General features: G+C 47.7%; 1 protein-coding gene and 1 non-coding gene across 7 annotated transcripts; both read left to right on the forward strand.

The window, feature by feature from the left end:
* Window positions 1-22,516: 22,516 nt before the first annotated feature.
* Window positions 22,517-57,649, forward strand: MFAP3L (microfibril associated protein 3 like). Of its 6 annotated transcripts, XM_077144406.1 has the most exons (4): window positions 39,093-39,263; window positions 39,937-40,132; window positions 40,307-40,367; window positions 52,007-57,649. In XM_077144406.1, the coding sequence occupies exons 2-4, from the start codon at window positions 40,070-40,072 to the stop codon at window positions 52,930-52,932; spliced, it is 1,050 nt and encodes a 349-aa protein (XP_077000521.1). In that variant the 5' UTR covers window positions 39,093-39,263; window positions 39,937-40,069; the 3' UTR covers window positions 52,933-57,649. The 6 variants fall into 6 exon arrangements, with proteins under 6 accessions (XP_077000516.1, XP_077000519.1, XP_077000521.1 ...); XM_077144401.1 differs by lacking the exon at window positions 39,093-39,263 and adding an exon at window positions 22,517-22,590 and having other exon boundaries at window positions 39,937-40,367; XM_077144404.1 differs by lacking the exon at window positions 39,093-39,263 and adding an exon at window positions 26,938-27,131 and having other exon boundaries at window positions 39,937-40,367.
* LOC143670055 (U2 spliceosomal RNA) lies at window positions 49,319-49,503 on the forward strand. The gene has a single exon (XR_013169237.1). It is a non-coding gene; the product is annotated as a U2 spliceosomal RNA (small nuclear RNA).
* Window positions 57,650-71,247: the final 13,598 nt, after the last annotated feature.

Raw genomic sequence — 71,247 nt, forward strand, 5'->3', positions numbered from 1 at the left:
AAGAGGAAATGAAAATATTCCTCAGCACACTTCCTAAATATTGGAGCCCAGTGTGAATGCTCATGCTTGTGGCACCGCAGCTGAGTGCCAGCCCAGCTCACAGGTGTGCCAGAGTCTTCTTGCCTCCAGGACCCTGGAACCATGTCTGCACGATCTCAGGAAGGAAATTCCAGAATAGTGAAGGGCCCGGACCTCCCAGGGGACTTAAACCACCACCCTTCCAGCAACCTGATAAATAGCAAAAACATTTTTAAAAATTAGAAAAGGAAGAAAAGAAGAGAGGGAGGGATGGAGGAACCAGAACCATTTTGTGAAGGAAAGGGGCTGAAAAGCTGGCTGGACTGGTTTTAAGAGAACACACCATTTTACACAGCAGAGGAAGAGAATGGCACACAGCTCTGTGCAGTATGAAAATATACTCACCTGTAATAAGGTTAAGAAATGTTGGGCAAATCTCTGAGTGATGAGATTATAGTTTTACCCTTTGCATCTTTTTACTGATTAACTTAAATGAACACCCATTCTTTCCATAATAAATAAAACTTTAGAAAAAAAATTTTAGTGACAGCATCCCCTGCCAGGTGCTTCCACTAACCTGCCCTGACTGCCCATTACAAGGGGCTCAGGTCCAGGCACACGGAAGGTGGAGAGGCCAGTCCTAGAGGTCCATTTCAGTCACTAGACATTGCTCCACCTTCTTTTTCCTAAAAATACCAACATACCCACATGCTGTCCAAAAGTTAAATTACTGAGCATTTTGAAATTAAATGGAACAAACTTTCAATAATCAAAATTATGGAACATTTCCAAGTAGCAAGAATTTGCTAAACTGCATTGAAAAAGAAAAATGTGTTTCCCCAAGTGCTTAGTACATACCATGAATAGCATTTGTTCCGAGAAGTCACACTCGGAAAACACATCTCTCAACTCTACTGAGCAAAAAAGACCAACACGAGAAATTTCAGGCACTTGAGGATTGTAAAGCCTAAAAAGGTTCAAAAAAACTTAGAAAATACAAACGCTGCATATGTAATAGCCAGGAAAGTCAAGAGAATTTTGTGAACTGCTTCTAGTTAGGCACTGTCTTTCTGACCGTGTGTCCAACACCTCTCACAGAAGCTGCCTGTAGGTAAAACTCAAACAACGTTTATTGAACAAACCACCTCACTTCCTCTTCTTTCTGAAATAGTCATAATTATCAATCCCTCTCCCAGGCATGTACGAAGTTGCATTTAATGAGTGCAGACTAAGTATCAGACAAATAAACCTGGAGAAGCTTCAACTGTTTGGAGCACAGATGCTGTCACATCTCTCCAGGCTCCCGACGAGTTCTGTCCTGAGACCGACTCTGCGTTCCGAGTCCCGGCGATACAACGCCTGTGGCCGCTGAGGACAGGTCTTCGCGGAAGTGTGAGGGACGGAAACAAGAATAAGAAAAGGGTTCAGCAGTAGAGATGTGGGGAACGTCATCTCGTCGAATTGGGGTGACTCTTCTAACTACGGGTGATAGCCATGGATGGAAAAATGTTAGAAGGCTCACGGATAATAATAATGAAGCTAAGTGTTTTTATATTGTCTAATTTAGTCCTCAAAATACATAGGTGCAGCATTACAAGCCCCACTTTACAAATGAGGAGAATGAGCTCCTGGGACGTGCCACCGGGTGGTCAGCAGTGGAGCACGTGGGCCGGCTCAGGCTGCTGACCCCGGAGTCAGGATGCAGGGCCGAGCAGGACCCGGGAGGGGGGCTGCGGCCGGTGCCGGGTGGGCGCAGGGTGGCCCGGAAGGGGGCTGCGGCCGGTGCCGGGTGGGCGCAGGGTGGCCCGGGAGGGGACTGCGGCCGGTGCCGGGCGGGCGCAGGGTGGCCCGGGAGGGGGCTGCGGCCGGTGCCGGGTGGGCGCAGGGTGGCCCGGAAGTGGGCTGCGGCCGGTGCCGGGTGGGCGCAGGGTGGCCCGGGAGGGGGCTGCGGCCGGTGACGGGTGGGCGCAGGGTGGCCACAGGCACGTCGGTGATACAGGCAGAGAAAGCGGAGGCCGAGGAGGGCCACCTCAGCAGGCTCAGCCCTCCTTAGGGCTTCTCGCGCACAGGCCGATTCTGGACTCACAGTTGCTAAAGACAAAGGAGCCTGATCTCACTTGGACCCTACTTCGGGCCGTGGGATTATGCAGCCAGAGGTTTGAGATCAGTGACATCAGAACACAAGGCTTGTGGGAATGGCAACTGTGAGAAAGTTCAAATTTCTCAAAATCCTGTGTGTAGCGTTCTTCAAATTATTTTCCATTCCGGGGCTGTGCTGAAAATCTCCAAGTTTGAGATGTAAAATGAAGTAACAGACTGTGGCCAGCAGGGGGCAGGCTTCCTGCATGATGATTTCCTAAAAAACCCTTACAGTAATTTTTTTATTCTGAGTGATATCATTAAAGAAATCCAAAAATATCTCACAGTTACAGGAATGATGGCTATAATATTATTTAATCATGCTTTAGTCTGGATCTTCTTGATTAATTTCTACTAAACCAGTTCATTCCATTAACTGCAAAATACAAGATAAATACATATATTTATTAAGTGAATTCATCAAGGCATTTTTTTTTTTTTTTTTTTTACATGGGCAGGCACGGGGAACCAAATGGCAGGTGAGAATTCTGCCTGCTGAGCCACCGGGACCGCTCTCAAGATATATTTATGCATACTAGATATCAAATATAATGGCTCAACTAGTCTAACTAGCAGTGGAGACAAAGTAGTATATTTAAATACTGATTTTCCAAATAAGATATTTAAAACCTTTTATCTTCCTATTAAGATCTTTATAATTTTATATTACATATTCCTACAACTCTCATTTAACTTTTTAATGTATAACTGTTATTCATTCTAGATAACTACTAAAATTTATTTTCAACTTTTGAAAATGGTTAATATGACTAATTTTACAATATTTTAAAGAATATTTCATTTACTATTAAAAAATTAAATGGTAAACTCCATTTAGTTATCATGGCAAATTTATGTTTACTTTCCAAATATTTACTGAGTCTATTACAATTAATTAACATATTTTTCTTCATTGATCTTATTTACATTAAGAAAATACCTGGTGTCACTAACTAATCTAGTAAATTTACAAACGTGCCTTTGCCCCCAGCGTTACTTTGGGCACTAAAAGAAAAGAGAGAAGTTTCCTGCATTCAGGAAATGCATAATCTCATTATAAAGACAAGACTGCTATTCCTGAAAGTTCCTAAATACATGATTACATCTACAGTCCCCAAAAAAATGACTATAGAAGTAGAAAATGGCAACTGGTTTGGTTTTGGGATTGCAAATGATCAGCTGGGCACTCCTGCATCGGTTCAGTTCCCCTCACCCTGCAGCCCACCTCCACACACTCACACATCCAGTCCTCAAGATTCAGGTGATTAAAACTTGCATTTCAGAAAAGTTTGATGTCACTAAGGACCACCGGAGTTAGTATAGAGAGAGAAAAGAAAAGGGGCTACTTGAGTTGAGACAGAAACTTAAGAAAAGAAAAAGAGGCTTTAATTTGGAGGACTCTTTACTTAATTTAATTTTTAAAATAAGATACTTTATATGCCCAGCTATCTCATGTGAAAAGTAAGAGGGTTACACCCAATCATGTTCCAGGTTTCTTAGGGGCGGTAAGCCTCAATAAATTGATTATCTTCGTGCCATCCCACCAACCAAAAGTCACTACTTTTTTTTTTTTTACATGGGCAGGCACTGGGAAACGAACCCGGGTCCTCTGGCATGGCAGGCAAGCATTCTTGCCTGCTGAGCCACTGTGGCCCAAAAGTCACTACTTTTACCTAAATACTTCATGTGTTTAAACGTAGAGAGTGGAATCAACATGAATGTTCAGATATAGTTCGTCCATTAGCATTGCACAGCAGGGAACAAAAATGGCTTCTTGCAGAGACGACTGAAATTTAAAGATTCTGGGTAAAACCTGTTGTACCAGTTTAACATAAACTGGTACAGTGTGGCTGCTGTGGGAGTGTGGCTGCTGTGGGAGCCAGTGAAATAGCAAAAATGGCCAGATAAGGCTTGTCTGTAGGTTCTGTGTTAGGTGGAAGGCTGGTTACGCCACGACTCTGTGAGTGTGAGCTTGTCTGGAACAGCAGGCAGGCTGGATAGCCACACTGGCTTTGCTGGAGTCACTTTTCTTGTCCTCGGTTAAGCAGTGCCCAGCTGGCACGTGCCCGCTCTGTGTGGTGGGGCTGGGCCACCCGAGCGCTGCTCCAGCGGGCTCCTGAGGCTCAGGCGTACCAGCCTGTCTTTGGTGATAACACTGTGCTAATCCTGAAATCGCTGCCCATACCTCCTTGTTTATGTGGCGCAGGTATTTAATTAATGGCATCCTATTTCCAGGAAGGACTCTCAGTGACTTACAATAAAAACACCTGGTCAGGCACTGGGAAGGAGGGAGAACCCTGGTGGGGTGCATCCAACAACCTGTGGGTGACTCATTCTTATCACCCCATTTCACAGATGGGAACACAGGCTCTGAGAGCCCAGTGCTTTGGCCAGAGTAGTGCTGAAATGTGACTTCAGGTCTCTTTGCAGAGTGAGGGGAGCCCCTCTCTGCTAGGTTTCTCCCGAACTGAAGGCCTTACCCTGGAAGAATCCCGAGTCCTGGATGCTGCATTCCTGCCTGGCTCGTCCTCCTTAGCATCCATTACTGAGCACTTCAGGGACCGGGGACTCGGGGGAAAGGACAGTCAGACTCCACCATCTTTGATGGGACTCTGGTCTTCCGCGAGCCTCGTCTCCGCAGCCCCTCTGCGAAGTCACATCCCCAGTCAGTGTGTCACAGGTTTTTCTTATCGTCTGCCATTTCTCCGTTTCCTCGTGCCTCCCTTTCCCTCCTCCTTCCACTCTGTCCTCTTCTTGCCTTCGCCTGGCCCCGTTACAGGACTGGTTTCCTCCCCCAGCTTCTTGTCGTTACCGTTTCTCCTGAGTCCCCACCACTGTTCTCTCTCCAGTCCTCCCTCTCACTTACAGTTTTCAGCCTTCATAAGAAATGAGGTTACACCTCAAAATGAGCTTTTTAATTTACCAATCTTGAGCCGGCTGCAGCCTTGTCCGTGATAATGTGCTCTTAAAACTCGTCAAAGGAATTTGATTCTGAGGAGCCAGGACTTAAGCTGTTAAGAGCTGGGGTTCTCAAAGTGTGGTGACCACAAGAGCAGATGCGAAGGACTCCAGAGGAGCTTCCAGCCTGGGGTAATCTGAAATTAAATGTTTTATTGCCTTTTTATTATAAAAGCCATACTTACTCAATATAAAAAAATTAGAAAACAATGCAAAATATAGAAAAAGCAAAATTTATCAGTAATGATCACTTGGAGAAACGCCCTTTTGACATTTCTTTGCACTTGCAATATTTACATGCATATCCTCTTATCTAGTGGATGAGAAATGTTCTGTTTTCTTTTCTAATTGGTCATATGTAATATGCAAGAAAGCTTTTGGTATCCATCTTATAGCTCAATCCTGTAATTACCTTTTCTTTTTCATTAATTTTCAATTAATTCATTTGGGCTTCAGGGTATATATAGTCTTTTTCTGAAAATGCTCATTTTTGTCCTTTATAATATATATTTTTTGTTTTGTGTCTTATTGCATTAGTTGTAACTTCTAGAACACTGTAAAAGAAACAAAAATTATGACGCTTTTACCTAAACTCAACGGACAGTTGTAGGTATTTTGCTATGTGGTTTGAGAAAAATGTCCCATATCATCTTCAGAAAATTTTAATTCCTAGTTTCTAAGGAATTATTCACAGAAATGTTTGTTGTATTATTGTTGGTTTTTTTAGGGGGGGTGATGCATGGTCGGGGAATCGATATGGTTGTTGTATTACTTGTTTCACAGAAACGATTGATGTTGTATTAAAGAGGTCATGGGTTTTTTTAATTTGGGTGTGGCTTGCATACCATAAAATTCAGCCTTTTGAGTGAGTTACATTGTTTTTGGCGTGTTCACAGGGTTGTGCAACCAACACCATGATCTAATTCCAGAATATTTGCATCACCCCAAAAGGAGACCCTGTATCCACGGGCAGTCACTCTCCAACCCCCACCCCAGCCCACCCCCAGCACCTGGCAACTGCACCTGAGTTGCCTTTCTGTCTCTGTTTGCCCATTTTGGACATTTCATGTAGACGGAGTTATACAATGTGTGATCTTTCGTGTTGTGGCCTCTTTTGTGCAGCCTACTGTTTCAGTGCTCACCCACGATGTGGCATGTATCGATACTTCATTCCTTTTTATGGGTGAACAGCTTCCTCGTGTATGGGTATGCCATGTTCTCCCTATTCCATTCACCACTGGGTGGACATGTAGGCTGTTTTCTCTTTGTGGCTACTGTGAATAATGATACTACAAATATCTGCCTACTACAAATTGCACATATGTTTTCAGTTCTCAGACTAGATATAGCAGGTCGCTATTCTATGTTGACTTACTGGGGGGCATCGAGCTGTTTTTCACAGCAGCTTCACCATTTTGCATCCCCACCTGCAATGTGTAAGAATTCCGGTTTCTCCACATCCTCACCAACACAGGTAATTGTCTGCCTTTTTTATTATAACCATCCTGCTGAGCGTGGGGTGGTATTTCATTGTGGTTTTAATTTGCATTTACTTGATGGCTGGTGATGGTGAGCAGCTCTTCATGTGCTTATTGACAATTTGCGTATATGCTTTGTAGAAATATTTATTCCAATCCTTTGCCCATTGTTGGAGTGGGTCGTTGGTCATTTTATCATTGAGTTGTGGGAGTCCTTTCTATTTCTGGATACTAGACCTTTTTCAGATATATGATTTGCAAATATTTTTTCTGTTCTGTGGTTTTCCACTTTCTGATAGTGACTTTCAAGACAGGAGAGTTTTCTTTTTATTTTAATGAGTTTCCTTTGTCTATATTCTTTGGTTGTTCTGGTTTTATTGTCATATCCAGAGGTCCATTACTTAATCCAAGGTCACAGAGATTTACACCCATGTTTCCTTTGAGGAGTTTTGTGGTTTTGGGTCTTTGCTGTGGGTCTGTGACTCATTTTCAGTTGATTTTTGCATATGGTTTGAAGTAGGGCTCCAATTTCACTCTTTTGCATGTGGATGTCCAGTAGTCCCAGTGCTATTTGTTGAGGAGATTACTCTTTCTCCCATTGAATTGTCTTAGCACCTAAAATCAACTGGTCAAAAATGTGTGGGTTTGTTTCTGAATATTACCTCTCTTTAATATCAACAGGGATAATCATGCTTTCGATATAAAGTATGGCTTGAATTCCTGATTTTGAACTTTCCTTACAGTCATAAGTTAAATCCAACTCAATTATGAGGAACTGTTATTTTGATATTCTGTTAAATTCCATTGTCTATTTTTGAAGTACCTGGTCAAAATGTGCATTATAAACAGGGTGATCTGGAAGGAGAAATTAAAAATTATATGGAGAAATATGCGAGAAACAAGGTAGTTATACATTCCATAAAGTCTGCTTTTATGGAATTGTAAGATCTGCTCAGATATCTGGTGGAAACGTATGCTTAGCCTATCCTATACTTTCAAAGGCTGACTGACATGAGTTTTGTCTGCCATGACATTATACCTCCACACAGACAGCAGATAACCAATGGTAAATTTATCAGTGTAAATAGCATGAAGAGAAAAAAAACACGAAGTTCTCACTTTCTATTATCTGCTTACTACATTTCACTATAGCAAGTTCAGAAACACAGTATATCCCCTTATATAGGAAAACTCACTTTGTGGAAAATATTTTCTTTTCTCCATTTCTAACTTGCTTTTTTGTTTGTTTGTTTGTTTGTTTTTTACATGGGCAGGCACCGGGAATCGAACCCCTGCATGACAGGCAAGCATTCTTGCCTGCTGAGCCACCATGGCCCACCCTAACTTGCTTTTTTTAAAAAATATTTTTACTGAGAAATCTTCACACATATACAGTCCATCCATGGTATTCAATCAGTGGCTCACAATGTCATCACATAGTTCTGTATTCGTCACCATGATCATTTTTTGAAAATTTGCATCACTCCACAGAAAGAAATAAAAAGAAAAGGCTCATATATCCCATACCCCTTACCCCTCCCTCTCATTGACCACTAGTATTTCAATTACCCATTTTGTACCCCTTATCCCCCCCCCATTATTTATTTCTTTTTTATCCATATTTTTTACTCATCTGTCCATACCCTGGATAAAAAGAGCACCAGACACAAGGTTTTCACAATCACGCAGTCACACTGTAAAAGCTATATTATTATACAATCATCTTCAAGAATCAAGGCTACTGGAATACAGTTCAACAGTTTTAGGTACTCCCCTCCAGTTACTCCACTACACCATAAATTGAAAAGGATATCTGTATAATGCACAGGAATAACCTCCAGGATAACTTCTTGACTCTGTTTGAAATCTGTCAGCCACTGAAACTTTATTTTGTCTCATTTCTCTCTTCCCCCTTTTGGTCACTAAGGCTTTCTCATGCCCATGATGCTGATCCTGGCTTACTCCAGGAGTTCTGTCCCATGTTGCTAGAGAGATTCATACCCCTGGGAGTCATGTCGCATGTAGCAGGGAGGGCAGTGAGCTCACCTGCTGAGGTGGCTTAGAGAAGGAGGCCACATCTGAGCAACAAAAGAGGTTCTCTGGGGGTTGACTTTTAGGTATAATTGTAAGTAGGCTTAACTTCACCTTTGCAGGAATACATTTTTTAGGGGCTGTTCCAGTTTGAAAATATTATGCACCCCAGAAAAGCCATGTTTTAATCCTGATTCAGTCTTGTGGAGGCAGCTATTTCTTTTAATCCTAATCCAGTGTTGCAAGGCAGAAACTTTTGATTAGATTATCTCTACAGCAATGGGACATGCCCAGTTGTGGGTGTGACCTTTTTTTTTTTTTATCATGAAGAATGACATAAATACAAAAAAAGCAAAAAATTTCAAAGCACACCACAACAATTAGTTATACAACAGATTTCAGAATTTTACATGGGTTACAGTTCTATAACTGTAGAACTTTTCCTTCTGGCTGCTCCAAGACACTAGAAACTAAAAGAAATATCAATATAATGATTCTCTTTTATAATGCCACATTCTCCTTTGACCTTTTTTAATTATTTATTTTTATTGATATGTATCATGTATTCACATACCATGTAATCATCCAAAATGTGCAATCAGTAGTTCATAATATCATCATATAGTTGTGCATTTATCATCACAATTGACTTTATTTCATTTTTTGTGAAAAATAACGTAAAAAACCAGTAAATTTCAAAGCACATTGCAACAATTAATTGTAGAACAGATTAGATGAAGATGTGACTCCACCCATTCCAGGTGGGTCTTGATTATTTTACTGGAGTCCTTTAAAAGAGGAAACATTTTGGAGAGAACAGAGCTGACAGTAACCTCAGAGCAGAGCTGACACAGATGTCAACACTTGGAAAGAGAGCCAAGGGGAACCAAGAGATGAAAACCAGCCCCAGAGAAACAAAATGAGGAACCCCACAGGAACAGAGGCTGAAAGCGATGGAGCCCAGGAGCAAGGGGCCAGCAGATGCCAGCCACGTGCCTTCCCAGCTGACCCATTAACCTTCCTTCAGTTAAGGTATCTTTCCCTGGATGCCTCAGTTTGGACATTTTTATAGGCTTAGAGCTGTAAACTTGCAACTTGATAAATCCTCTTTTTAAAAGCTGCTCCATTTCTGGTATATTGTATCTGACAGCTTACAGACTAACACAGGGCTGAACCCCAACGTCAAGGGCTCAGACTATTGATTTGGTTGTCCCCACTGCTTGCAAAAATATTAGAAATTCCCCAGATGTGGAAGTTAAATAAATGTTTCCTCCTTTCTCCCTAGTCCCCCAAGGGGACTTTGCAAAGACTTTTTTATTCTCTGCCCAAATTACACTGGGATATATGGAGGCATTACACTGACCTCGTTAGTGATCTCACACCCTAGTCAAGATTCCATGTAATTATGATTCTCAAGTAAACTAACCGTACAAGTTAAATTAGATAAATTTGCACCAAATAAACATCTCTCCCTTTGGTCTCACACAGAAGTTGAAGTTTTAAAATATGGACAATATCATCCTTTACCCTGTGTTCTGATTTACCTTAGTCCTATCTAGATCAGCTTCATTCATATCTCCAGACAAAGTGTGATCACTTTTTCAACGTTTTTACAGTCTGACTTGCTTTTGTATACTCTCTGAAGGTGATGAAACATAAAAAATAAAAGAGAAAGGAAAAAGCTGTCATCAGAGCTGAATATATAACAGGAAAAAAAAAGAAATCAAGGACTGCAAAAAAAACAGGTGAAATAAAAGTTAACTAAATGAATGTATAAATAATACTGTATTTTTTCTAGAGTAATAACCACTCCACCTCTACAACCCCTAACAAGTCTTTTACACAGAGAAACACAATTCCAGGAACCAGCATCAACCAGGGGTGAGGGTGGGAAATGAGTTACAAAACTTAAAAAAAGAAAAAGATCAGAGCCCAAGGATTTTAGGAAGAGCAAATGATTGTGCCTTTTCTGTAAGAGATCTGCTGAATTATCCTAAAGTCTCCCCCAAACAAACAAACAAAAGCCGGAATAACTATGTCTTCAGAAGACATAATACAGTATGGTTGTCTTAGAGCCACAATTCCATGTAGACCACGTACAAACTGCTCCGTGGCAACCCAGTGTGCTTGGAAAGCTTCCTGGAATTGCTTCCTTTCAAAAAGGAAAATTTCTCCACTTCTTCAGCCTAGCGTAGCATGCGCTAATGGGACACTCACGATAGCTCCTTCCTGCATTATTAACCAGTTGTCCTGTTGTAAGCTGATCCCTCTGTATCGGAAGGGTATATATATATGAGCCAGGGAGAGACTCAAGAGGGATAATACTATGTTCTCAATGGATGTTTTCTGGAAACACGCACGGGATACACCCCGTTTTGTGTCCTTTTTGAGGTCCTCTCTTATATAAAATACTCGCGCGAGCGGGGTGGCACCGAGCGCTGCAGCTCCGACCTCCGGGCTTTGTGTGTGCGCCTCAGGCTGCGGCGCGATTGGACGGGTCTCCGCAGAGCCCCGGCTGCACGTCCAGGCCCGGACACTCCGCAGTTCCCCACGAGTGATCGTGGGCATCACGGGGAAAGACCCTTATCCCCTTTTATACACAGAGTGACTCAGAGGGTGGGCGTGCGGCGGTGGGGGGAAGCAGCAGCCTTAGCCAGCTGCCCGAGGATGTCAGCAGGATAACGCAGGGTCTTGAACGCTTCCTCCTGAGCAGTTCAGCATCGGAGGGCCAGCGACTCTGCCACCATTCAAAGCCGGGCCTGTGCAAACTCTAGGCTTCCTATCACATTGTCTTCGATTTTGATCTGAGAGGAGGAACCAGCTGAGCAAGCGTCCACCAAATCGTCCTTTACTGGAGCACACCCTCTCTGTGCAAACTCCACCCTGGGATGACCGAAGAATGGAGATATAGCCACTCTAAGACTACGCGATTAAGTCGGAAAATTGCCGTGGACTTCCCACGCCCATTCATAGCACATAAAAGCGTACTTATAGGACAGAAGGCAGTGGAGTCCCTGACTTTAGCACCTGTCCCTTTCCTCTGTAAGATACAGAGCATGTGGCTCCTTATCATGCTTAATCCTTATAGTGATATGCATTAAAGTTATAAATACTTAATATTAAAACAGAGCGCAGCATACCCTGCAGGGCAGCAGGGCGCCCTTGCCCATCTCTCCCCTGGCTCCACTCACCTGAGCATTTCTTCAAGACACGTGGTCTGACTGCCCAGGCTGCTGCATGAGACTCCTCTCTCACCCCTTCCTTTTGAAACTTTGCATGCATAAGAATTACTACACAAACAACTATGCTCAATTTTATGGAAATTTCAAGGTAAGGAATTGTCAAGGTGATTTCTACTACACACTGAAATGGGGGCCGAACTGTACCTGGGAAGGCAGCTCCCCAAATACTAACTTGCTTTTAACCAAATAATCATTCTAATTTTTAGGTGAACAACTACTCTAAATGAAGTCATTGCATTCTCTTTCAAATGCGTCCTTTCCTAGTATAGACTGCATTAATTGAAAATCGTTTAAATGTGAACTACTAAGTTCGTATTTTCATCAGGAGACATTTAACAGGCCCCTACCGTGTGTCAGGGGATACCCTCAGATCAAAGACTGTAAAAAACATGTCCTGTGGTCTCTAGCCTCAAGGAGTTTTCACTCAAGTTTGGAAAGAGAGACACTATATATTAAATGTAGTTTCATAATTAAGCAATTTTACATGTTAACACCAGATAAAAATAAAATCACTTATTTTGCTCTTAAGTAAAATTCTTCAGACTAATTGAAATATAAAATTAATTTCATTTTTATTGCCAATGATATTTATTTTCGCTGTAATCCTGTCACTGAGAATTCATTCATCATGCTTAATGTTTTCATTAATCCTCTACCATAAATATATCAAAGGATGAGAGTCACTCTCCAATTTGTTTTATGGCTTAAAAAAAGACATCCTAGTTCTTTTGTAAACGAACTGTCACTATAAATTAGGCAATGTTCCTAAATTGTAAAACAAATTTGGCATATTTATTCTATAATAAATAAAATGTATGTGTTAGACTTGATTTTCCAACTTATTTGTAATATTAGTTTTACTGGTCCAAAATACTGCATCTAAACCCATTAATTAAATAGCTAATTTCTGATAAGGATATTCGGAGCGAATCGTACTATAACTCATACAACCATTGCCAAATATACCACTTCGTCGCGGATGTGGTGATAATCTACAGTCTTATCTTAATTTTGAGAATGATACAGTCTGACATTTAATGCAATGGATGAAAAATATTCTCATCCCCAAATTATCATTATGCATTTATTTATATTAAAGGTATTGATTCTATTGAAAAGTTGCACTCAGTTGACTAAAATAAAGATATACATATGCCCTTCTTAAACTCCCAACTCTTGCCACTCCGTGGTCCCACACCTAAACCTCTCTCAAGGAATGCATTGTCCTAATTGCACCTTCAGATGGAGTTGCCACTGAGAGAGCTACTGGACTGGGGTGGGGGGGAGCTCTGAGGAAGTTCCCAGGGGCCACCCGCAGGACCCCAGGTATCTTCCATCAGCTCCAGTCAGGTGCCTGGGATGACGGCGCCTCTGCATTTGACACTAGCGGTCATAAGCTTGTGCTTGATGGAAGAGAGAGAAGATGACAGTGAAAGGGTCATTTCAGCCTGATCACTCACTAGGCTTCCAATTTGAATGGCCCTGCAAGGGGGAGACCCTCATTTGGGGAGAGGTTGTGGGGAGCTAGGGAGGTTAAGCAAAGGAAGTCTTTAAAAAGGGGAAGGTATTTTATAGTACAGTGGCCACGTTAATGCTGGCAATACTGCTTTCTTACGGTGATTTCTTAAGAACTAGACGCATTTTATAAGTAGACCACAAATACAAAAGAGTAGGGTACATTCAATGTCGGTCAAAAAGCCATGACCTTTGAATTCTACAACTCCTGTGCTCTTGACTTGCCTATCAGATATTTTTAATGCTTTATATTGAGAACAAGGAAACCAATATCTACGCCAGTATTTTATAAAATACTTACATTTCTAAGAAATAAATCAGTTCAACCAGTTAAGCCTGTGGTTTTGAAAACATAGAAAAACCTGGGTGTTTGAGGGCTACGGCTCGGCTCACATCTGAGAAGTCTCTTGGATTTTTCCAGTAATGAATTCGGTTCCTCTTTCCCTCATTAGTCTTTGACTCATGACTGTTCCCCACACTTGGTGAGAGGAGAGTTTTATAACCCTCTCGGGAGAAATTAACAGCATGGGAGTAAATATGAGTGGAAACGAGAGAAACAGGAAACTGTTTCTTACGACCTTCAGAACCCCAAGGATGAAATACAGGAAAGAGCACACAGGTACTTCAAAAGCAAACATTTCCAAGCTGCAAAATGCTGTAAGGAAAAGGGAAGGAATGCGATTTTCCTATGGATGAGTATTCCGGTGCTCCTCGTAATATTGATCCCTTCAGAACTCGTTGGTTCTCACCAGCTTCTCTGGTGTCCTAAGCCATGGGGACACCCATGCTGGGTGCATGATGGTTGGTGTTTTAGTCTGCTAAGGCTGCCAGAGTGCAATATGCCTGAGATGGATTGGCTTTTATAAAGAACATTTACTTAGTTACAAATTTACTTATTTGGGAAGGCACCTGGCTTCTGGGCTCAAACGGCTTTCCATGGGATGTGTCCTTTCTGCATCTCCAAACGCCTGTGTCTGGGCCGGCTCTGAGCTCTGAGCTGTGTTGTGCTGAGCTCCTGAGAGCTGTGCTGAGCTGTTTCTCTTTCCTCTGGTCTCTCCTTTTTGTCCCCTCTTTGCAGAAGGCACTCCCCTTAGCTGACCACAGACATAATCAGCCATAGATGAAGTGGTGTGTTGATTTAAGTCCACAGCAACAGAACACCTGGGTACCATCACCTGGCCAAGCTGACACCTGGTAACTGCCACAGCTGGTGAATGGCTAAGAAACCACAGCCAGTTCTGCTTGGTCTGAACCCATTACTTAGCATATCTCTCATGGGCAATAAGCAATAGTGGGCTTTTACTGTAATTAAATGTAATATTCATGTAACAGTCAAAGATTTCTGAAGACCGGCTGCATTTTGCCCTTGCCAAGCTAGTCCATTTTCAGTAATTAGTACTACAGGCTGAAGCACACACATGGCATTACAAATCACAGAAATCAATAAATCTTTGAAATCAATCACGAGACAGATCTGCGGGTCCTTTCATACCCTGCCCTGTTTTCTCCCTAACATTCCTAGCCAAAGTCATTACGCTTAATAGGAATTTTTAGCTGGACTTGGAGTGACCTCACCAAACATTCCACACTTTGAGCAGCAAATTGTAATTTCTATTCAGTTTAAGGAAACTTCCCACCTTTAGTTCATAAATACAATCGCAACACTTTTCATGCTTTAGGGATATCTAATTTCGAGACCCTTTAAACTTTCCATTAAGGCAATAAAGAAGACTCGCTGACATTAATAACTGAAATGATTATCTATGACAAGAGGGAGCCCATGGACCACGGTGCTGAAAAAACAGCCACTTACTATTCCTAATAACTTCTTCAACGCGTTTCATGCATCTGCCCGCACATTCGCGAGGCTGTGTGGGCAGCTTTGGCTTTTTGCTGGCTGACCCAAGTCATGGGGAAACGTGTTGGTAGCCACCCAAAACTTCAACAGAAAGAAAAACAGAATCAGTATTATAGAGACCTGAGGCCAAAGTCAGAAGGCTATTTCAGACCACCAAAGGGACTGGCAATATCTGTATTTTAAAATGCTTGCCTCCAAGATTTTATAGTCCAGCAAATAATTCTCATGCCAATTTCCAGCAGGTAATTCAACAAACATTTATTGAAACCTATTCTGAGCCAGAAACGATACTAGATTCGATAGAAAACACCACCAGAGTGACGCTGAAGAGCTTATAGACGCCTGGAAAATCAGGGGCCAAATGAAGAGACGTGTTCCCCCAACAAGATAACTGCAATTATAGCATAACCATCGCATGGTCCACAAGTAAAGAAAAGTTATTCATAAGCCTACTTATCCATGATGGAATACAAACCAAACCAGTCATTCCGGTACCTATGTGTAGAAATTATGTTTATTGTTTGGGGGAGAAATGGAGAGACGATATCACGCTGAACGCTTTCAATTTGTCAGGAAATTTCATTCTCAGGACTGAACCAAGCCAAAATTAGACATCATCAAAAGTAAATTGTAGTGCCGTCGCTTCAGCCCGGTCCCAAACCTCTTTCTCCAGGGGGCAGCCTCCTCGCAGTTGCCCGAGGCCTTTGCGTTTGTTTGCCACTGTGGACCCCTGGGGTGGGGGTGGGGGCAGAGGGCTGGGCTTTTCTATGAAAACCTCACCCAGCAGAGGCAAGGCCCTCCGCAAACAACTGGACACGCCTCTAAAGCAGGGCTTCTAAATCCTCCAGTGTCCTTCAAATCCTACCAAATGGAAGCTGGTCCTCTCCAACTCCTGCCAGGCCAGCAGGCTCTCTGCCACCCCAGCGGGCTCTGTGCCACCCCAGCGGGCCCTGTGCTAACCCGCCATCCGCACTGGTCTCTCCCCTCCCCCTCAGCCACAGCTCAGCGCTTCCCAGTCTTTGCTTCCACCTGAACCCAGTGTCCACATCAAGACTTTTGGGATCATATTTATCCAAAAGATAAAATATACCATTTCCTTTCCTTCTCTCTTCGGTAAACATCTACTCAAAATAGAGGCATGGAAATCACCAGCAGAGGAAATTACAATCCAACTCTCCAAGTTGACTCTGGACCTGTCCTCATACAGCCTGCGGTTGCAGGGAAGCTGCCAGGGTCCCACCTGGCTGGAGAGACCCTCTGTTCTAAGCATCTTTCAGCGTGGGTGGTCTGGCCTCCCTGCCCGTCTGCAGATAAAGGATTCTGTGCGTGGACCTCAATCTTGGAAGACACGCTGGCTTCTCCAGCTGCTAGTGTTCCCACTTGCTGACCAGTGATTTGTTTTTGATTTCTTGAGGGTCACCTAACTTTGACCTCCTCAATCCTAGGGTGGGAAAGTGAATATTTGGCCTTCCCTCCTTCCTGAGGAAATTATAATTTAGAAGAACAGAACTCCAATATATGTACAAAATATGGCTCTTCTAGAACCCAAGGGAAAAACATTCATGCGGTCAGTTCTCTACCGTGGGGTCCTGTCTGGGTGTCGCCTCACCCTCCCAGGCAGGTCCCCAGGTCTCTGTCTACACCTCCCTCACCCAGAGGCTGCTGCTTCTCACCTCCCCAGACAAACATCCACCCAGCACACCTCCCCCACACACACAGGAGGTGACATCCGGAAATCACCCCTCCCCCCCACCCCCATAAATCCACATCCCCAATCTGAGCCATTGTCTGGAATGAAGCTCTGGGGTCTGGGATTTGGCTGTGATGAGAATTAGTTTCCCATCCAACAGTTTCAAGCTGCCTCCTGGCAAACCATTCAGGGGGGTGGGTCCCGGGAGGGTGTGCCCTTCTCCTCCATCTGGGTTGCAGGCTGGCCATTCGCCTTCGGATTTTTCCAGCTGCGAGACCGTTTAGACCACACACGCCTCCAAAGAATGGACATCATTGCTCAGTCTAAACCTATAATGAGCAACAACATATTTTCTTAATCCTGACTCATTTCTTCACGAGCCCGCACTCACTGTCTCCAGCCAGCAGGTCAAAAGGCAGTTCAGAGAAGTATTTGCTTCCTTCCATTTCGCCCCATCCCCCTCCAAATTGTGTCACTTCAGACTCCCACGAATAAGGAAAAGGCCAAATGTAGCATCATATACCTCTTATTGTCCTTCTCCAGAAAGGACGTAAAGTAAGAATTTTCACTGTTCCATTCACTCTCTGCTGAAAGAGGCAGAATTTAGAAAAGGAGAATGTTGCCTGGCTTACATCGGTAATCAAGCAAAATCCTGGGTGAGTCAACAAATGGAAACATAAGCAGTTATTTTACTACAAGAATCTCCAGGGTTTCCAAAATAAGTAAATGTCATTGTGCCAGTTTGAAGCTATTATGTATTTCAGAAAAGCCAGGTTTAATCCTGATCCAATCTTGTGGGGGCAGCCATTTCTTTCAATCCTGATTCAGTATTGTGGTTTGGACACCTGTGATTAGATTGTCTTCACCGCAATGTGACATGCTCGATTATAGGTGTGGCCTCATGCTTAGATGGAGATGTGACTCTACCCATTTCTGGTGGGTCTTGATTAGTTAACTGGGATCCTTTAAAAGAGGAAACATTTTGGAGCCAAAGCAGAGCTGACAGGCAAAGAACAGAGCCCCAGATGTCTGGAGATGCTTGGAGCCTGGCAGACGTTGCCATGAGGTGTGAAGCAAGCCAGAACCTGGAGAGAGCCAAGGGAAGCCAAGAGATGAAAACCAGCCCTGGAGAAGCAAAGTGAGGAATCCCCACAGGAACAGAGGGTGAAAGTCACAGAGCCCAGGAGCAAGGGACCAGCAGATGCCAGCCACAGGACTACCCAGCTGACAGAGGGGTTCTTGACCCATCGGCCTCCCTTGAGTTAAGGTATCCTTCCCTGCATGCCTTAACTGGACATTTTTATAGGCTTAGAACTGTAAATTTGTAGCTTATTAAAGTCCCCTTTTCAAAGGCTGTTCCATTTCTGGTATATCGCCTTCTGGCAGCTTACAAACTAAAACAGTTACTTAATAAGCGCAAGCATAGAGAACTGTATCACATATAAAGGAAAACAATTTAGGGGCTACTTGAAGTTCTCAATCGAAGTCGCTATTTTTCCTTTTCTCCATGTGACCTAGAACAGCACTTCTTAAATACAGTGTGCAGGGCCCCCTGGAGGCTGTGTGGACATCTGTGCCTTCTAGAACCCCCTGTTCAGGAGGCCTACAATAGATTCGTCACCCCCAGGGAACCTGGAGCAGGTGCTTGGTCCCCACCCTCTCACCCAACCCCACCCCCCACCCGACTTACTGCTACGTGGGCTCTGCAAACAATACGAGCTGGGAGAACTGTAAAAAGTATGTTAATTCCTTAACGGCTAATCTGCCCTCGCAGGGTGCCATGCTATTAACAGAAAAATACAATCTATTCTAAGGAGTACACATATAATTAGGAGGTTATAACTAAGAAGGAAACACAAGTGAGAGAGAGCATTGGACTTTGTGCATTAATTAGTAATACAATGCTGAGCTTTGTGCGATGACAGACAAAGTAAGAACAGCAAACTGGCTCACAAAATACTCCCGAACTTCTGAAGCTGGAAATTCATTTGCTTTAAGGAGGTCATATCTGAGATCTCCCCTAGATTGCACAAAGGAGCATAAGCATTCTGTGCTTCTTATATATGACTTTGTTCTGATACTTTTTCCTTTGCAATCTGTTTATGATTCACATGAGGAATTTTAAAAATTAATAAACTTTATATGTTATAGGGATGCACCTATCCTATCATTTGTTTATTCGTTCGGTAAACTTTCTCTGAAGGAACCAAAGAGACAGAGATGGATGGGCTATATTCCCTGCTGTCACGCTGCCTAATGTGCATGGACAAGACAATGGTCAGTAAATCATGGTCAGGCATCAAAGTGGACACAAAGGGCCTGTACAGGTGCAGTATTCAGAAAGAAGTAACGTTGGGGAGATCAGAGATTTCACAAGGAAAGTGACCTGAGCTGGGTCTTGAAGGGTTAGGGGTTTGCCAGGTAAACGACGGGAAAGGAGCAGCAGGAACTAATCCATCCGAGGGCATGGAGGCGTGAGATTGCCGGCAAGTAATGTGGATTGATGGCGGGAGGACTCGAGGAGAACACCAACCAGGGAGTAAATTGACAGGGAGGAAGGGGCCAGTTCGTGCTTAAAACTGGACTTTATTCTAAAGGCACTACAAATCCATTTGAGGACTTTAAGATGTATTGTGATGTAATTTTCTTAAAAAGAAGAGTCTGAGGAGGCATAGAGGATGGATTGGAGGGAGTCCAGAGAGGGTCCCACATGCTGCTCTAAGGTCCGCCGGGCAGACGATGAGTCCCCGAGAGGGGCGTGCAGGTGGCAACGCAGGAGAGGATCCATATTCAGAGGTTCCCAAGGGCAAAACAGAGAGAGCCAGGTGACTGGCTGGATGACAGGGGAAAAGCAGACCCGTGAACTGCGGGAATGCCCATATACGTGGAGCAGGTGGCTGAGAGGATGGCGACACCAGCAGCCAAGCTCGGAAATGCAGGTGGAGCAGCCACTGCAGCTCACCAGCTCTGTCTGGAACATGCTGGCTTCAAGTTTCCTGAGGGTCATCATAGTTTAGGTACCTGGTCTATTACATATGAGCGTGGGAACTCAAGGTGACGTGGAGAGGAAGATATGGTTTGAGGCAAAGATGACATTCAAGATATTTGGCAACTAGCATGGACAAGCGGTAGACATTGCGAGAGGTATCTGTAAGATAAACAACTACGTCTGCCAGATGGTGTGCTCCGGCTGAGCCCACCCTCGGCACTGACAATCACCAGCGTGGATGAGAGTCCCGGGGAAGAGCAGAGGGGAAGAGGCCAACAATGGAGTGCTGGGAAAGAGAACCTGGAAAAGGAGGATGAGAAGAAGAGTCAGAGAGCTGAGAGAGCCAAGGATGCTTGGTGTGGTGGGAGACTGGGGAGCAGAAGACTTCAGACAGGCAGGAGTGACAGCATGGACTGTTGAAGAGTCCATTCTCGCCCAGGCTGGACCAACTCGTGGGTGTGGCTGTCTGGGCAAGTTCAAGAACAGTGCTTAACAGGTACCAGCCATAGCGGAGTCTCAAAGCATGGGAGAGGCATAAGGGTGACCGCAACACAGGTTTAGATTCTAGGGAAGCACCTAAGTAAACTCACTCTCCCTACAAATGACCTTCCACTAAAGATGTTATCTCGCCCATGCTGAAGCTGAACCGGAGCTGGGGAAGAGGTTGAATTAAAGGACAAGTTTCACTGCAGATATCTCTCTCTCTCTCTCTCTCTCTCTCTCTCTCTCTCTCACACACACACACACACACACACACACACACACACACACACGCCAAGCCTCACATGGGCAATTGATCTGTCTGTCCATCTTCCTTCTGTCCATCCCATTCACCTGCCTCTAGCTGTGTTCCTCAGTTTATTAATTACAAGTCTGTAATATCTTTCCACCTGTCTTCTGTAAAATAGGATTAGAGGCAAGTTCCTCACATCCATTTCAAGTGTTTCTAGGATTTCATGAGGGCATTTTGCCAGTTCTCCAGGATCTGAAAGGAAGGGGGACAGAAAGGAAGGTCTGAGAGTGATGCACAATCACCTGAGAAAAAAAGGGAACATAATACTGTATAACTACTTGAGAGCGAGAACATATAATCTTCAATGAGACAGGTGAAAATTTTGTTCGTATGCAAATATAAAGAATGCTTATTGCCTACTTGAAAGAACTTTAGGTTTCTTTAAAGAAAGACTGAAAAGTTCCTAGAACTAAGATGTGTTCTTATTCTAGACGCCATAAAACGAATTTTAAATTATGATTTCCCATTTCAATCACGTGAGGAATATTCCGGCTTTGATTCATTTGCACTCGGCCCCTCCCCTGCAACCCCCCAACGGGGCCCTATGCAAGGGTCACCTGTCCCCCTGTGGGTGCTACCAGCGCCACCCCAAGCCCTGCACGCAGTCCTCTGATGACCCTCGATGTCGTGGTGAGTGAGCAGCTAATCAACCTGAGGCAACCTTGGGCGGTCCCGTGCAGCCGTGTGCAGCCGTATGCAGCCGTACGCAGCCTCTTGCACCCTCCTGCGCCGCATGCAGCCATGTGCAGCCTCATGCAGCAGTCTGGCGCTTCCCGGAGCTGCTCAGTCGAGTCTCGACCCACCTCTGCGGGTCCGAGCTCGCGGCGTAGGGTCTCGGGCGAGGACCAGGAGGAGGAGACGGGAACCTGGGAGCCGCCTGCAGCCTCCGTTCTCCGTGACAGCAGCCCCTGACCCGGTGGCGGAACATGCCCAGTCTGGCCGCAGGAGCCATCCAGAGAGTCAGTGTGTGAAATTCAGTTTTCCGGGGTTTTGCTTCGACCGGAGAAGGGGGGAGGGGCCCCGGGGGCCGGGGATGGCGTGGGCGTGGTGAGGGGGGGTCCCGGAGGAGCGCGACCCGCCGCGAAAAGTGAGCTTCGCCCCAGCGTGGGGAGGGAGGCCGCCGTGCTGCAGGTCCGCGCCGCCCCACTTCCGCAGGTGCATTTATAATGGGACAAAAGTCGGTTTCATTCTCAGCTAAAAAGCACAAGCAGCATGCTCGCGGCAGAAGATTCAGAAAGTATAAATCATCAAAAAGAAGAAAATAAGGACGCCGTGCGCGCCCGCCCCGCTTCACGCAGCCCCCACGCAGCATGCTCGCGGCCCGGGTCCCCCGGCACTGACGGCGCCGCCCGCGGAGACCCCAGCAGCCCTCCCGGGGACCGGGCCTGGGCGCCGCCCGGGTGGTCTCCCCGCGCCCCGGGGCGCCGGCTCTTCCCGCCCCGCCCGCCACGCGCGCTGCGGCGTCTGACCCCGGCGTCCCGCCCCGCACCCGGTCATCAGCGGCGGCCAGTGCTCCGGGCTGCGCGTCCCGAAGGGGAGCCTCGCGGCCCCGCCGCCGCCGCCGCCCCGCGCCCCTGCGGCGCTCCCGAGGCGCCCACTGGCTGGTCGGCGCCGCGCGCCCCGCCCCTCGGCGGCCGCCGCGAACACCCGGCGCGCGTTCCGGGCGGGGATCTGCGCCGCGCGCCGCACTGGGCATGCTCGGCCCGGCCGGCTCGGGAGGCGGAGGCGGAGGCGCGGCGCGGGGCGGGCGGCGGCGCGGCCAGGTGCGGGCGGGGGCGGCTCCCGCGGCGGGCGCTGCGGGCTGTCCGGCGCCCAGACCGCTCCCGGCTGGCCATGGCGAGGCTGCGCGGCGGCCACCCGCGAGGCGCGGCGGCGGCAGGTCAGCGGGGACGCCCGGCGAGGCGGGGGCTGGCCGGAGCCCCGCGTGCGGTGGGCGGCCGGGTCGGCGCGGCCGCGGGAGGGAACTTCGGGAGCGCCCGGCGGGCGGCGGCGGCGGTGGTGGAGGAGACTGCGCGTGGGGGCGCCGCGGGTCCCGGCTGCGGGCTGCTGGCGTTCGCAGGGTGCTGCGATTCGGCGCAGAGCGGCCCCGCGTGCGTGCTGTCCCCTTCCCAGGGCCAGGAGCGCCGCGTCCACCGCGCGCAGCCGGGACACGCTCCGGGTCTCCGGCGGGAATGGGGTTGCGGAGCGGCGGGGGTGGGGGTCTTCGCCAGGCCCCGGATGGCTCCGGTCCCCTTGCCTCAGTTTCCCCCGGCTGGGGGAGGGTGTGCATTTTCGGGCCCTGAAGGCCGGGGGGGGGGGGGGGGGCGGCAGGGTCCGCGTCCGGAGCTGGAGGGCGCCGCGTCCTGATGCCGCAGGACTGCAGGGACCTGTGGGTGCCACGCGCCGAGCGGGACTCGAGCTCCCGGGGTTCGCTGATGTGACCCTGTAGCGCGTTGACAGCGAATCGCTTCGTGGCGTGGCATGCGGTTTCGAAAGGTGCTTCAGCGGCCTCAAAAACAAAGTGATTGCAGAGGCGATTTATTTTAAGCCGGACCATGTACCAGCTCCTCCTCCAAAAAACTTGAGCTTGCAAGTTGCAAGATTTGCAAAGCAAGCTGCTGCTGACGGTGATTCAGGGTCATTATCTGCTCAAACGGTAGAAAATAATCTATTGAGGTTGAATTGTCATTGTATTTAAGGACACTTTTAAAAGTTTGGGTACTGTACCGACCTTTATTTGCGTTATCCTAGCTTTATATTAAAGCTTGGAAACCCAGCATTGCAGATGTGTAATGTTTTTTGTAGTTTTCTCACTTTTGTTTCTAGATGAAACACATTTTTCAGTTGCTACTATGCTGAACATAGTAAAATCGTTCAGGATGAAATGCAAGATGGAAGATTTCAGAAGAGAGTGAAGTTAGAAAGTAGTTCTACTGGCAGTTTACTTGTACAGAAAAATAAGATTTGTAGGTCCCACTGTGGTTTCTTACTGTTTTTTTCTAAAACGCTTAGCACCTTTACACCGTTAAGATTATTGGACCCGATAGAACTAGTGGGAACTACCTCTCACTAAACCTTAAATTCTCAAGCCTTTTCCCATAAGTACCACTTAGTGGGCTCGGTTGTTTTATTTATTAAGCTTATTACAAAACTTCTTGTTAGCATTCTTAATAGACCTTAATAGGCATTAGAAGCGTGTTGGCTTTTCATTGGCTTGTGAATAGCTTCTAATGTGTCTTGCTGGCAGACCTGATGGGATTTACCCAAGTGGAGTTGATGCTGAGCTCCGGTACAGCCGGGATTTGCTATCAGGGGTCACTTGCAGTATCCACAGGAGGACAACAGTCAAGAAATGGTTACTATTTGGACAAATTAGAACTGCAGACCATTTTAGCCAGATAGTTTGGTTGTTGGTGTATTTCTAAGTATGTTTATAGTTTGAAAACCCCCATGCAAATATTGAGAAATTGGTCTCCCCTTTTTCTGTAAAAACTCATCAAGTTTAAAATCTCCCGTGAAGTACTGCATATGTGACTGTATCCTGTCCAGCAGGTCTCCTGAGAAGGCTGCATTCCCAGATGGAAGTCTGTAAGTCTCCCCTCCGCCTTGAGTTCTTCCTAATCTAGAGGAAGCAGCTATTAAGTTGCTTCAGTTTCTCCTCTGTGAAATGTGAGGTTTAACAGATCAATAGGCATCTTTCTAGATCTAAAGTTCCTAATTATTTTCTGAGTGTTAGGGAACTGTGGAATTTAACAAAGGCATGCTTAAGTCCACAGTCTCCTAACCTCAAATTTAGAAACAAAACCAACTGGAGTTAAGTTGAAGAGCAGCTTTTTTTTTTTTTTTAATTGCTAATGAGGGGAAAAACCCCAGCCAACTAGAGTTTGTATTTGAATTACCATACAGGCAGTTATTTCTTCTCTTTTGTAGTTACTGTTGGGTTCTTGTAGCTCAGCTACCAGGTACACAATTTTTAGTTTTATTTACGTGACTTTAGATTTTGCTATAGTGCTCAGAGTTAAGTACCATTAGATAGTCACAGCAAACTGTAGCCTGGAAAAATAGATCTTCCCCCATTCGTGTGTCCTTAATTTATTCAACTCCTTACTTAGGTTACAATTTAAACATTTAAGACTGCTTAAACTTTATTTAATTGGGACTTTGGTATTTATTTAATGCAAGGGCTTTCAGATACTGAAATACAAAATAAGTGTTTGGCAGAGTTGCTTTTACCCTTCAAAACAGCCCAATCATATTTGTTCGATGCATGTCATTTTGGGGGGAATTCAGAAATAATGCAGACAATATCATTCCCGAACTTGGCACCTAATCAAGTGCTTGAGGTATAGCAGGGCCCTTTCCCAGCCAAGCTCAGACGGATACTGAAAATGTTGACAACATTTTGTAATCCATGATCCATCACATTAAGATTAGAAATATAGTTAGATGCAAATACCTCCTTGAACAGTTAAAGGATTTTGTCTATTATGAGATAATAACCGGTTAAGAGCTGTCAGAAGTAGATTGTAAGTTATGCTTAAAGCAGAAGTCCTGTGAATTTACTGGTCTTGCCTCTGCCTCCACCAGAGGCGTTCATTTGGTTTTTCTTCCACATTTTTTTATGGTTAAGCCCCTGGGGCTGCAACAATGAATAAAACGTAGTGACTCACCATTGAGTCACAGGGGCTTGAGAACAAATAAATTACAGTGAGAAATAAGCTCTGCAGGAGAGGTGTGCACTTGGGGCTGTTGAGACAGGAAGGCGTTTCCTCCGGCTACAGCAGGAGACGGCATTCCCCGGGGACAAGTGGCCACCGCCCCCCCCAACCAGCAGAAGGAACATCATCATTATAGTAGGAACAATAATGCCTCCCAACCCCGAAGACGTCCACTTCCCAATCCCTGGAGTTTGTGACTATGTTACTTTATGTGGCAGGAGGACCTTTGCAGACGTAATTAAATGAAGGGCCTTGAGCTGGGGAGACTGGCCGGGCTCACCTGGGTGGGGTAACCTCCATGTCCTTACACGTGACGGGGAGGCAGAAGTGTGCTTCCCCGTCACACATGTAAGGGCAACCCCTCCAGCCATTGTGGGCTTCGAAGACGGAGGAAACCAGGAGTGGAGCGGGGTGGGCAGGCTGTGTCCGCTGGGCGAGGCGAGGAGGTGGACTCTCCCCTAGAGCCTCTGGGAGGGCACAGCTCTGCCAGCGCCCGCCAAGGCCCGTGCTGGCCTTCTAACCTACAGGACTGACCGTCAGATGATGCATCTGGGTCGTTGTTAGCCACTGAATTTATGGTTGTTACAGCAGCCAGGAAAGCTAATGTAAACAGTGATGCAAAGGGAAAAAATGGGTGTGGATAGGGTAGACACATTTCTGTGTCTCTGGAAAGCCTAAAGTGAAGAAATCTGCTGTAATGTAAAAGAGTGGCTTTCTGTTGAAATTGAACAATATGTAATAAAAAATTAGTAAGATAAAACGAAACTTTTTGGACAGCCTGTTAAAAGACGCCCTGTGCTAGCAAAAGCTGATACTGCAAACAACAGTAAGACTTGAGATTTATCTTAAAATTAGGCAAAACTGTATTTTATATCCGTATTATATAGTTTCCCTTTGCACAACTTTATAAGACTTTTACCCAAGCTTCTTTATATAATGGTGCAATAATAATTTTTTTCCACTATAACACTCACTGTAATGCCCTCTTTCTTGAATCTTTCTACCTTGGTCTCTGGAATACTAGTTCTTTAGTTCTCCTCTTGCTTTTTTGACTGCTCTGTCCTCTCCTTTCCCTGGGTTCTGTTCTTGGTCTTCTTTTTTGTGGCCCATTGTGCTCTCTTCTGATCTTGTGGCCCGTTGTGTCTCCTTGGGTGACCTTTTCCCCATTGCTGCCTACTCATGACCCATCATCCCCCCTGTGTCTCCAAGTCTGTATCTTCTGCCAGCCTCTTTCATATCCAGTAGCCACTCATTAGTTCATCCATTTGAGAAATATTGACAACCTGAGAGCCTGTAATCGAATGGAGGGAGAAAAGGAGTGTCTGGGGAGTGCCCAATGGCTTCTCAGAGAAGACAACTCTTGAGTTGAGGCTTGAGTTAAGTAGGGGCTTTTGCAGACGTAGGTGAAAGCGGCATCGTGGCCTTACGGTGTGGAGCTAAAGCAGTGGAGGAGTGGTTGCATGATATACATGGGGTGGGGAAAGGAACTCCAAAGAAAGCTTAAAGAGGGGGTGGGAGTCAGAGCAAAGAAGAATTGTGTATATCTTTCCAAGAAGTTTAGTTGCATAGTGCTGACAAAAGGAGGACATGGAGTAATGTTTAAAATCAGATTGTTGAGAGTCAGCTGGCTGTAGCAGCAGCCTGGACTGTAGATTGGAAGCACGCAAGACGGGAAGTAGGTCAGCGAGCAGGACTGGCTATCAGAGTGGTGCAGCTAGAGACGGTGAGTTTTGTGTAAACTACGATGTGGTGCGGGGATATTTAGGCACAAGAATCACTAGAACCCAACAATTGATTAGTTCGGGCAGGGAACACAAGGGACTCCCATATAATCGGGTTATCTGTGTCAGTTTCAGCCGAAATGTGGAAGACGTGCCATTTTAAGGGATTTCAGGTTTAGAGCACCCCTCAGGGGCTCTCCTACAAAGGGCAAGTGTTTGCAAAACTAATTTCAACCAGCGTGTACGTGCTCACCTGTGTCTGTGGGTCGTTTAACTCAGGGGAGGCATGATCAAGCCCAGGCACAGAACCGGCTGGGAAGGAAGAAGTCAAAAGGGCACAGACCTTCTAGGTAAGAGAGGCAGAGAAGATGAAAGGGATTCACTCCCTGATGTTTCTCCTGGAAAGAAACGTTTGGGGCTTGCTGATGAGACAGAGAGAAACTTGATGGGGACAGAGTTGGCCGAGGTGGGGACTCCTGCTTCTGGATCAAGAAGGTAACCGATCCAGAGGCCAGGCTGAAGTTGGCAGTTTGTAATCAGTGGGAAACAGAGGGCTTGCTAAGCAGTTATTTAAATCGACTCCCAGTTCTTTCCTTCCATTGAGGATTTGAGTTGGCTGATGGTGCGAAGAAGAGGACAAGGGAGGGGTTTGCTCGTTGACAGAGTAAATGTGTTGGAGTAAAATGCTGCGGGATTATCCACTGCACACCCCACCCACTTCAGGCGGGGCTGGGGATGTAGGCTGCAGCTCATTTGAGTCATTCTCTTGAGTTCATTAAAGCCACTACCTCTTGTAGACAGACCTTGGGACACCTCTGTACCCTTGTCTGTCTCTGGAAAACCAGCAAGCGTTCTGGCTCCCCTCTTCCCGGAGGCCAGGTTCCCCTGCAAGGAAGTGGGTAAGGGAACAGTGACTGTGTTTTCTTGAAAATGCAAAAATCGTTTTCCCTTCTGCTGGCCAAAGGAAGGTATTTGGGTGAAGGCTGCATTAGTGTTTGGTTCTAAACTTCACCCAGCACTTCCTGTGTCTTTACACTTAAACTTCTAGTAACCATTGACCTTTCTTGCTATTATTGATCTCCATTTGTAAATGTCTGTCTGCCTGTTAAAGCCAAACACTGGACTGCACTTCCCTGCTACCTGCCACACCTGTCCTTCTGCTGTTGCACACACACCTTCCTTCTTGGAAGGGAGGGAAGGTGGTTTTTTTTCTAGGTTTCTTGGTGTCTGAGTGACTCCAGCTCCTAAGAGGTTTCCTGGAGGTAACCTATTTTGCTCTATTTTAAAACACTTCTTAGGAACTTGCAATTCATTTCCAGGAAACACCTGAGTACTACCAGTCCTTCGTCTTGCTGAGGCTGAGAACTTCTCCCTGCGCATGTGAACCAAGGTCCCGCAGTGATTTCTCCTGGCCCTCTTTAGGCGTCTCAGGCCTGCTGTCAGCTTGGGGTGGGCTCCCCTTCTTTCACTGGGGTGTTTTTGCTGAGCAGCGGGTCACCTGTCCAGCATCCTCTCAGCATTTCTCCTAAGTGGCTCTGGCTACCCTCTTTTTAACTAGGATTTCTGAGACTGCCCTCAGAGCCCAGGCTTGTCCAGATGGGCACTGCAGACCCAGAGTGGGCCTACCTAATGCTTACAGCAAAGCTGATTTTTATTTTTAATTGTCATACTGTGTTCATTCTTGCGATTCTAAGCTAAGTAATTACTCCTGCTGGGAGAACTTTCTTCTCTCTTTTATCCTTCAAAATTGGGCCAAACCCAGAGAACATTCTGTGACCTTTCCAGCTTTCCTCCCCCCTCCCCTGAATTTCTGTGGCATTTACATAGTTAGGTGCCTAACTGTACATTGCTTTGTGTACTGCTGTCAGCCAGGAGCCTAAGTTCCTTCAGGGCCAAGACCTCGATTCAACCCTTTTTAACCCCGCAGCAATCCTACTAAGCAGGTAATAGAGCCCTTATAGGCTAACTGACACGGCTGGCTCCGAATTGTTTTATCACTTAGAGAATTCTGACTGCCCTGCCTAGCTGCTGAGAACCCGGGAGCTTGGGAGCAGAGCAGGGTGGCTCCCCACCAAGCGGAGAGAGGAGCAAAGCACCGCCTTTAAAAGCCCTGCACCGAAACCACTGAGCTCCTGTCTCCAGCTTCCTTCTGGTATTTTAAAAGTATATTTAAGACACTTTTTTATATTGTTATATTGAAAACATTGTAGAAGACCGATCTTAGGATATGCACTGAAATCAGCTAGAAAGTTATTTATATCTGATCAAATTTTCAAAAGGGTTGCTTTTATATACAAAACTTTAGAGTGATGTTTAAAATAGCATTCACATTACCTGAACATTTAAGTATTTATGGCATTTGGACCGTTTGCACAAGCTGTGGCATTTCGCTTGTTGATAACTGTGTGTAAGCGACAAGAGCCGTGTCCAGGTGAGGGGATGTGGGTTCCGCCGGCACCCCCTCCACTCTGGCTTGGTGACCTCAGCCCTTCCACAGTAGTATGCAGGGAACCTGGCGGGCAGGGCAGGGTGCTGGGGCTCAGGCGTGGTTGTGTCTATTTTGTAAGCCATAAATGCTAGGTGAATGCAAAGGAGACTGTTGTCACTGTCTTAAGAATTCAGTCAAGTGCGGTTGGAATTACAGGATCTCTTCTGGTCTCTTTTTCACCGAGATCTAGTTCTTAGGGAAAGAGCCCATGAAACTGCTTAGCACGTGGGATCCCGAGAAGGGATGGCAACGCAGTTCTGCTCTGCGGCCGTGGGCTGGTAGAGGAGGGAGGAGAGCGAGGCCGTTGCTCACCCTCTCCAGTCAGTGAGCGAATTTTTTCAGATGAAAGTTTATCCCAGCGAAGGACAAAACTCCGGGCGGTCCAGTCGTGAAGTGACTTCAAGTGGCCTCGATCAGTCGGAGGGGCAGGGCATGCGGGACTGACGGGCGTGTTGAAGTCAACATTAAATAGGTGATTGCTTTTCATTTCAGCAGTAATAAGAGCGCATATTCTGATCCCGGGAAATGACCTTCATAAACTTATCCCTCTGGCCACCAGGTGCCTGTGCCCTCCCCCTTGGCGCTGGGGCCCTGTTCTCAGGCCACCCCCTGAGGGCCGCTGTGCGGTGGGGAGGCCTTTCGGAAGACTTTGACCTTGTGAAGAGACATGGCAGTTATGTCTAAAGTCAAGAATGTGTATATTTGCCCAGAAATTCCAAGCAGTGGGTGGATTTTCTAGGAAATGCAGGGTGAGTTGGTCAGATGCCTAACCTAGAGGGTGTAAAGGTAGTGGGAATTCACGCAGTGGAGTTCACAGCAGGAAGAGGACGGGGTACGTGATGGGGTGCAGTACCCTGCCCTGGGTGTGTTTGTGTGGTGGGAGGTAGGATTTTTACCTGTCTGTGAGCAGCTCCTTTGCATTTCCCTCCTGTCCATCCTTCACAGTTTCTTCCCTTCTCCATCCCCAGGTGCACCCCTGCTTGTCATGGCCCTAGAATCGTAGATTGGGGAAAGACCTAAGGGACAGGCATCAGCGCAGAGGGACTGGCTGACCCCCAGAGGCCAGCTCCCCTGAACGGCAGCACTGAGGGGAGCACCTCACACCCTCCCTTCCGGCTTGGGTGTGTGAATCCCAAGGACGCCAAGCGGCTCCACTCCACCGCTCACCCCAAAGTTTCTGCTCTTGAGTATGATTGCAGGGCCTGTCCCGTTTCTCATCCCAGCAACCTGCCCTACCCAGCAACCTGCCTCGCCTCTGTACTCCATTGGGATCTCGGCGCCCAGGCCACAAGGCGGATGCGGGAGGCTGAGGTCCCTTCGCCAGCTGTCCATTGGCCTGCTGGTCGTTTTCCATCAGACATTTCTCTGTCTCATTTCGTCAGGTGCTATCAGCGCTCTTCTCCAGGCTCGTCATGAGTTGCATAGCTTCTTATGGGCCCTAATGTTTATAGAGTGTGCAGAGCCACCAGGAAAACGTAAGTTCCTGCCATGTTAGAGAAAGCTCGTCGAGAGCATGGCTGTCTGACTTAGAGCCGGCAGGAGACGTGGCACCTCTGCCACCCCACGCTGGCGCCACAGCGTGCTGGTCCACTTGGGCTGTGGGCAGCCAGGCCCGGTGTCTCCACAAACCATCTCCCCAATGTGTGGGCGCCTCTGGCCACTTGTCCAGGACAGAGAAGAGTCCTGACTCATCAGCGTGCCCGGCTTCCAGATAGCCATCAGCTCCTGCGGGACTTGACTCTGGATGTGGGATGTGTGCTAAGGGCATCGAGAACTTCTCAGGACAGGGGCTTGAGGTCAACTAAACACGGAAATTCCAGCTTGGCAGAAGCAGTACTGTAGATTAGCGAGTGACCTCACAAATTAATTGGTCTAGAATGAAATTCTGAATGTCTCTCTATACACAAGCCAAATGAGTAGGGAGAATGTTTTGAAAGTATTCATTTAAAAAAAAAAGTGGAAAATCCTGGAAGCAGACAAAGAAAGGCTATAGAGAGCTGCTTCGGTGGGAGCTTTAGGTTGAAAATGGAATCCAATAATGATGGTGTTAAAGATTAAAGGAAAATACCAAGACAGCACGCTAACCCTTTCATCTCCATCTAATCTGTGTTGCAGATTGGCTTGGGAGCTTAAAAGCACCATCCGCCACTGCATCTATCCCATTTGTATTCAGTTCCCAGGTTTGGGTTAATCCCTGGACTGTCAGATTCCAGAGGAAATGTCTGTCTGATCAATTAAGAATTTATATTAATTAGGCTCAAAACTATTTTAAACTATTCATTTAGAATGAGAACATGAAGAAAGTTCAATACATGCTAAGATATCAGCACACTCTTCTGAAAAATGAACTTGCGATTAGAATAGCCTTCGCTGCATGTCTCAACTGCTGGAACGATCGAAAAATTGCCTTTATGAGACCAAGACATTTTAACTTAATACTAAATACAATCCAAGCATAGATTCACAGGCTTTTTATTCTGGTTCTAAGCCACTATATGAATTGTGTGACACTGGGCAAATCTCATGTCTTCTCTGGGCATCTCTTTCTTATCTTGTATAAAGAAAAACCCTTGTGAAAAGACACCCAAGTTTTCGTAGGTCTAATATACTAGTTGTGTGAACAAATATATACGAAAGACCTTTTTATTATGTCTAAGAATAATCATTCTCTGTATAAAGGAAAATTGTTTATATATCTTTTTTCTTCCTTGTTTATAGGGAGGAAGCTTTTTTTCTCTTTAAAATGCTCTTCTATTGACCAAGATTACCAGATGTTTCTATTTAATAGAAAATCAACAATTTCACAGCCTATTTCAGTTGAGTGCATACCTTAAGCACTCTAAGCATTATATGTCTGAACACTTTATTTTGTACTATTCCTACTTTTAGTCAGAATAAATTATCATGTGGAAAATATGATGAAGAACCAAGAGTGGTTTCTTAATATTATGCACCATCAAAAATAAAATAAAATATTATAAAAATGACATCTCTAGGCCTAAAATTCATTTTCAAGTTTGAAAAACAATGAATAAAAATAGATCAATTATTGGAAAAAGTATACATGTATATTTGTACCAGAAAATCGACAAAGCATGAAATTCTGTTAGAAGCCTTAGCATTAGTGTCACTGCGGCCCTCGCGTTCCAGCTTCCTCGGAATTGTGCATTGAGCTTAAGCGCCTCATCTGATGGTCATTCCCAGCAGTCCAGCAAGTCGGGATATATTAACTGTCCTACATGTCAAGCAGCTGGAACTCACCCTCACACTTCAGTTAGTAAATAAATGGTGTGCCAAGAATGCCTGCTCTTTAAGAAGGCAGCCCTAACTCGTCCCACGAAGACGCAACAATCTGGGACAGTTTATGAATTTAAATGTCATCGCTGCTGCTGGCCATCACAACGCCAGGGGAGAGAGTGAAGCTGGGAGGCGAAGGAATGGACCGACAGGGGCTGTGACCGCGAGGCCTCTGCCGCAGATGACCCCTCCTCCGAGGGTAGCCGCGCCGGGTGGGCCGCCCAGGGAGCTGTTAGCTGAAATTCTTAATCCGCGTGTTCATTCCCACGGACGGAGCACATGGACTGCTCCACCTGCGGTGCCGGCGGGCCGCTGCCTTCTGGGGGCATGGTGTTGGGTTCTCTCAACCTGCTGTCGCCAGCTATAAATCCTGCTTCCAGTATCGCTCCTTTCTACCCACTCTCCCCTTGCCCGCAGTTCAGCCGCCCGGCCCTCCTTCCTTCCTGGAGAAAGTGCTGGGCTCCTGTCCCCCTCTCCAGTGTCAGCCACGCTGTGACCGGGGTGATGTTTCCAAGCCCAGAACTGACCACGTCCCTCCCCCTTCCGGAACCTTCAGTCTTGGCTCCCGTTCGTTGCCCGCCAGCCTTCCTGATTCGGGTCCCGCCTGCCTGTCCCATCTGTGTCCGCCCCTGTTTTTCTAGGGGCCACGTACAGGGCATGGTCACCTGCATCTGTCCAGTTTGTGCCACGTTCTCGGTGATCACCGCCTCCTTGAAGATGCTCGCTCTTCTTCCCTCCTGGTTTTGGGTCAGTCTCTCTTCCTGCGTTCACTTGGTGAACTCTTAAAATTAAAGGGCCACTTCCATAAAGTTCTTCCCGGCAATTCTAGACCACGTGGATCTCTCTCCTGCACGCTCGTGCATCCTGGACGCTTCCCTGATGGGGAAGCCGACACAGCGGGTTGTAATTGTTGAGTCACTCACGTCTCTTCCTGTTGGGTTCTTCAGCGCCCAGCGATAAGAACTGCGTCTTACTTGTGTCCTCCTTGCACCTGGCCTTGTGCCTGGCACAGGGAGAGTTGTCACTGAATGTGTCTTCATCTGACTCTTTCCCCTCCGGGCGCTTCTGAAGGTGGCCTGAGACGTGGCGCCCTCAGCACCCCAGGTGAAGGGCGCGTGTCCGGTGTGCATAACGGAGGCCGCCTCACGGGACGAGCATCGAGGAGCTCCGTCCAGAAGGAGATCCTAGGACTAGACAGGGAAGGAGAGTTAAGAGAGGGCAGTGGGTCTGTGTGACGTGGACTTTGGACATTGAGCTAAAACCAAGTTGATTTAACACGTAACCGATTTGGTTCTGGACTGCAGTCATTGCTAGAGGAGGGTTCTCCATCCACACGTTTCCTGCCCTTTGAGTTTGGAGTTCCGTGGTCCCCACACTTGCCACCTTCGCTACCTGAAAGCTAAGTGTGTGTTGTAAGTTTATGTTCTTCAAAGAACCAGGGGGAGAAAGAATGGGTTAGTGAGAATTTTGTTGTTACACTGTTTCTAAAGAATTGAAAAAGAAAATCACTTTAAAATTCACTTTAAAAAAAAGACACCTGGATAGTCTTTGCTAATTATGATATGTGGGAAAGAAAGTTGCAGAAATATATTCATAACTAAAATGACTTAAGTTTGTCACCAGTTTTGAAGTTAGCCCTTATGGCTTAGCGAGCATTTCAGTGGCTCTCTCCATTTCGTATGGAATTGGGATTTCCTCTCCTTGCTTCATAAGTACAAATTATCAAGGCTGTGTCTTATACCACAAAGTAGCCTCTGTACCCCTGGCATCGTTTGTGCACAAATAACAGTAGTGGTGACTCTCAGTAGGTGCTGGGACAAATTCCAGTTGTGTAACTAAACAAATAATTCATCATAGTTGATGGAGAAGAGCCAGCATTAACACAGCCAAGAAAATACAATAATGTATATTCATGCAGTTCAAAATGCCTCTAAGCAAGAGCTCTTTTTCCTCCAACTCCAGAAATACATGGTCATAGTCATGTCATATTATAAGTATGGAGACAAGAAATAAAACTCTGCAAAGCATTTCATTAAACATTTTTAGATAAAATACAATTTGGTGTAGATAGGGAAGGGGTCAAGTTAAAGGAAGAACATTTGATGCTTGCTAAGGATTTTCCCTTTTGTTTTATTTATAGAAAATAAAATATTCTATGAAGCGTTTCCCAAAGGCCACGAGAAAACACATGGAGCCTAACAATTTGTCCATTGTAGCTTTTGTTACGTCTGGTTTTGGAATCTGTGGTTTTTGTTCCTGTATTTTGAAAGACTGCATTTTAAGCTGCTGGATTATAGTATTTGTGGTTCATTCCTTAGCAGCTAAAATGTTTTTCACCAGTATTTGTAGTGTCACTAATTGAACTTTTCATGGTGCTCTCTCTATGATCCTGATCTGACCCAATGAACAAAGAACATTTGTGGACTGTTTCTCCAGTGTCCAAAGTCACATGTCATATGTCCTGCAGGCAGTGCACTGTGAGGTAATTCTTAAACCTTTGCCATTGGAGTCCACCTGAGTGGGATGCTGCATTATGTTCAAAGCTGAGGACATCCTAGAGAACTCTCTGCCAGAGTTCTGGCTGTCAGGAAGTTCTCCTTGTAGTTGAGGAGAGGGTTCTGCCCATGGTGCTGAGAGCGGTGCAAGGTCATACAGCACAGAGGCTTCCAGAAATTTGGTGCAGGCTGTAGGTGCCATGGGGAGATGCGAAGGGCTGGGTTCCTGTTCACCTGTTGGGATCTCAGCCTGGGTTCTCGTGGGAAGGAAAGGTGGAAAGTGGGTGGTGGGCAGCCGTCAACATATATCTGCTTCTGGGTCCCAGGCCAGCTAGTGCCCCTGCCTGCCCACCCCCTGCCCCAAGGCACCATCAGCACAGACGGAAACTCTGTACCTCACTCCTAACTAACTTGTAAGTGGGCAGGACCTGGGGCTCATTGAGCTCTGTAGCAGTCCAGGCTCCAAGCAGCATATAACGAGCACTTTCTTTTATAAAACCTTGACTGAAATGGCGTGGTATGAGATACTTCTTCCTAAAAACTTTTGGTTCATTTGGTGTTATTATAATGCTTTATTTTCAAATATAAATTTTCATAGTTTTAGATAAACATAGTTTTAGATAAACCTTAGTGACTTTTCAAAATGAGAAAGGATGGAAGTATAGGGAGAAAATCATTTTACTGACTGAACTTTCAACCCTGAGTTGGAAATCTCTGCTCCTCTACATCTCAAGAGTCTCTAGGGGAACTATTTACAGTTCTAGAGCAGTTGCTATGTTTCTAGCCCAAAGGACCTACTGACATTATTAGAATAGCATTAGCCCTTCCTTTTTATTTTTTCTAGCACAGTTAGATTTGAAAGTAGAAAACCAGTATAGCTTACCCTTTGCTTGAAGACAAGCTATTTAAGTATACATTTTAAAGCTCTGTTCGCTCTTCCATTCATTGCCTTCTCCCTAATTGTGTGTGTGGTGGGGGGGAGTGTTACACATTTATTAGTACCTGCCTCTACATTGTCTTGTTTCTGATTCTTCCTCAAGGTATTTAATCAGACATCTGATTAAGAGATGAGTGGCCCTAGGGCCACCTCTCAGCTGCTCCTACACCACGTGCTACAGGCACAGACAATGCATCGTCAGGCCCGACTCCCGCAGGGGCATGCAGTGCTGCCGTGCATTGTCAGGCCTGACTCCCGCAGGAGCATGCGGTGCTGCCGTGCATTGTCAGGCCCGACTCCCGCAGGAGCATGCGGTGCTGCCGTGCATTGTCAGGCCCGACTCCCGCAGGAGCATGCGGTGCTGCCGTGCATTGTCAGGCCCGACTCCCGCAGGCGCATGCGGTGCTGCCGTGCATTGTCAGGCCCGACTCCCGCAGGCGCATGCGGTGCTGCCGTGCATTGTCAGGCCCGACTCCCGCAGGAGCATGCGGTGCTGCCATGCATTATCAGGCCCGACTCCCGCAGGAGCATGCGGTGCTGCCATGCATTGTCAGGACTGACTCCCGCAGGAGCATGTGGTGCTGCCGTGTGTCATCAGGCCCGACTCCCGCAGGAGCATGCAGTGCTGCCGTGTGTCATCAGGCCTAACTCCCGCAGGAGCATGCGGTGCTGCCGTGCATTGTCAAGCCTGACTCCCGCAGGAGCATGTGGTGCTGCCGTGCATCGTCAGGCCTGACTCCCGCAGGCGCATGTGGTGCTGCCGTGCATCATCAGGACTGACTCCCACAGGAGCATGCGGTGCTGCCATGCATCATCAGGACTGACTCCCGCAGGAGCATGCGGTGCTGCCATGCATTGTCAGGACTGACTCCTGCAGGAGCATGTGGTGCTGCCGTGTGTCATCAGGCCTGACTCCCGCAAGAGGATGTGATGCTGATCAACTATGAAATCGCTTCCGGTCTCAGGGCATTCAGTAATGTACTAAACAAAACCAAGAACAAGGTTTGCCTTTTTAAGCTTGAGAAGTGTAGTTTCAGTCAAGGATATGGTACACGTGATGCTAATGGTCCCTGCTTGTCCAGCAGGGAAGCGGGGTAGTGTGTGCTTTATGTACACCGGGTCACAGCGCCACGCACGTGGTTGGCCCTTGTCCGGGACCACGCAGTCCGTGAATGCGGGCACGTGCACGGTCCTGGCCTGGACTTTGTAGAACACGCAGCCACGCCATGTCCCTACAGCACACAGTGCGGCACTGCGTGCATCAGCTTCCCAAACACCCCCTGAGAGGAAAGCACAGTTCTGCCCAGTAAAGACAGAGACACACAGAGTTGAAGCAGGCCATCTCCCTGCCAGGGCAGCCTTCTAGCTCCTTGCCTCCAGGTGTCTGCTTGTCATGGAATGCATCAGCCATTTCAGAGGCAGGAAAGCACTCAGGTCCAGTAGGAGGGAGGCTCCCTGCTTCCTCCAGCACAGCTTCAAGGTCTCTCCCACCCCCACTCCATGGCTGGGAGCACCACCTGGAGAGGACCTGCTGGGGCGCACTCACCACCCCCCACCCACGCATGTTTGGACGTCCACTGGATGCTTCCCACTTAGCACGTTCAAAACAGAATTAAAAACAACTGTTCCCATCTTTGTGCAGTATCTCTCACCTCCTTATACGGTTTTCCCATCTACCTAGTGCCCAGGCAGAACCTTACACGCATTTCCATCAGGCTTCCATATTTGATATGTCGGCAAGTTCTGTCCGTGAAGTCAGTCCCAGAATTGTCCCCTTCTCTCTCCTTTCTCACTGTGGCCCCTGGAGCCCCCAGGCCATGGGAACTGTGTAGAAGCCTCCGCAGGTCCAACTGCTTCCACCCCTGCCCCTCTACAGTTTATCCCCCACCCAGCAGCCTGAGTGATTGTTTTCAAAGATAAGTGAAATATACAAAGAAGAAAAACTATATGATCACCTCAATAGATTTTAGAAAGCATTTGATAAAATTCAGCATCGTGTGTGTGTTTGTGTGTGTGTGTGTGTTCACACGCACACGTGCAGGACTAGAAGGGATCTTCGTCAACCTAACACAAGGATCTACAGAACACTTGCAGCTAGCGCCCTACATAACACTCACTGACTGAAGCCTTTTCCCTTAAAGTAAGGAGACAAAGCTATTGCTCTTGCCACTTCTGTTCAGCACTGTACTAGATAGAGGTCGTAGCCTGTGCAATAAGGAAAGGAAAAGAAAAGATATGCAGGTTGGAAATCGAGACATAAAACATGTACAAATTTGGCATGTACAAATGTAGGAGTAGAATGGGGAAGGAGGCTCATACAGCCTGGTCTCCTGGCTCACTCACTGTAACCTACTGAAATGTAACCAAAACATTTGGTCGGTTTGGTGTTGGCACAAGTATAAGCTCCTATCAGAGGAACAAAGGAGACTGAGCCGTCTGAGTGCTGAGTGTCACAAGGGCCGTGGTGAGAGCTGGAAGGGGGCTCGTTTATCCCGGCATAGTTCCATGGCTGCGTGATTCCTTCCAGTGGTGCTTCAGCCTCGGGCTGGACAAGCCAGGATGACATGGGATGGACCTGATCCAGGCCGTACATGGGCAGAGTGGTGGCGGCAAGGACAGGGGGCAGAGATAACGGGATTGCTGTCTAGGTGATGGGGGCAGACGGAGACAGAAGAGAAGCCTGCAGGTGGAGGGTGGGGAGGGAGACGAGGGGCCGACATAAACAAAAGGGCTAGGAAGCCCAGGGAGGCTGAACAGGGATGTAAAGGAGCTGGAAGAATGGTGGGTTGCCATGATAGGTGGTTTACTTAGAACTTCAGAATTATGTGGAACCTCAGAATTTAGAACTTGGGGAGCTGAGGGGCCCAGGTGGCCATGGGAGCAGCGGGTGACATGGAGGCTGGAGGACCAGGTGGAGGTGAGGTCTGTGGCATGGAAGTAGTCACCCGCCGTGTCAGCCCACACTTGCTAATGTGTTGCAGCCTCAGCAAGCAGATGGAGATTGAAACCGGGGGGTTCAGTGAGTGAGCGGGAATTCGTAGGTAACAGAAAAAGCCGTGCAGCTCAGAGGAGAGGGGTTATTGCTGGTGGGGAAGGAGTACCCTGGAAGCTGTAATGGGGAGCTTGGAGGATGCCAGACTGAGTGTGGTGGAGCTTTCAAAGTGCCAGCAGAACCCACGCGGTGGGCACTGAGATAGCCTGGAAGTCCTGTACGCTGGAGGAGGAGAGGTTCAGGGTTCCCGGGTGGATGGTCAGCTCATCCACGGTGAAGACAGGTGATGGGCTGGAAACAGACCTTGTAACACTCACCGAAAGCTGCCCGAATTGCTTTTTGAGCTCTAGAAATTTAACATAAGAAATGTATTTGCTCCTACTAAGAGCTCTGTGTTTTAATAGCAAAAAGAATAAAAATCCATCCTTATGATTTTGGTGAGAAATATAATTTAACATTTGGGACAGCTTCTGAATTTGTTTTTGGGTTCAAAGATTATGTACGTTTGTGTTTTAGCTGGATTGCTAACATTTTATACACAAATGTTTTAACGTTTGAATGCTAACGTTTAGTGTATGTGTGTGTTTCTTTTTAACAGGTTCTTTATCAAGCACCAACTCTATGGATCCAGGACAGGCTTGTGCCATGGCCAGCTCTGAACTCAGTACTGTCCAGTAGAAGATTCCACCGGCAGACCATCTCCCTGTTGCCTTACAGAGCAAGCAAAGAAGATGGAACGATCAAAGAGCCATCTGACCCTGTGCTTTTTACCGTCTGTGCCCTTTTTAATCCTAGTATCCACTCTCGCGGCTGCTAAAAATGTGACTAACAGCACTTTAAACGGCACGGACATGGTCTTGGAGTCCGTACCCATAATCATTGCCAGAGTTGACCATATCATAGTCAAGGAAGGGAACAGTGCCTTGATTAATTGTAGCGTTTATGGCATCCCTAACCCACAGTTCAAGTGGTATAACTCCATTGGCAAGCTGCTGAAGGAAGAAGAGGATGAGAAGGAGAGAGGAGGAGGTAAGCTTTGCATTGTCGCAAATGTTCTGTCCTGGGAACATGACCTTGGCCCAGCATGCTTAATTTTAGTTGTCCTTAGGCACGTCAGTTTCAAAGGTCTCCTTTTCTCTTGCTTTTCTAAGGCAGCAGAGAGAAATAGATATTTTTGAGGAGTCAAAGCAGTAATTCCTTTTTTCCTCTGTTTTTCCTGTTTACAAATGTAAAATGCTCCTATTTCTGTTTATTGTTTTAATGGCAGTGGCTTGGCCAAGCAGGAACGTAATTGTTCACCCTTAAATGTCAGGATAATCCACTGGCCGTGGGTGGAAAGACCACCCTCCTAGGTGGAGCCTGCGTGGAAGTTCTCAGCCCCCAGCGGGCATCACCCTGTGCCCCCAAGACCTGCCCCAGTGCCCCGTGGTCGGCTGCAGCCAGGGCCAGCGGGAGGGAGGGCGCAGTGCACGGCCTGAGGCTGCCCAGCTTTACTGAGGGTTTCAGGCTTGTACTGGTGGCTTCTGGATGAAAACCGGGACTCGCCTTGCTGAGCACCTCAGCTCCGCACAGACTCCAGGCAGAGGCCGGGTGAGACGTGGGGAGGCCGTATGGTGCCCCGCCTCGGTCCTGGGCTGGACGTGAGAAGCGCCTGTCGGGGAACCCACGCCCGAGTGGGCTGACCTGGGGCGTTCACGTCCTTTCCTGAGCGTTTGAGGTGGGGTGAAATAGGACACGGCGGGGGGGGGGTGAGTAAAAAGACCATTTTCCTCAAGTAGCAGGTCATTCCTTTCTTCTCCTCTTTGATCCATATGGTTCTCCCCATTTCTTCACTTTTCACCTCTTTTCCTCATTTCATCTGAACTGCTCTGAAAAGGAGGCGAGGCTAAGGCCTGGAGTTCTCTGGCAGCTCCGTGCTTCTCGAAGCTTCACGGCTGTGTCCCCGCTGGCGAGAGCTGCAGGAGGCTGGTGGCTATGCGTCCCTCGGGCTCCCCTGCGGCATAAGCAGACGTCTTCCCCTCCTCCACGACACCGAGGGGTGTGTCTCACCCCCTGGGAAGGAATTCCTTCCCCACCAAGCAACATCCTGGGCCCACATCATTCTTAAATGGGATGAGGCCTGACAACAGTGTGGTCCAGATACCTCTCCTACCGACGCGCCCAAGGACCTGCTGTACCAGTGGGCAGAGCTGCCCCCAGACCCCCGGCCAGCCACAGTGGGAGGGGAGGGGAGGGGGCGGGCAGGGTAGCGTCCAGCCTGCGGCCCCTCTGCCCGCCAGTGGCGGTGACGTCACTCGTGTAATGGGTGGACAGAAACTCTGGGAGCCTTGACCCAGCCCCAGGGGCTTCCCTTCCGCCCCAGGTCTCTGCAGGCTGGGCCACTGCGAGGAATAGTGGGGTGCCTCAGTGGAGGGGAGCAGAGACTCCCGGCCTGGACCTGCCGTTCACACGGCCCCTGAGGTCAAGGTCGTCCCCGGGTGTCAGAGTCGGGGCCATGAGTCCACGGGTCCCACGGAAAGAAAACCAAAGCAGCATCTTTCCGCCTTGAAAGATGGAAGCGATGTTTCAGCCGAAAAGGGCACCGGCGCGGTGGACTCGGCCTTGGCAGGCCTCGTCCTTTCCCCTGGCCCTCCTCCTGCGTGCGTGGAGGGGCTGGACTAGGGCGTGGCGGCCGCTGACTCAGGCTGGTGTTGTGGGCGCTGAGGTGTCCCTTGGAGTCCGGCGGCCTTCCGTAACCTCGGCTGGCGGCAGCCTGTCCAGCAGAGGCTGGAGAGCTGCCCCGTCCCAGCTCACTCCCTCGTTGTGCTTGCAGCCAGCAGCTGTGCTCCTACAGCCTGAGCCCTTTCAAAACCTCATAGGGAAGATGCCCTTTAGATCCTGGAAGTGTCACGATGGCAGCCCTTGGTGTTCCAGCTCAGCTTTTGTAATTGCAGTGTTTGATGACTGAGTTCAGAGCTGACGTAGCAAGGGGTATTATACAGAGTCGACTGTGCCAAGCAGCTAAAACATGGAAAATAGCAGAAATGTGAGATTCGTCATCATAAAATATTAGAATTTTAGTGCTGGAGTGAGAACCTTTTAGAGAACCCATGCTCTAGGTCATCCTTTGTACTCTAACATCTTTTCTGATGAAGAAATGCCCATATCATAACCATGGACACAGATTTCCTTTCTCAGGAAGATCCGCTAGAAGTTTAAATGTAGCAATGTTTCATTTGTAACTTAGCAAGGAGGCGATAGAATTTGAGATGAAATTATTATATTTGTATCCTGGGACTGTATTTCAGAGGCTGGGACTAGTGTTCACACCAGACAAACACAATTCATAATCTTCAGTAACATCTGAGTGCTCGTCGCCCCTGCAGGAGGCACGACGGCAGGTGTTGGCCTCCTGCACGCCGATGAGGCGCCAGGTGTGCTGAGATGGTGGTGCTGGTGTTGAGTCCCCCGTCTGTGCCGCCAGCATCTCCCTGTCCTTCAGGCCCTGTTCCCTCCCCTACCCAGGAGGGGCCTGCTGGGACCCCGGCCCTGCCCCATGGTTCGCTCCCCATGTCGCCCGTGCCCCCAGCACCTGTCCTCCTCCTAGGGGCACGTCACACAGCTGTGCAAGCACCTGCGTTCCCGCAGTCGGTGGTGGATGCCTGTCCTCCTGGGTGGAAGGAGCGTGCTTCTCTCGTTCACTGCTGCCTCTCCAGCGCTTAGCACGGGGTGTCTAGGCTGTAGGAAGTGCTCATTGGACATTCACGGACTGGCGTAAACAATTTTCCTTTTCATCCGTTTATTCGCTCTGTAAGTACTGATTGAGAGACGATTGTTCCAGGCACTTCGGTAGTTGCTGCTGGATATGAAGGCAGACAAGTTGGGTCTGTGATCATGTCTAACAGCAAAGACGGATCATCAGAAATGTTGAGGAGTCTCAAGCCCGAGCTGGGTGGGCCAGGGAGGAATTCTGGAAGGCAAAGGCATTGTGGCGACTCTCAGGATTCACCGTGCTAGGATCGGGCTGCAGCGTGTGGGTACGCCTGGTGCAAGGACGCAGTTACACACCGTCAGCTGGGAGCACACTGCCATTCGCCTTGTGAGTAGTTTGGAAAGGAACCGTTTCGTTTCTTGTTTGTGCTGAAAGAGTGAGCTGGCATTACTCATGCCAGCTCCGCTTGTCCTGGGAAGAACGGAGCATTTCCTGCCGCTGGCAGGAGCAGCAGCTGGTTTGCTTTGCTTCCCTGGTGCTTGTTGCTTCAGTTCCATGGGATCAGAGGAAGCCGCCGTGGCATCTGTTTCTAGAGAAGGTTTTTTTCTTTTTTTTTCTTTTTTTGGTAATTCACCAAAACACACGTTTGGGGTGGTTGACCACCAGTGTTACAAAAATAACTCAGAAGTCACAAATGACCACAAAATATCCTGTTTTCAATTTTGCTTTAGCTAGAAGTGAGTAGAAATACATAGTTGCCAGAAATAGTTTTGAGAAAACCACAGTCATTTCAGGTGCTAATTATCCCAGTGTATTTTTGCTGTGGCTTCTTACTCTGGCTTCAAACCATTTAACTGCACTTGGCACCTTTATCAGATGATGAATTACAGGCATTTCAGAAAGGTCAGGGCCCTTGGAAACACTTGTGGTCTGTTCGAGATTAGTTTCTAATTCTTAAAATTAGGTTTTGGACCGTTCTGTGGATTTGTTTCCCATGCTGGTGTACTGTCCTATACGAAAAGCAAGGAAGAATTTTCTTTAATAATAAACATGCACTCAGGTAACCTGGACTGAATTATGTGACATTCACAATTGGCACAACTGCTACTCGGGCTTTGTGGAATTCTTTATTATAGATTTTGCATTTAGCTTACAATTTTCTGTTGTTTTTCTCTCTCTGCTTTTGCAAATTCTTTGAAAAGACTGTGAAGTGTCTTTTAACTGCGTCAAGAGGCAGCTACAAGCTGTGCCAGCCAAGTGTTAGAACAGTAGTGTACAGTCCCTGCCTGATGGGTGTAAGGAGGCTGGTGTCCACAGCGTTGACTGTAGATTATCCTTTACTAGGTGTCAATGTGAAGTGGCGTATTAACTTATGAAAACATACTGAATTTTTTGGTACAAAGTATTTAAGCAAAAAATCAGCTTATCGAAGGGCATTAAATAAAATTTGGGTAACCATGAATTTATTATTGGAAATTCAAAATGTCATACTGAAGTCTTTGAGCAATTTCCTTCAATTTTCTCATCCATAAATGGGAGCAATCCTTTTTCACTACAGGTAGGGTTGTAATAATTGAACATCCCACAGCGAAGAATCATCCAGGTTGAGAAACCCTGATCCGACCCAAAGGAGCATTCTTCAGCTAACTAAGGAGTTATTCCAAAGTAGACTTTTGAGTTAGCTGTCTGAACTCACAATGAAGTGTTTTAATGGATGTACTTAGGTTCGTTTTCCAGGTTGAGCCATATCATGGGCCTACCCAGTAAGTAACCACCATTTAGAGTGTTGTTGTTGGTTTTTCAATGGAGTCGTGCTCTGAATTTGGAGTGGAAGGCCAGGCAGAGTCAGTCTTAGCTGTGGGAAGACCCTTCCAGATCTGTCCCAGAGGGGCTGAGGGCTGCGAGTCCCCCTGTGGAAGTGTTTGTGTGACCCCGACGCTTCTGTTGGGAAAGGCCACCTATAGAGCTACCCACGGAAAAGATGACTGCCAGCCCGAGTGCAGCGACACACTCGACGCTGTAAGGACCACTAGAGCAAGTAAACTGAAGGCTCAGATGCTTCTCTGGCCAGGCAGTGAAAAGAGAGTAGGTTTTTTCCCATATTCTTTATACTTTTCACATGGAGCAGGGCTGCAGACTCCAGACAGAAAAGTCCTCCTTTCCGCGCCTCTCTGAATGCTGAGCTCAGCCAACCCATATCACCCCGAGCCACTCTGCTCCCCAAGATGTAGGAAGGAGCTTGGTGAGCTGCCCTAGACTCTCTGAAGAGGCCTCTGGAGAGGGCTGTGGGCAGGAGGGCCTGTGGAACGTGACGCCAGAGCCCTGCAGCCCGCGATTTTATAACCAGCAGCTTCACAGAGCTGCCACCTCCTGCTGAAGCCCGAGGCGGGGGCAGGCACGCGGGGCCGCCAGTTTGCAGTTACGTCTTGTAAAAGGGCACGCACCAGCCTTTCCCTTCAGCAGCCTGGATTTCACAGGCATGCACCATGTTTACGCGCGCACACACGCACACACACACCGTGCACATTGTGTTCCTGCCTGACGAGTGCCGATACAAACTCACACAAGTGAATCTTGGTGTTGCGTTTATGTTTGCAAAAGCATTTTCTGGAATTCTTGCCGCCAGAGAAGTTTTATCTAAGTTGGTTTCAAGAAAACAACTTACTTGTTTTGGCAAATGGAACTTGCCATGAAAAGCATGGGTGTGTGAGGCTTAAGAGCCTAATCCAAGTATCCAGACGGGATTGTAAGCAGAGTTTTCATCTTTCCCCACCTCTAGTTGGGAATACAGCCCAGCTGTCTAGCTGTTTACATATACGTTCACAGAAAGATAGGGCCAAAGAAATCCTTCTCGTAAGTGATTTGAAGGCAGTTCAAAGAGCTTAGCATTTGAAATGATGTTCGTTTCTAATGCTCAGTGTCCTCAGGAGAAACTGGAAAAACATAAGATTTCTGTGGAAGGATGTTTGGAGAAAAGCTGTCGTGAGAGTGTCTTTGTGGCTTTGCTCTCAGTTTCGCTGCAGCTCTTGGTTCCAGGGTGCATCGGTGCTGCTCGTTTGTCTACGGCGGTCATCTGGGCAGGTGGCCCTTGCATGAGCAAAAGCTCTGGGTTCCAGTGGCAGAAGTCCCGTGCCATTTCTTGAGGTTCACAGGTCCACGGCCACGTTATAATGAGATCCACTCCACATGTTCACTGGTCGGGCGCTGTCCTGTTGATGTCATCCTGTGCTCTGACCTGTCCTGAGCGCGTCCCCTGGCTGTGGGGCATGCCGCCGTGGGGAGCCAGGGGTGCCGGCCCAAGCACCCTCAGCATGGGACCCGAGGGAGGGCTTCTCCCAGAGGCAGGGAGCAGGGCCTGAGTTCCGGTGGGGGAAAACCATCCAGAAAAGGATTTTTCTCCTGCCCTGGTTTTCTTACATCCATGAATGATTTTCCAGTCGATCTAGACTTGCCTGATGTGAAGAATTTCTCTCCTAGAGGTAGTGATCTGAAATGCACGTGACCCGTTTTACACATCTATTAGAAGCAGTGTGCAGAAGCCATTGCGTTTCAGTGTTACAGTTTGGTGTATTTTAGTTTTTTGTTTGTTCTTTGTTTCCTTACAAGTTGAGAAGGTTTGTTTTGATGCTGTTGTGTTCACCCACCATGTCCACATCTCTTTTAAATTAGATTTTGGGAAATAAGAGACTTTTGAGGAATAGGCTACTGAAACATATAAGTAATTGGTTTGTTTTTCTAATTTGAAAAATGTGGAGCATCACAAAGAAAGTTAAAACCATCCACTTTCCCTTCTTGATAGATAGTTTCTAATTGCTATTGAACATAGTGTTGCCGTAAACATTTTGATGTTTAGAGCACTATTTCTAGAGACTAAAAGGCTAAAGGTGGAGTTCCGAGGTCATAGGTTACATTCATTTTACATTTTAATAAATGCCTCTCAATCAGCCTTCCAGAGGTTCTCCAACCTAACTCCCGCTTCCGGTGTTTGGGGGTGGTCCTTTTCCCCCACTCTCAGCATAACCCATAACTGTGGAAGGTGGAAAGGCTGTTTCTTTTTCAAACTTTGCTTTGATATCTTTAAATTTAATTGTGATTTTAATTAATCAGTGATTTTGTGCTCTGAGATCATTTGCATCCCTATTTTCTATGAATTGTCCATTCCTTTTCCAATTTTTTTCCTTTGGGTTGTTTGTCTTCACTTGCTTGAGTTATAGGAGTAGCTTTTTATATTTTATAATTACTAAGCATTTGTCAGTCAAATATTGCAGAATTTTCTCCCAATCCTTATTTGCTTTTAACTTTATTTTAATATGGCATATTTTATATTGCAAAAATTTTAAATTTGGGGGACGTCCAGTCCATCATTGTTTTCCGTTATAGCTTCTGGTTTTCTTGACATGCTTAAAAAGTTTCCCTATATCAAAGTTATAAAAATAGTTTTATAACTTCTATTAATTTTAAACTTCAATTAATTTTATATTTAGCTCATCAGAGTACTTGCAATTTATGTTTGTATATCGCATAAAATAGGAATTTAACTTTATTTCCTTTTAAATGAATAGGCAAATCATCCCAGTATTCTTTCCCCACTGATTGGAAGTGTCACTTTCCTCCTCTTTAAAACGCCTACATTTCCCTGCATCTACTCCTGACTTTCGGTTCTTCTCCGTTGGTTTAATCAGGCTCAGACAAGGCTTCCCAGGGAATGAGTTGACATGCCGGGTCGGGTCTCCACTGGACTAGGCATGTGTTGGGGGTGGGGGCCACGGACTGAGAAGGGGAGGGGAGCTGTCCAGCAGAGAGGACCGTGTGTGCTGTGCGGAGAGCCAGCGTGGCCCCTCTCGGGGGGAGAAGGTGTGAAGGGAGGCGGCGCGGGGCGTGGGGGGTGGGTGGGAGGGGTCCCGCCCCCGCGCGCGCGGCACACAGCCAGCCTGGAGCCTTAAGACCCCCGCAGCCTGGCCGCACGTGGGCCCGGCGCTGCCTTCACCTGGCTGGCTTTACAGAGGGTGTGGGACTCGGCTGCTTGCGCGTGGTCTCTTGTGTGCGCGCCCCGCTCCCCGTGCCCTCCTCCCTCCCACCCGCCTCCACTGCCACCCCACCAGCTTAGCCCGCCCCCCGCCGCATCTCTCCAGGACCTGCCACTGTGTGTCCGGGGACTGCGGCCCCCCTCTCTGGGCTGGGAGGTTTTGCCGTCAGGGAGCGCGTCTCCCCAACTTTAGGAGCTGCTGGAGGAGCGTGCCGGCTGCAGGGGGACCGACGAGGAAGCGCCGCGCTCTGCCCCGCTGCCCGACGGCGCCCCGATCATGGCGCGCCCTGGGCCTGGCTTTTCCACGCGGGATGGTCGCCGGGGGCTGCTCGGGAAGATGCCACCCATCCCCGCACGTCTCGGTCCCCGCAGACTGAGACCTCGGGGCCCGCCCCGGGCGCCTGTCAGCTGCTGGACGGGGCGGGGGGGCGGGGGGAGGGCCCGGCGGCTCTGGGGGCCAGGGGGCGTGGACAGGGGACATCTCCTGCAGAAGGTCTGACCCTGTTGTCCTTCCCAATCCGGGGCCCGCGGCGAGCGCACTTAGCCTCCGCGGCGGCCCTCAGGGTTTCACGCGTGCCCCGGGGATGCCGCCTAATGGGGAGTCAGCAGTCACCTCCCAGTGCACGGAAGTCCACGGAAACTGAGTCTCCCGGCTTGGTGCGCTGCGCTCAGGGCCCCCTGCGCTCACTGGCGCGGGTTTAGTTCTTGAACGTGGGACACAGAAGTCAGGGCCTTCCCAGGACCACCGTGGTGTCTGTGGACAGAGAGGGCCGCCCAGATGCCCCTGGGTGGGTGGGGCCCATGTGCACCGTCTTCCCGAGCCTGGGCCCTCAGCAGATGTGGGAGCGCCCCAACCCCAGGCCTGGGCTGTCTCCGTGGTTTTCACAGCTGCACGAGGGAGCAGTATAAAATTAAAAGAGAATTATTTTTCTATCATTAAAGGGGCACGCTGAGACTGAGAGCTATTTGAAGTCTTGGTACTCAGGAAGGAATGACTGTATCAGCCTTTAAAAAGAAGAGCGGATGATGCGCGTCATCTCTGAGGACAGAATCTTAGTTCCCCTGGCACTGCGGTCCTTGGATGTTTGTGTGTGTGTGTGTGTGTGTGTGTGTGTGTGTGTGTGTGTGTGTGTGTGTTTAGTAGGTGTGCTTTGGCTCTCAGAGACTTGGAATGTTTAATCCTAGTCACATACTCATTTTACCATATCACACCTGAGAGGAGAGCTCAATGGTATGAATGTTAATCCATAAAATAAATGTTTGATCGCCTCTCAGCCTTTTGGCTAAGTGTAGTACCTGTTCTTATCAGCTTAATATCTGATACCGACTCTATCCGAGGACAATATATTAAATGGAGTTTTGGAGTTGGGAGATGGAATAGGAGCTTGCTCCGTCCCCTGCACGCATCCACCTGGTATTGCAGTACTTCCAGGAACGGTGCACCCCCCTTGGGGGAATAATAAATGTATAAAAAAAATCAAAAATAAAAAAATACGTTTGTTTTGAGAGGAATCTAATAAAGGGCCCCAAGGTGAAAAGCTGCCTCAGTGGCTTTGTCCCTTGTTGGGAATAGGGTGCTGAGAGGCCTCAGGCGTTCAGCCAGGTGCTGGAGCTGGTGTGAGAGGTAATTGCCCAGCTCTATCAGGGTCGTAAAGTAGGCATTCATGCTCGAGGTGCTCATGGTTAAGTAGAAACAGTCACTGCATAGCCCCGTGGCTTTGAACTCCTAAGAGTAAACGACATGCGCTGGTCAGCTGTGTAGCTCGCTGTCCTGGACTAAGAAGCATATGCTCCTTAGTAATAATTACCTGTTGAACATCTCTCCGGTTTCCCCAGAACAAACCGCAAGTATCACCTAATCAGGTTGTATTTGCTTTTAAATGTGCCCTTTAACAGTTTGGAAGGAAACTTTTGAAGTGGCTAAATGGCCATCTGAGCTGAACTGTCAGTTCCAGGTCAGGTAACTGCAGGTCAGGGGACAGTTAAATAGCTATGAAGTTCAAGTTCAGTTAAATAGCTATGCCTCCTGAAATATCCAATAGAGTTGAACCTCGGTGTGTTGTATGTGCTTTGACATTTCATTTTTCTTTAATGATCAGAATGCAGCTGTCACTACCATTATTTTCTAAGGGTGGAGCGGGAGCTGTTGACGTCGCATCAGATGCCTGTCTCCGTAGGTGAACCCTCGCCGCTGCTTTTCCTTTCCCACCCAGGTCCCTATTAGTCTATTCTTGTGTTTACAGGTAATTTTCCCACGAAAGTGGTGGCAGGGCTGGGGGCTGTGCCGACTGATCCTGTCTATTCCCCTTAGAAATAAACTCAAATTCTCATGCCCGCACCCCTATTTCCTGCTATATTTTTCCAACAAAAAAAGATAAATGTGTGGAACTTACTACAAACATAGTCCATAATTCTTTGAAATCCAGTACTTTCCACATATAATAAACTTTCGATCAACTATAGTTTCTTCCCCTATGCCTGCTGTAACCTACTTTTACGAAACATGACAGTTACAGGAAAATAAACTTGCAAACTTTCCAGCCCTCCGGTCATTGTATATTCAGATACAACTGCAGCTGAAATGTGATAATCCACGCTCGGGAGATGAAAGGGCCAGAAGCCCACGCCCCGTCTGAAGGAGGGAAAACTTCACAGGCCATGTGACACATAGGTCTGTTCAGACACATCCACGAGAGGCTGAAAAGTCACTTGGTTTTCCAAACTTAGCATCGTAGGCTTAGAGGAAACTCGCTGGCTGTATTAGTAGGAGAGGCTTACTCAGGACAGCGGGAGCTGCTCTTCACAGATGCTCTTTGAGGAACAAAACACCATGTGGGCATCCGTGGGCTTCGCCACTGCCTCGGGCCACAGGCGAGCAAGCTTGTGAGCTTGTGGCATTGATAATGACCACAAACGGTCCTTCAGGAAATATTAGGTTAGAAGCCATTGTGAGGCGGAGGCAGGAACAAACAGAACTACGTGCCAAAGTTAGATAATGAACGGACGTGTGGAAGTGCCCATCTCTGGGAGCTCCCTGTGCTTGGCTTCGGGGACAGGAGCACTTTTAAGGAGGACTCTGCCTGCTCCTTCCCCAGGACAGGAGAGGCTGTGGCAGGATCTCAGGAGGGCACAGACCGAGACCTGAGGCCAAACCTGGAATCACATTCCGCAGGGTGGGCAGTGGCAGGGTGAGAGTTAAATGAAAACAGTTGATCAGATGGGGACCTCATTCCCAGGGCAGCGCCGGGTCCGAGCTCACCTTCCTAGGGAGAGGGGAAGGAAGGTCCACGTTTATCCGGGCGCGCCCTCCTTCGTGTCAGGCTTGTCCCGGAATTTATTTGCAAAGGTGAAATAAATGGCTATCAATTCATACCTAGCCTGTGCATTTTCACATTGGTAGCTTGTAACTTTATAGACAATTGGTAGATTCTCATACCCAGTGCCCTCAATTGTTTTGAGATGAGGTGGTGCCAGGGTAATTTCAGTCCCAAAGGTGAGGGGCCCAGGTGATGGGTTAGACTTCAATTCATTTGTAGCTTCCAAAGCTTTAATTCTGAGAGGCTTGACCCTGCTTTGACCCAAGTAAACAGATCGTGGAGTCGTGCTCCCAGGCAGGCTTGAAAGTCCCATGCTGCAGCTAAGGACCGCCCGCTAAACCTCGGTGCTTTTCAGTAAAACCCCAGCGTTCTCCAGATTGGCCCTTTCCCTGCCGGCACGCAGACTCGCGCAGGGCGGTTTATGGAGCCCGCGGTCGTCTCCTGGTCCCGTCGCTTCCAGAACGGTGCCCTTGTAGGGTGGCCTAGCCCGGGCCTCCGTTTCCCCCCGCCGCACCCGCCCAGGGCCGGGGGCGGCCACGTGGCAGCAGGGGGCCGGCCGAGCACCGCGTCCTGGGTGGGGGCGGCCGCGCGGGGGCCACCGCCAGGGCTGACCTCTCTCCTCTCCCTCCCGCAGGCAAGTGGCAGATGCCGGCCCACGGCCTCCTGAACGTCACCAGGGTGGCCTTCTCGGACCGCGGCAAGTACACGTGTGTGGCGTCCAACAGGCACGGCTCGGTGAACAACACGGTCACGCTGCGGGTGGTGTTCACGTCGGGGGACATGGGCGTCTACTACATGGCCGTGTGCCTGGCCGCCTTCGCCGTGGTGCTGGCCCTGAATGTCACGCGCCTGTGCATGATGAGCAGCCACCTCAAGAAGACCGAGCAGGCCATCAACGAGTTCTTCCGGACCGAGGGCGCCGAGAAGCTGCAGAAGGCCTTCGAGATCGCCAAGCGCATCCCCATTATCACGTCGGCCAAGACGCTGGAGCTGGCCAAGGTGACCCAGTTCAAGACCATGGAGTTCGCGCGCTACATCGAGGAGCTGGCCCGCAGCGTGCCGCTGCCGCCGCTCATCATGAACTGCAGGGCGGCGATGGAGGAGTTCATGGAGGTGGTGGGGCTGGAGGAGCAGGGCCGCCACCTGGGGCGCCCGGCCCCCGACGGCTCCGAGCCCGGCGATGCGGACGAGGTCTACACCATCCCCAGCTCCCGGGAGCCCAGCGACGCCCCCGCCGCCGACTCGGACGCCTCGTCGCTGCACGAGCAGCCCCAGCACATCGCCATCAAGGTGTCCGTCCACCCGCAGTGCAGCCGGGACCCCGGTGATGACCGGGACACCGTGCAGGGCGCCGGCGGAGACGACGAGGGCACGGAACCGTCGGGCGACCGGTCCCCAGAAACCGCAGAGCCTTCCACCGACGTGACGTCCACCGAGCTGACCTCCGAGGAGCCCACGCCCCAGGAGGGGACAGCGCGCGCGCTGCCCCCGGCGCACTTGCGAGCTGCAGAGCCCGCACCAGACGAGAACGCCTGCGTCGTCTATGAAAGCCATGTCTAATATCGACCCTGAAAAGCTATGCACATCCAGAAAATCAGGGGCTGCCCGTTGTCATTCCGTCGTCGTCCGCACTCGCCGCTAAGCCTTACCAGGAGACTTGGTCACCCCGTCGGGGAGTGATGCCGTTGGAGCGCCTCGGGTCGGGGCTCGCCCAGCTGCAGGGCGTGGGAGAAATAGCACGATGCAGAACTGCTCATGCTGCACAGCTGTCTGTCCGCCGGAGATGAGTTTATGGACTTCTGTCTGCCAAATTCCCGAATTGGCGATGCCCTTTCTGCCAAGAGTACACTGCTGTAAGATGTTCCGAGCCCAGCAGCCCTGCCTGATGCACAACTGCATTGCGTTTCCTTTTATAAAAATCATAGCTCTCCTACTGATAGCAAATGCATGTACCTGGGTTCGTTGCACTTTCTTCTCAGTTTTAATTACTTTTACTGTTCCCTTATACTGGAGTAGTGTTTTTATATTGATATTGATAGCTCTTTCCGGTTTAGTCATCTTTGCCGTTTTTGACCTTATTTTGCCCTAGAACATTTACCTCAGAGGCTCTGGACTCACTCACCCCAGCAGGGCTGATACCGAGAAGTCATTTGTAATGTTCTGAAATAGTTAATGTGCTCATTACTGGGTTTTTCTGTTTGTTCGTTTCCCATACATTGCTTTTTGTTTCCAGTGAAGCTGCTGCTGTGAAACTGAGAAAAACTTTGCCCAAGAATTAGCACTTTAGTAGCCAAATAAAAATGTGTTTACCGGTCCAGTTCGGAGAGCCTTGCAGGGAGGCAGGCTGTGGTCAGGGGTCCCGTGCACCCATTCTGCCCTCGGGCAGTCCTGGCGACGTGCGAGTCACACTGCCCTCCCAGCCAAGGCCGGCTCTCTATGTGGACAGTGCATTGCTTCTAAAGACCAGAGTCCCTTGATGAATTCCCGTAAACTGTAGAGTTTTGGCTTTCCAGGAGGCTGTTCAGGGGCCGTTTGCCAAGCACTTGATTTGGGGCCCAGACTGGTAGCCTGCGCGGCTGTTTAATGAGCTGGCTCCTCAGTGGGTGGGGAAGGGTCCGAGTGGTGGCACAGGGGGCAGAGCTGTCCAACTTCAGGCCAAAAGTACTGCTTTCCCCTTCAGTCCAACGAGCAAGCGGCTCGTATGCGAGGAGCTCGTTGTATGCGAGGAGCGTGATGTGATGGAAGGAGGATGGCCAGAGGTTACCACCTTCTTCCGTGACTCCCGCTGACCAGCGGCCTGGCTTTGGGCAAGGCTGGGTCTCGGTTTCCCCACCCATAGGAGGGCGCAGGCGGGCTCCGAGGGCCGTTTAAATGGCCTTGTGCTCTCACAGGCCCAAACCACTGCTCGTCTTTGCTCCTTTCTGTGGTTCCTTTAAAGATTTCCCCATTTGTCTCTGGGATCACCCACCCGCTTTAGGCTGCATTACGTTTTCAGATGAAAAGCTTTAGCTGTGGAAAATCGTAGCATTTCAGACAAGCCCTGCATCTTCCTTGCCCCCTACCCACCGACCCCGCTCTCCCCAATCATTAGGATAACGTCTGCATTTTGGAGATTTACTCGTGGGGAGAATAATGGGCATTATTTCATTTTTACTTGTGAGTGAGAAACGACCTTAACGTGGTCTTGGGGTTGTGGCCACATCCGGTGACAGGTTGGCATGTTGGAGGTGACATGAGGACACGCTGGGGATGAGAAAGCAGACGTGGGGATTGAGTCCTCTCTAGGCAAGTGGCCTTGGACAGCTCCCTTTCCACCTTTGGGGTTTAATCTTTTTCATCTGTGAACTATGCAGCTTGCACTCATCAAGCCCCAAAATCCCTTCTAGCTCTATTAGTCATAGTTTTATGGAAAAAGCTTGTGATTTCCCATGATGGGTCCCGTTGCATGAGATAAGCTGTGCTGAAAGCAGAGATTGGTACGTGAGACTGGATGTGCTTGTTATTCACACGTTACAGCATATCTGTTCTGTAACTGAGGACAGCGGGTTTTGCCCTAGAAGTGGCCTTGATGGGTTTCTCTATGCATAAATAACCGGTGTGGCGGGCAGCGTGAGAGGCAGGGAGTTTGAGCAGGCACCTCTTGGCGGGAAATGAGCTGTTGGCATCTACTAGAGAAGTGTCTTTCTTAGGTGGTCACATGAAAGAATTGGTAGTGAGAAAGCAAGAGAAACTGCAGCCCCTGTTTGTGCTCTCTGGGCTAGGATTTTATTTGGGGTCCACAAACTTTTGTCCCCAGCTCTTAAAATATAATACTTTTCTAATTATCATGGAGGTCAACAAATTTTCACCATGAATCTGTATATACAAATCAGCAACAGAGACTTAAACGTTTTTGTGTGATTTTGTGTGTACTTCTTCCTCATTCTGTTCAGTTTTCATTCCACCGAAACTCATGTACAGATCCCCACCGTACACGTACGCGCCGGTCTCCATTCCATCTGGGCATTCTTCAGAGATAATGGGATAATAAATAGGTAATCTAAAAATACACAAACTTTTTACGAAGCAGGAGCAGAAATGTGTGACCAAAGAGTGTTTCCAGGTTGTCTGTAGCTCTTGCAGACTGGGTGGTGGAGAAGGTACTCAGAGGTTTTCAAACCTTCCTTCCGCTTGAAGCATCCAGCTGCTCTCGACCTTGGCTTCGAAAAGGGATTTCTGCTTCCAGAAATTCCAAATTCTCCCTCTCCATCCTGTAGCTTTCTTTTTAAAATGACAGAGGCCCTCCTGCAAAATTTGAAATATGGAAGACCTTGTAACTTTTAGCTGATTTTCAAAGATAAAGCGAACTGTTCAGCTTCATAAAAACTCATGTAAGTATGGCTGCAGCGTGTGTGTGTGTGTGTGAATGTGAGATTCACTTGGGCAGTTGTAAAAGCTTAACACTAAATGAATCTCAGCCTATGTCCTTTGGGTCTATGTAGTCATTTTTTTAAATCAGACAATTTCTGATTTCTGAGTCATCCTGCTCTTATCCCTAAATTTTTTTCTTGAAATTCTAAAAATGATTCAGATGTGTGCATATTTGATTCATGTAGATTATCTGTAAGCTTGGGTGGTATTTATTCTAAATGGAAAAATACAGAATTTTATACTGAGAATCTATGTAATTTATAATGGTTTGTTTTATATATTATATTTTCATATCTTTAGGGCACATCTACTATGATCATCTTTTTGTATATCATGCTTGGCAAAAAGAAATATTAATACTTGACTAAGATCTCTAGGAACCAAATGTGATATATAACATACAGAAATCTCTCTCAAAATATGTGAATGTTCTCCCCACCACCCCCCCAGACCTTTCTGTGTCATGTCGTTACCTCCAGAATGATTTGTCTCGGATGCCTGTGAGCATTCCTTTTTCAAGACTAAGCTAAAAGGCCTGCCATCCCTCAGGCCTTCACTTCTAACTATAGAGGTCCATGTTGAAACTTCCCTTTGAAGGGCAAATGTGAGATAACAAGAATGCAACTTTATGGAAAGACAGACTTTAACTATGGCTGTGTAAGTTGTTTTACCTGCCTGGTAACATGTTTAAAATCTGATGCTTGTACTGTTATTTACTGGTGATGTGGGATCTGCTCAAGCTCTTTAGCACAGTACATGAAGAGAATTCAGGGTACACAAAATATTTGCATGCTTTCAACAGGCACACTGGAAATGGGGTCCAGCCGACACAGCCCAGCTCAACTGTAGAAACATTTTCAAAAGCCCAGTCAGACGCTTTTTATTACACAGATTGAAATACAGTGTTGCATCCATGCTGAAACTCTTCACCGGCACTGCCACTGCGGGGATTTCTTCTCAGTGTTTCCTTTGCTGAGAAAATGGAGGCTTGCAGATATCCTTATTTTCTCAGCACAGTTCAACTCTGTTCTGTACCTGTCTTCACAGAACCTGTAAAATCACATCCCTGTTTCTGTTCTTGCTCTTTAAGCTAATTTGTCAGTACTCTTTAAAAATCTGCCAAATCTGTGTATTTACACGCACATATTTTAAGCACCTGTTACCTTCAAAGCGCTGGTCATTTTTACATTCACCTACCCATTTAAAAATCCTTTAGTAGATAACAAAGTTCATTTTTTCCAAACAACTCCTTTAGAATTAGTACAGTGATTAACCAGGTTTGGATTAAACAAATCAGTGGTGGAGAAAAAAATCAAATACAGCTGAATTGCTTGCCATATTTTCCAAAGGCCTGAGTGTTTGCCTGTTAATACAAGAAAATATCATATAAAGGTGATAATGATCTTTTTTTTTGTTAGAGATGAAACTTTGAAAGGGGCTAATACTTAGAGGTAAGAAGACCACAATCAAAATTGAAGCTAGAGAATATAAAAATAGAAAGCAAATAATTCTAGGAATAGTCTGGCATATTTTTATTTAACCAATAATACAAGCCTTCCGTTCATCTCTCAGACCATTGAGCTGCTAATAATGAGTTAGGGTCAGAGAAGGTGCTTGCACTTATGCTTGATTTGCTGCATTTCAGTAGTTCTGGATTTGTTTATTAAGATAAGAAAATAACATGAAAAAGTTTGGCAGAAATGTCAAACTGGTGATTTTATGAACTATTTTACTTAAAAAAAATAATTTAAAGATGTAAACAAATGACTAATATTTAAGTTAATGTTACAGTAACAAAAACAAAAATCCATGCGCTCCATCCTGTACTTTTGATTGTTGCTTTAATAAAGGGTGTGTGCAGGTGTGAGGACTGTGTCGCGTCTCACGGCCTGCAGCTGTGGCCTGATTTACTCTCTCCGATGATAGGGAAACTGGTTAGTGCCCGTCCCTGCTGTTTGCATTGCCGCATTTCTTGGGGAAAGAGGAAAATGGGGTCATTTTTATGTAAAAGTACAAAACTTTTTCTAAATTCAGAAACTCTAATTCCCTCCCGAAAAGTAAGTTTTAGCACATGCCATCAAGCCCTCCCCAAGACGCCAGGAAACTCACCTGCCCAGAGAGTTCCCCGGGGAGACAGCACGAGAAGCTGAACTGGCATGGAGCCCTAGGCAGTCCCAAATCCAGGCCGAGCCCAAGGAAATGGGATAGTGAGCAAGTGAAAGAGGGAAAAGGCAGTATTTTAACCCTAGGGTATACCAGAGAGAAAGACAAGATAGCTATGGCTGAGGGAGTTATCCAATCCACTATACATACAGCCGCCATCCCTGCATTCTTTCAGGCAAAGACAGGTTAATGCTGGCACTGATGACACAGCATTGGCAATTATGTCATCACAAAAGAAAACAGCAATGTTTTATTCTAACTGGAAATGTTACCTGGTCCATATTTCCAAGAGTCAGGACACACAGTTGCTAAATTTTTTTGCAGGTTTTGGAATGTCATGTGCTGCTTGGGCCTCAGTCAAAGGAGTTAGGTAAGGCCTAATATTAATATGAATGATTTTCAGGGACACGTATAGTCTCAGAGTTGGAAAATAAGTATAAGGTTGTCCAATTTATGAATCTTCTCTACACTGTCCCTAACAAATAGTAGTCCAGCTCTGCTCGAAATCTCTGATAATGGGAAGCTTCTTCCCTCATGCCGCAGCATATCCCTTTGTTGATAGGTTTTAAATGCTGCCTCAAAATCTTAAATAACTACCTGCTGGTCCTTTTTGGGCCACCTGGAGCGGAAAGCATGAGTTAGTGTTGCCACAACAAGATTGTCTTCTTATTGTCAGCATAAAGATAAGACAATAAATGTATTCATATAAAAGAAAGGATTACAAAAAAAACAGTTACTACAGTGCTTTATTTGATCCTAGCCAAAAGGCTGAGAGTGATGGGCTCTGCAGATTCTACAAACACAGATAATATGCCGTGTTGTGTTCACCCTTCGATGAACAGTTTCTGGCAACAGGGATGATGAGGCAGATACCAGGTATACCTCCCTGCCCGTGCAGTGAGCTGCTGAATGGTGTGTCATGGGGAAAGCTGGCTCAGGCAGAAAAGACTCTCAGCAAATGGCCACTTAATTACCTTCATAGCACAAAAGGTCCAACAGCAGGGAAAGAGGCCCGTCGTGGCCAGTCTCCTGGGGAGGCCGGCGGCTCAGGTCAAGATCGGTACTGCACACCCTGCGTCGGAGAGCAGGGACGAATCTGTCCTGCTGGAGGGTGGGGTATTTATGTAAGCTGGGAGGTGGGGGATGGGGGCAGGGGAAGGGGCCCTGCCACTGAGAGGTCCTGCCCCGATAAGCAGCTGAGGCTGCTGGTTTCCCATTTCAGGTTTAAGGTGTGGTCAGGCCTCTCCATTAGACCAACATCTCCCCTGGGCCGTGCGATGAAAACATTCTGGGCCATCTGGACACAGTAGAAATGGGGGGTGGGGGTAGGTGAGGGCTGGGAGAGGCCGCTACATGCCCCATTGGTCCACCCCTCAGCCTCCTGACCAGCGCCCCCCATCAGCTTCCACGTGAGCCCACCTTCCACCAGAGTCACCCAGGGGAAGGTGGGTCAGCTACTGGCCTGTGGTCTCAAAGGGTCGGCAAAGGTCTGGGGACAGCAGCAGCAGCACGTTGGAGGGCTTCACCTGTGCATCCCCTCACTCCAAGCAGGGTGGTCAGGCCTGTCTGGAGTAATTGCACCCATTCCCCCGACCCACCCACCCCGAGAGCCAGCTGGGGAGGTCCCACGTGGGGTCTGTGGTGCACTTTGCAGCCAGTGGACTTGCATCAGGCTTCCACCTCCCCCGAGGTGTCAACCCACGCAGGAGCTGTCAGCAATAGCAGACGTGTGTCCTTGCTGGACTGGGAGGAAGTCAAAGGCAATGCGATTACCAAGCGCTGCTGCCAGAATTTCTAGGTTCTTGGCCATTCAGCAAGAAAGAATTCAAGGGGACAGCCTAGGTGAACAGATCCAAAGTTTATTTAGTACACACGAGAAGGATGTGTGGACGCTCTCACAAGAGGAAAGAGACAAGAGGTGCTCAAAACTGTGGGAAGGGATTGTTTTAATAGTTTTTCTGTTCCTTTTACTAGTTAATTTTTTGTTCTCTCCCTCCTCCTCCTTTGCTGGTCCTAGATAATTCCCTGTGGCACCCGGTGCTGTTTACTGCCATCAGGGGTTGTTCACTGCCGTCTGCCTCAGAGATAACCTTCTCCTCGCCTCCTCGCAGCCCAATGGCTCTCTGGAATTTACCCTTTGCTCATTAGCCAGCTGTCCCCCTGGTTCTAGCCCTGCTTCAGCACTTCTTTGGCTAGAGATCTAATGATTTCTGCATTCGTGCTTACTCCCAGCTAAAAGAGGCAAGTCCAGAATCACAGACCCCTCTTCCAAGCGGATCACACTTAGGGTAATAAATTGGAAAGATAACCGAGCCGTCTGCCCGTTGCACTGCATCGGGCGTTGTTGTGTCCCGGGAGGTTGGCCACCGTGTGAGGAGGAGGGCACGGCGTGTGAACGAAGGACCTGCAATGCTAGTTCAGACGCGAGGTGGGGAAGACCAGTTCCTTGATTGCAATCCGGGCTTGGCAGAGAGCGGAGAGGGAGGGGGTCGGGGGCAGATCCAGCCGTGAGTCAGCTTCCCTGCGGCTGCCACGGCCCGGGTCGCCCGGACGGAGATGTTTTCCTTCCAACTGCCGCTGAGTCGAATCTGGAGAACACAGGAGGGGCTGTAACCAGTCCTGACAAGGTGTCCGTGCAGCCGGCTCTGGTGGGAGATGCCTTCTCAGCCGATCCGCAGTGACTTGTCTCTCCCCTCCAAGGCCACCCGCTCTGTCTGCCCCTTGCCTTGAGCTCTAACCTGACCCCTTCCACTGACTTGAGTGCCTCACCTATTTTTTCACACCCACTTCCACCCCTTCCTGAAAGACGGGTGATGTCAGGAATCCTCGAAGGTATCCTGTAGCCATGCCCAAGGGGTCTCATGGGTCCAAAGTCAGGAAGTCTGGATGGCCTGGTCCCAGAGTGAGACGGGTGGGAGAGGCTTGGGCTGGGGGTGTGGCAGTGGGTGGTGGGAGCCCCAAGCTCGCTGACCTCAGCAGGAAACCAGCTAGCCAAGTCCCTGACCCTCACGGGGTGGGGGTGGGGTGGGGCTTCAAAGTTCCATTTATCCTGCCTTTCCCCCCAAGGTCGGAGACAGTGCACCCTGTGTCCCCAGCCGTGGGTCAGTACCTCTAGCCGGGCTGGAAAAGCAGGGTGACCCTTCACTTTAGCTCACAGAGCCATGATTCCTGTGTTGCCCAAGATGCTGCTGTACAAAAGGAAGCCATGAAGCACAAGATAATTAACCACGCCTTCCATCCCCATGCACCCTGCTCGCCGAGCCGAAGTCTAGGGAGTGGGCTGCCATGTGTGCCTCTTGGGAACACAGGCTGAGGCTCAATGGAAACTTTCAGCAAATGCCTGCCCTATTAGCTGCACAGCACAAAGTGTCCACAAGAGCAGGGAAGAGACCCCACGGTGGCCGGTCTCCCTGCGAGGCCACATGTTAGGGTCGGTGGACGGCAGCTCAGCACGCCCCACCTGACGGCACAGAGGGGAAACCTGGTGCCGTGTGGGGACTGAGTGTTCCTACGCCCCGGGGTCGGGGGCTGCCACGGAGAGGTCCTGCCCTGAGAACCATCTGGGGCTGCTGGCTCCAGGTTTCTGGGTTCAAGTTATGGCTGGGCCTTTTCTTTACACCTGGCATCCCCCTGGGCTGTGGAATGGAAACACAGTGAAACACCTGCTCAAGGTGGAAAAGGAGGCGGCGGTGGGCGAGGGCTGGAACCCGGCCCCTAGGCATGTCCCTGACGTCCCCAGGACCACCCACTCAGATGTCCCGAGGCGCAGCTCTGTAGAGCGGTGTTCAGTAGAGCCCGAAAGAACCAATGAACCCACAAAGTCATCGCCTCAGAGGATTCCTTCGTTATCCTTTGAAGGGTCAATCAACTGACAGCTGCAGGAAGGGTGCATATATGTTTAGGAGGCATACTGAGATGTTTTCCAATTCTAAGTAGATTGGAACTGGCAACAGCTGCAATTACTCAGTTAGGTAAAATGAAGATGCCAAGAGTAAAATAACAGTTTTTACAGAGATATTAAATTACTAAAAATGTATGAATGAAGACTATATAGCAATATGAACTCATCAAAAAAAAAAAAAAACCAACAACACATTTCTTACTACCCGTGTATTTCCTACCTTGATGCAATGATCTTTAAATTGGCAACTTCTTTTGATGGGCATTAGGCAACGGGTTAAACAGTAGATTTTCTTATAACTGACTCATGTCTTTAAAGCCCATTATGGAAAGGAATGAATCCCAGTGAATTATGCAAAAAAAAGCAATCAATTGAGCATAAACCACTAACTAAGTTAGGGGGAGTTTTGCTGTTCAATTAAATGCCTTATAGTCTCTATTAACTGAACATTTTTAGGATCCATATGAAGGTGATGTTTATTGGAGACCCCTAAAACGGTCAGTGCCTCTGACTGTTTTAAGCAAAACAAGATCTGATTATTTTCTTTGCTGCTGGTATAGCCTTCCTTCATTTAGACATGTGATGTAGCCTTCCTTCCTTTAGACATGTGATGATGTGAACACAGAGTTGTCCCAAAGGCTTATTTTAAGAGAATTTATGATTCTATTCATACAGGTTTTTACCTGAAATGAAAACAAATTAATGAATTTATATGAAGAGAGTAAAATTACTCTGTAAAGCTGTAGAGATTGCACCTTTGTTGGGTGTTTTTTGTTCTCTTCTGCACGCAGCTATGGCCGTTGGACCAAATTGAAATGCATGATATGAAATACTGCCGTCGCAGAATAGATTCTGTGAGAAATCTCATTGGCCATGTAGTCGCCATTTTAACAGTTGAGCATAAAAGAGGTAAATTTTAATGTTGGCTATTTTGAAAATAATTTTTTAAACTGAAACATTATAAAAACTATTACTGGTGTTATGTTTGTAGAAATTTCTTCATCTAATGAAGAAAAAAAATCAAAAAGTCCAAGACACCTCAGAAAATTTTAATTGTAGGATCTACACTCTGAGTGTAGGGAAGAGAGAAAAATCACACTAACTTGTGGAATCTCTGATTCTTAAGTTTTTTAATGTGCAGACTATGTTTCAATATCAACTCAGCCTAAATGTTTTGTCTTCACAATAATTATTGAGGTATATTAATGATATTTCTGAAATCTTGCCAGATCCTGACAAAAATCCAAATTTAAAATATGTACATTATTCTTGGGTCATGTTAATTATTTCACGTTACTTTTCTCTCATTCCAGAATGGATTTGAGGTAATGGAGTTAAATATATTTGTTTTCTAAGAATTCTTTGAAATTGGTGCTGGGTTTCATACAAACTCAATAACGCTCAATAATCAGAATACTTTATTAATTAAATATCCCACTTCCAGTTATTTTTGAATAAAGGAGAGATTTGCAGTCTGATTATAAAAGCAGAATGGCTGGAGCTCTGCAAAATGTTTGTCATTAACTATAGCTAAAAATGAGAGGCTTTCTTTACAAGAATAAAACATTGTTATTATACTATGCTCACAATAGGATGTACAGTGAGTAACAGGATGCAGGAACAAACAATTCATGCAGCATGTTTTCATCCAAGTCTTCACCTAAGGATTTGGATCTGGATCTTTAAACTTATTTTCTTATGTGATTTTTTTAAACCCCTCAATTAAAAAATCAGTACAGATAAAGACCTTTAAATCTTCAAACTTCCTTCTGCATTATACATTTGCATTCACCAGCATAGATAAATTTTAATATTGTCGTAATTTCTCTGCTTTTATGAACTCCAGAGAGGATAGCTATGCTTTAAGACACTTAATTTAGGTTCAGTCTATTACCCAAATAAAATGATCTTACTCAAGCAGGTAGCAAAAATGTCTATTTCCTCATTATGGAGGGCAGGACCTTTACAGGCTGTGAACGTGTGTGCTTGAAAATGGCATAGAAGAATTTTATCTGAATAGATCCTCTGAACCTGGGATATAGAACACATTTTATTTATTTATTTTTTAATTATTCTTTTTTTTTTTCTTTTTTGCATGGGCAGGCATCAGGAATTGAACCTGGGTCTCTGGCGTGGAGGCAAGAACTCTGCCTGCTGAGCCACCATGGCCCGCCCTAGAGCACATGTTTACTTAGACTTTTTATTTTGAAGTGGTTGTAGATTGCCAGGCCGTTGTACTTCGAGCGCCCCATGGTGAGGCACACACCCCTCAGTTGGGATATCGGCATTGATCCAGTCCGCCAGTCTCCTTCGGACACTCCCAGTGTCATGTGTGCTCGTGTGTGTGTGATTAGTTTTAGCACATCTGAGCCATGTTCGCACCATCCCAAGGTAGGGAACATTTCCATCGCCACAAGGATCCCTTGTGTGGCCCTTTTACACCCACCTCCCTCTCGCCCTAGAACACGTGTTTTTTTTATCAGCAAACTCTGCTTGATTAGGAAACTGAAGTTTATCTGGAACCAACCGTCATAACAGTGTGTTTTTTCCATAAAAATATGTGCCAGCTTTCAGCTTCCTGATGTCTGACCACCATGACTGTAGATAAATAAATATCCCACTTCCAGGTATTTTTGAATAAATGAGAGATGTACAGTCTGATTATAAAAGCAGAATGGCTGGAGCTCTGCAAACTGTTTTACAGCTAGTACTGAGAGCTTTATAGCTTTCTGCTATAAGAATAGAACACTGTTACGACACCGGGCTCACAAATGGGGTGTCCAGTGGGTAACAGGATGGTGTGTGCGACGAGGACGGAGGTTTCTGAAACTCAAAGAAAGGGGTGACCGCTGACTTGCAATCCGCGGAGCCCCGGGGCGGACGGGATGTGAAGCAGCCACAGGTCCCGCGTGGGGTGCAGGCGGCAGGCTCATCGTCACGTTGAGCTGCTCTTGCAGCCAGAGCTGCCCAGTGTAGATACGGTCAGCTCTCCACACAGCCTAAGTCTCGAGGAAAGAGGAAGAACTCTCCCTGGCACCTGGAGTGTCTGGTGCTTACAACCGCCCCACGAGCCCGAGGGCAGGGGCTGCAGAGCAGTGGACAGAAGTTGTGTGGACAGGACAGTGTCCGGGTCCTGGCACACCGTATGCTTAGCTTGCGTTTTCCCCCGTGGACGAGGGAGGACTTAGCATTAAATGCCCAGCACCCAGGCAGTCAGAGAGCTCTGCCCAGTGCAATGTTATTTTAACAAAGCATTAAGGGCTTCGGTAAAAAAAAAAAAACCCAATGCCACTTACCATCCCAAGTATGGAAATTGAGACAACTGGCAACAGTGTTGAGAGAAAAGTGCCTCCGCCCAGACTCCCAGGAAGGTGCGGGATGCAGATTCCCTTGCGGCTCCCTGCAAAACTGTGCGAAGGGCCTCATTTGAAGACTCTGAAATGCCAGCCTGGGGGCTACGTCCCCTGGGGTGACGTTTTTCTCGTACCAGGCCGACACCCTGGGCCTGCAGCCACGTTTTCCCGCCAGGCAGTGGTCACCCGTGGAATGGGTGGCTCTGAGCCTGTAACCCTAGCTACGGGCTGAAATCCGAGCTGAGGGGTGGGGACCGCTGGGGAGGGCAGGGGAGACTGGGGCACTGTATGAACGTAGGGACGCTTCGGGGTGGGGCCCGCCTGGGTGGGGGCTCCCAGCAGCCAGAAAGCATCGTGCATGCAGAGTCCAGGGAGCTAAGAGAGGCGTCGCCGAAGGCAAGCAGGAGGACACCGAACAAATAACTTTTACGTCTTAGTGGCCCAGGCCAGCCATGCCCAGGGACCAGGGACTTGTGTAAATACGGCATATAGTGCATGTGTTTCCTTACCTAAACTCATCATCACAATCAAAGGAAATGGTGTTAATTACCTACTTATTACTCCAAAAATTGCTGCAGGCCAGGGTCTGGTTGTCTCCTAAATGACACCAGCCTCAGCGTTGAAAGCATTTTGGTCTAAAGCTAATTGCTGTCCTGTTAGGAACATCAAGCTGTTAAATCATTTCTAAGTAATGATCCCCAGTGTCCCTGGAAAGCAGACTGTCAACGGAGTAGCAAGATGAAGTATCATTCAGATCCTTGTTTATTCAGAGTGTGATACATTCATTAGGATACTTTATTTCCATCAAGCCCAGAGGTGTTTTTAATGGCCACAGCAGTCACAGTGCTGTTCTAAGTTTTCCCTCAGCAATCGACATGCCACAACATACTTGAGCCACGACTTTCAATTTAATTCTGTGCTACCCAAGTTTTGCTCCATTTTCTCTACATAGGAAGTATCTCACAGTCTTACAAAATTGTTCACTTTCATCTACTAATGTACATGCATGGCGTGATGTGCCATTTCTAGTCGTTTTTATATTAAAGGCATTCAGGTAGAACCAGGTAAGCCCTTACATCTCTCCTTTGGTTTCTCCTCCATCACAGCCCCTACCTTAACCCCGCTCCCCATCCCTCCTTCCTCTGTCTTCCAGGCACTTCAGCTCAAGTACAGAAGGCCCCAAGTTCTAAAAACCAAAACAGTAATTTTCCCAAGACCGTGCTAGGAAGTCCACAGCAGCCTCTGGAGCTGCTGGCTGGCGAGCTGAGGAAGGCCAGGCATCACGGCGTCTCCCCACGCTGCCCCCACGGAAACCGGGCTGGCTTTTTGGCAAGGCTGATGAAGTGAAAACCTGTCTTCCAGCTACTTAGGAGCTACTGGAACTGGATTCACTGTTTTCATTCACAGGGTCCAGTGAAGGGTAAAAAATACATTCTAAGGGTCCCTTTGCACCTGAGACCCCACTTGTTCATGGCTCCATTCTCGGGACGTTTGTCTCGGTGGATTTCTATTTTCGAGAATAGAATCTAACCTTAAATTTTTCCCATTTTCTTTTCTTTGCCACTTTAACCCAGTACTGTAAAGGACAGTTTAAAAGGCTTATGTCCAGTCTGGTTGTCACAGTGAGACAGTTTTCTACAATTAGAACTCTGCAGTGAATTCAAGAGAAATACATTGTGAAATTGAGAGTACTTCTGTGTCATGTGTCGTGTTCTCTGTGCACACTTGACCGTCACTGGGGGGTTGAGCAGAAGGAAACAGCCTTTCACACCGCAGCCATCGGCAAGGACAGCAAATGTGCCCCAGTTATGGACTGGGGACACTGGCCAGAGGGCCCTGGCTTGGTTCTAGTTTTGTCTCACCTCTAAAGAAGCAAACCAGAATTCCAGTGAGACTGTAGCTGCCGCCTGTCCCTGACCCATCCTGGTGCCCAGGAGGGAGTGACAGCTGCGCATCCCCCGCCGCGAATGACCTGCCACAGCGTCTGCACCCACCCCGGAGAGGAGCCAGGCTGCGGTGTGCCCTCGGCCACCTGCTTCTCCCCTGCTGCTCTGCTCCCAAAGGGTGGGGGCCCAGCCCCTCCCCCACATCCCAGCCCCTCCCCCACGCACCAGCCCCTCCCCCATGTGCGCACTGTGACCGTCGCCCATCCGCCGCCTGCACTGGCCGCCCCGAGACCTGCTGGCCATGGGGGCCAACGAGCCCCAGGGATGCTGACCTGGCTCTGTCCCCTCTCCAGGAGTGAGCGTTGCTGCCTCCAGGGCCCCTGCTAACTAAGGGCGTTATTTCAAGAGGAAGGAGAGATTGAAGCGTAACTGGCACGCTATGCCTATCTGGGTGTGTATTGGCCCCCAGATCCCGAGCCCCCATGTAGGTGTTGGCATGCACCCCACCTCGCACAGCCTCGCCGGCACTTGAGAAGTGCCCCTACCTCACTGTGCTCGGGGAGAGCAGGGCTTCGGCAGCTGCCTGTGGCAGCCGTCGCTGGGAGTCACCACTTCCTTTCCTTTTCCTGGGGGAAGTCCAGATCCCCTTGTCTTCTCACACCTCTCCATCTCGGTCTGGAGAGAGCCGGCTAGACCGGTGAGCTGCACGGCTCAGCCCCCGGTGGCTGTCACCTTTGCTTTCCTCCTACCTTAAACTTAGCCAGATGCTCACAGGTGGCTGGTACTCAAATGCACACAGGGAACTAACTGGAGACTACAACCCAGGAGAGCCCGGCTGTTCTCAGTCCCCTGTTCCCACCATAATTATCTCTGGACACCTGCAGGCATTCTTGGTCACCCTACACGTCCACTGACAGATGTACAACACCCAACATTAATAGCCTTCAGTGCTTTGGGTTACTGTTTCCCCCATATTTCATAAGGGCCTCTCAAAGATGAGCCTGCTTTCCTTCTCAATTCCACCTCTTTTCACAGACTTTAAAACTTACCAGTCTTCATTTCTTCCACTAACCTGACACCTCCCTGCTGTCCTGACTTCCGGACCTCACAAACCCCTTCTCCCCTTCTTGGGGCTACCCCTACGGACCTGCACCCTGACCCCCACTGACCTGCACCCTGGCCCCGACCTCCCACTGACCTGCACCCCAACCCCCCACTGACCTATACCCCAATCCCCTCTGACCTGCACCCCAACCCTGCACTGACCTGCACCCTGACCCCCCACTGACCTGCACCCCAGCCTCCCACTGACCTGCATCCCACCTCCCACTGACCTGCACCCCGGCATTGTCACCACCATCCCCCTCCTTTGGGGAGCATCACCATCATCTTCATTCTTCATCCTTGCTCTCGAGGAAATTGAGTAAACTTGTCTTTTAGGCCTCCAAGTGTTGGGCCTTGCACTGCTTGCCTGTGGCACGAGCTGCCTGCCCACCCGAGCCCTACTTCCCCATTGCACTGCCCCTGTGGTTGTGTGCATGTGCACACTCACACTCACACACTCACACACTCACAACCCAGCAGTCAAGGCAGCAAGAGGAAGAAGGACAAACCAGTGTAGTGACGTGGAGCCTCAAGAGGACTGGACTTACGCTGTCAGAGCCAAGTCACCCTGTGACGCCCGTGACCTGGCCACAGCATGGCGTTACCTGCAGCCGTGAAAGTTTACCCATCTCCTCCTGTGCCCTCTGTGACAAACCATGTGAATACAAACACGGGAATAACCAAATCCACCAGTTCTTTGTCTTGCTTCTAATGCCGCACATCTCCCCCCCCGACCCCACCGCCCTTCCTAAGTTTTAGTAACCGCACGGAGGCAGAGGCCAGGGTGGAATTCAGAGCCAGATTCCTAACTGTGATTTCTGCTAGAATCCATCCACGGCCGCTCAGTCCCACTGCACCGAATGGCTGAATTCCGTAATTCCTGCTGCACAAATCTGAGCGGGGTCTTGGATTCCAGAGCAATCCGGTGACTGGCTTCTAGCTGCTCCTTCCTTGTGAGCAGCAGCCCTGCCCAGCCTCACCCTAAATCCTCTCCAGCATTTTCAGTCATGAGAGGCTGGACCTTAGTATTATTTAGTTAAATGGGAGAAATCCTTTTGAATTTTGTTTGTAAATCACGTCTCTCTACTACTGTGCTGTGTTTCTCTGACCTCACTTGACCTCTTTATCACCATAGAATTAGGAAGTGTTAAATCCGGATATGGTCAGAAGGTGGGCCCAGGTTTTTCTTTTTCTTTTTTTCCTTGTGAGAATATTGTGCAAATAAAATCGTGTTCTTGCTAAATACTCAGGAATTGAATTCTACCCATTATGAAAGCGGTTACTTTGTGATCAGCTCTTGAACTGAGTCAGAACAAATCCTACTCCGGTAGAGTTACATTCTCTCCTTACCCAATAAGCAGCAGGTTCGTGGAAATGAATAGGGAATGTTTACTCTGCAGGTTCCCTGGGCTAATAACCTCTGGATCTATTTCTGTTTTACACTGTGTATTAAATTTCTGCTAAGTAGCAGAAAAATATTCAAGGGTAAGAAAGGACAGTGCCTAATCCTAGGTATTTTTAGGGTTTCCCCGAGAACAATGCATGGGGGTATGTTGCATTGTTTTTCTCCAGACCAGCTGACCAGGGACTCCCGAGGTTCTGCAGGACCTCCTTTTTGTGAGTGGCAATTAGACATTGCACTTCTCATCACCGCCCCTCCATGGATTCAGCAGCCTGCCCTGGCCACAAGGCACTTGACCATACCCTGGGCTCACTGAAAAGTGTGTTTCTCATTAAAGCAAAACAATAACTCTTTTGTGAAGTTGAAGTAATACCTTCAGATGAAAGATCAAAGGCACTTAGACATTTGGACAATAATCCTGGAGCACATATCTGATTTTCAAATTCTCAGACTATGCCAGTTTGAATCTGTTGTGGAGCCCAGAAAAACCATGTTCGTAATCTTCATTCAATTTTGCTCAGTGGGAGCATTTTGATTGTGTCCATGGAGATATGACCCACCCGATTGTGGGTGGTAACTTTTGATTAGATGGTTTCCATGGAGATGCGTCTCCACCCATTCAAGGTGGGATTGCTTACTGGAATCCTTTAAGAGGGAACCATTTTGGAAAAAGTTTTAGAACCACCAGAGCCCACACAGCCAGAGACCTTTGGCGATGAAGAAGGAAAATGACCCTGGGGAAGCTTCATGAGCAAGAGACCTGGAGAGAAAGCTAGGAGAGGCTACCATGTTCGCCACATGCCTTTCCGGTTGAGAGAGAAACCCTGAACTTCATCGGCCTTCTTGAACCAAGGTATCTTTCCCTGACTGCCTTAGATTGGACATTTTTATAGGCTTACATTAATTTAGACATTTTCACAGCCTTAGAACTGTAAACTTGCAACTTAATAAAATCCTCTTTCTAAAAAGCCATTCCATTTCTGGTATATCGCATTCTGGTTGCTTACGAACCAGAACCCAGACCGAGTATCTCTGAAATAGAGAGCTAGCATTCTCTTTTATGCAGTTGACATGATTTTGAATTCATCACCCCCGTAAGAACTCTTCCTAATGTGGCCTATTACTGACTAGCTGGAATCAAATAATTTTTCTTTTTAGCATTTTATGTTTTAATTAAGGAGATGATGGTAATACTTGGACATGAAGAGGGTTCAATAGGCAGTCAGTCATTCTTCAGAAATTCAGCTTTATTTGTTGCCACTGGAACAGCCAAGGCATTACTACTTTCCAAGGGGAACACAAAAAGAAGCAGGACCTGTGGTTCTAAGTGTATTTATTTTCTTAAATAAAAATAAAATTTTAAAAAAATTGTGCAGAACATGATTCCTGCCCTCAAGGAATTTGCCATTTTGGAGAGAGCACAGGGGTATATAAATAACTATAAGATGTTAAAAAGTAATAAATGCCTCTGTGTTATAAATTATATTGAAATTAAATTAAGAATAGTGTACTTTTTACTGGGAGAAACCAGGAGAGCTTTGTGGAGAAGATAATTTCAGACGATCCACGAAAGATTACTAGGGTTTTTTGTTTGTTTGTTTGTTTGGGTTATGCAACTTTATTGAAGAAAAGTAAGGCAAATGCTGTAAGAGTTAT

This window comes from Tamandua tetradactyla, chromosome 26 (genome assembly GCF_023851605.1).
Source record: "Tamandua tetradactyla isolate mTamTet1 chromosome 26, mTamTet1.pri, whole genome shotgun sequence".
In the NCBI taxonomy this organism is placed as follows: domain Eukaryota; kingdom Metazoa; phylum Chordata; class Mammalia; order Pilosa; family Myrmecophagidae; genus Tamandua; species Tamandua tetradactyla.

Bases quoted from the DNA above. Each gene is read 5' to 3' on its own strand.
- MFAP3L (XM_077144401.1), top strand. From the start codon at position 40,070: ATGGAACGATCAAAGAGCCATCTGACCCTGTGCTTTTTACCGTCTGTG. The intron at 40,368-52,006 runs GTAAGCTTTGCA...TCCCTCCCGCAG, and splicing joins TGAGAAGGAGAGAGGAGGAG to GCAAGTGGCAGATGCCGGCC.